This window comes from Pyrus communis, chromosome 11, assembly GCF_963583255.1.
Source record: "Pyrus communis chromosome 11, drPyrComm1.1, whole genome shotgun sequence".
Lineage (NCBI taxonomy): Eukaryota > Viridiplantae > Streptophyta > Magnoliopsida > Rosales > Rosaceae > Pyrus > Pyrus communis.
The window spans coordinates 19234137-19305804 of NC_084813.1; the positions used below are offsets into that span (position 1 = coordinate 19234137).

The window sequence follows — 71668 nt, forward strand, 5'->3', positions numbered from 1 at the left end:
ATAATTTAAAAGAAGAGTAGAAAAATGATTTCCATATGAGAATGACCTTGATAGCATTGATAATGAATGAATGATAGGGAGTTTGTTTAACCAAAGAGAAATGATAGGGTCTCTCTCAATATAGGATTTATATGTATTCTTTACAATTTTATAGTTTAACGTTAATTTTTATATTAATATTAAAAAATATTAAAAAAAAACATAAAATAACAGAATTTATAAAATGTCTCGATTTTACGAGAGTCTTCTTAACGTATGAAAACAAAAGAAGGCAAGGTGGGGCCCCTGACCATGGAAGGTCCATATTTATGATAGGGTTGACAGAAGGATGAATAAATTTTTCTGAAATGTGAAGCAGAAGGGCATGCAGAAGGAAGCAGAAGCCAGGCCAGCCAGTGATGGGCTCTATCTCTCTCTCTCTCTCTGCCTGTGGCTGTGTGAGGAGAGAGAGAGGGGTGAGGATATATGGTTATGATAGTTGCAGACTGACTGTGGCAGGAACCCTACGAACACTAGTATATCTATTACCTGACAATTATAGCAGTAGCTGCCTACTCTCCTACTCCAGCTATTTTTATCCGTATTTTTTTCCAAACCTTTTAGAGAGAGAGAGAGGGGAGTTGTACTTTGCTAGAAAAGATCTTTCAGTTATATTCCATCGAGACAGGGCTAGGTGATTAGACACGAGCATGCCATTCTAGTCAAAAAGCACTCTCCTGTCTTTCCTCTGGCCCCATGACCTTTCCTCTTCTTCTTCCCCACGCGCTTATCCTCTGCGTCTTTGCACGCCCGCTCTTTTTGTTCCTTCTTTTCGATTTCAGATGGATATATGATTTAGGTTTGAGAAAAACTTGCACCTCAATATATTTGTGAGAGTTTTAATAAAATATTTTTGGTGTTGTTCATTTTTAATAAAAAAAAATATATTTTTATATATTTTTATATTATTCACTGCATCTTTATTTGTCATTTTTCATTAAAATTAAGGTTTTTTTTTTTTAACTTTTCTTTAGTTTTCCTTATATTTTTTTGTGACCAATTTATAGTATTTCTTTATGCTAATCGTTCATATAATAAATTATTATGTAAAATTTTATTTTATAAAAAATTAATTAAAAATAAGGTCATTCATCCATTAAACTGTGTAAAATCAAATGAACAGATTTATATACGTATTATAAAGCATCTATTTATTTTTTGGAATTGATTGACTAAATAATCGTAGTTTTAATCTATTTTTTGTAGAGATGAATTTAACCGAGTGATTTATAATCTGAACTTTTGGTTACAATGACGAAGTTCTGTAAATAAGCCACAAAATATTTTGAGGAGAAACTTTTCCTCAAACTTAAGGAGCCAAACTCTTATTTTTAGGTTAGGCAACATATGTTTGTTCTTTCTTTTTCACAATACGATATGAGTCTAAACATAGTCGTTTTTGAAATTTCAAGAGTCATGCGCAAAAATTATAAATAGAACACTTTTGCTCTATCACAATAAATAAGTCCCGATTACATAATCTCACAAAAACATATACTAAAACAGTAGAAAAAATTATCATATATTAGTATCATAAATAAACGAAATTATATAACTAAAATATGTGATCGAATCTACAAAATTATGTGGACATGTAAAAGAGTTGGGAAACAAAACAAAATGATGAATAATAAAGTAGACACTAGAAATACTAATCCATAGTGGATAAACACAAGACCTAAAGACAGCCTTTAATCTTTAGCAAAAAAAATAATGATTTTAAAGCCTTAATATCTTTATCTCTTTCCATTATCTCTGCCCAAACAAGGAACTAAATAATCAAGAAAATTACAAGAGGCTGTATTGGCGAGGTTCAACGCTGAATAGCTATCCAAAAGTTCTTGTGATAACATTATAAATTATTATGTCAAAAACATGAAATGATAGAGAGTCTACAGAAAAATCCACTTTGAAGAGAGTTTGCTTAGCATCTCTTTGAAATATAAGTGAAGAGAGGATTAATTTTTCAGTGTCTTTCTACTTTTATTACACAAGTAATGTACTTTCAAACAGCATGCAAGTTATGCATGGTACATCGATCGTCAATCATCTCCTAATATATAGTTGCGGTGGTCATTGTACAAAGAATGGCGGACACAGTTTCACGCTTCCCTTAATTAATGTTTTCGGCACCTACAAAACTTTGTATCATCACAAGTTCCTTGAATCTCTAAAGATCTTTTTCAAATTTTCAACTCTAACTCGAGGACAGCAGCACATATTGCAAGCAAGCTACTCATTAGATATTAAGAAAACCGCTCAACAATTGGATACAAAGTTTTCTTTGATCTAGAAGAGATGGAATTCGATTACAGAATTGGATATGGATGGATCATCCTGAATTAAAAGGTTTCACTTTTTTGACTAATCAAATTACCAAAATATTCATGAACACATAAGATACAATTAAATATGTTTGAGAAGAAACGTTCGAACTTGAAACATCTTTTAATATTAAGAAGAAATATACCACTGCACTACAATGATAGTTTGTTTATCACAAAACTAAGCTTCACTTTTCTAAAACACAGAAATATAAAATTCCATCCAAAACCCAAATTTCGTGTATCTTCCTTTCTCTCTTGGCTTCTCAAAAGCTCACAACTCACAAGTTCATCACATCACATTTTGAGTCCATCGTTAATATTCATAACTTTTTTCCCTCTTTCACGTATCTATAAATTCATAACCTCTAATGATTCAAGGGCACTAATTTTTCAACTCCCACGGTTTAGATGTTTAATCATTGTCACCTAATTTTTCTTTTGCTGATATTTCTTATGTTTCTCTGTGCTTTTGCCCCTCAAGTTTGTTGATGATTTGATTTTGCTTGCTACGTACAATAATGCAAGAGAAAAAATATGTTAGCACAAATAGAACACCATTAAGGATGGAATAGTAATTAAAGTTTAATTTGATGAATCACGAATAATTTATTTATATATTTTACGCTATGAACTACAAAATACCTTTTATTCATCGGATGAATACAGTGGTTGATGTTTTTCTATTATATATTACGTGACTTCATACGAATACGCAATTATTATCACGCACTAATATGAAGTAACAAATTTGAATAATAAAATTCATCGATCATCAAGGACTTGGAATTAACTTAACCTATTAGTTATTAATATGACCAGGGGTTTCCAGTACAGCAACACCAGTTGCTACTTACTACCGCAGTTCTAAAATCTTCACCTAGCGCCGTTTAGGTCCCGCTAGACGTTAGGTGACTGGTCACCGCTCTCATTAACAGTATGCGTTTGAAAATTAAGAAATGGCTTCTAGACCCTGCCTAGGCTCAATCTAGCCACCCAGCCACCCACCTAGACCCATCTAGTCATCCGCCTAGGTCGCAATTCCTATTTAGACAGAAAACTGATAACTTTCATTTTGCATTTTATTTTCTAATTAAAATGTAAGAGACTTGTTGAATACTTAGATGAATACTCATCATATGTTCTAATACTTTATAATCTATATGTCATTTTATTTTGTAATTTACGTATCCTAATATAATTATGTATCTTTTTCAAAAATAAACAAACACTTAATTAATTTACTTAAATCTATCTTATCCGCCTAAACACTAAACTCCAGCCGTCGTCCGATTAGCGTCTACTTCTTTTAGAACCTTTCTTATTACTACTCACAACTCCCTAATAAGAACGCTATTTTTTTTTTTTTTGGTCAATAATAAGAACGCTATTTACCAAGCACTCCTTACAAAAACATAAACATCCTCGAGAGAAAGAAAGAAAAAAAAAAAAATTCTTGGTTTCTTTCCGAAACAGTGAGGCATTTTGTTGCTTTTGTTTTTGAAAAACTGGCAATGCCCATTTTATTGACAAACATCTGCAACTGATACATATGCAGGGAGACCAAGGGACCAAAGAAAGCTAGGGCTACCCTGTAAAATCCAGGGTTAATCCATAAACCCAGCTGTTTCAGAAAGCCGTCTTTGCATGTTGGGAACCACACCACCACCCACCCGTGGGACGGGGGCGATGATTAAGCCATCTCCAACCAAATGGTCCAAAGGGTCAAAAATAACTCGAAAATCGTATCCAACCGAGAGTTAGGCCAGAGAGCTCGTGGAATCTAAGAGGACCTCACGGAATCTGAAAGGGCTGGAGGGCTAGCTGCCTGGCCAGAAAAATCATTATTCCTGTCGGTTATAACCGACAAGAATCCTTAAGCTAAAATTGCAATGGTTAGCTGACGTCAGCTAGCCGTTGCATTTGAATTTTTTTTTTTTTTACAGTTTTATTATTATTTTTTATTTACAAACTTTTTCCTATAATTTCTATTTCACAAAATTTGTTTCATATTTTTTTTAAATTATATTTTTTTCCTATAACTTCCTAAGCCATTATACAACATTAAATTAAATTAAGTAACATGAAACAACATTAAATAACATTAACCAACATACAAATTATACAACATAAAAAAACCATTTAACAACATGAAACTTAAACAATATTTTTAAAAACATTTAACAACATAAAACTTAATCGCTTACTCTATGCTTCTTTTGGGCCAAAGATGTGCAACAAGATCCTGTTGTAGGTACTTATTTGTGGCACGAGAACATATCATTCTATAGACTTGTGTACTCATTTATAGAGATACTACCAGTTCTTTGATTGAAAGACAAATTAGGCCCATCATATATTTTTGCATGAGCCTTTCTTGACCTATTTGGATCTTCTTGGTCGTCATTAAACTCTCCATCAATATACCCATCTCCCTCATCCTCCACTATCATATTGCTCATCCTCCAGCTATCATATTGTGTCATCCTGACGTCACTTAGCCGTTGAATTTGAATTTAAGTTGTAGTTTTTAAATAATAAATTATGTTTAGCCCTATGACCCTCGGTTGGAGACGAAGGCAAATATGGTCATGTACTGTTCTTTAAAATATTAATTTCTTGGAGGGTCAAAGGGCTAAAACGAGCCCTCTTGCCAACCCTCAGTTGGAGATGGCCTTAGGTCGGTCCCGACCACTTAGACTATTTCCAAGAGATGTAAAGCCTTGAGTGGAATATCATGTAATCAAATTTGAAGGTAAGAGTAAGTTTCAACCGATATGTCAATTCTAGGTGGATTGACATATAAGTTTTTATATGTCAAATTTGATATACGAGAAAAAGTGATGCCAAATAATTTTAATTATTTTATTGTATGGGTCCTATTAAAGCATAAATTCTAGATTTTGAAAATTTATTTTAATTTATTTCTTTTTAAAATAGATCCTACAAATATCGTTTATAACAAAAAAAACATATTGGTTGGAAAAAGAAAAAATCTGACACTATCATATTTTACAATCAAATTAACATTTGACATTTATCTTTTAACATCTCTATTGGAAATGCTCTTATTAACTCATAAAACCAACAAAAAATCTGTATTATCACATAAATTTATTGTCTTCAAATATATTATGTCATAAATTGAGTATCTTTACTTTCAATTTATAACGCTGAAGTGAATTTTACGTTTCTATATTATCCCATGCACTTACATTGAATATATAAGAAGAATCAACGGATAAAAATAAGAAGATAAGTGCGGAAGATAAAATCATTATTGGTTAGTCTAGCATTAGTATTTTGTTGTTAAAGAAAATTCACTCCCAATCAATTAATTTGAACTATAAAATAAATACTTTATGATTTCTATAGCGAATTTACTTTTTCTCTTTTTGTTTATTTTATTATTATTATTATTATTATTAAACAATCTTCACCTTGTTTTAATTTTTGGAGAATGACCTTTAAACATTGATTAAAAAAAATTTAATTATACCATTTTTAGGATAAAAATACGTTAATCACAAGTAATGCTAATGAGATTATATTTGTAGATAAAATTTTGAAAACTAAAAGGTATGAAAGTTGATCATTAATTATTACTTAAACGTAGACAAACAAGTTTATTCTTGTTGGTGACACATAATTTAGCTTGTAAATTTAGTCTCCAAATTTAATCTCTCTAACATTATTGTAATCATAATTGATTGGGAGTAGTGTAAAGTAAACTAAATTTGTAAATTAAATGGTTTGTCATCAATAAAAAATAAACACATTAATTAATACTTAAATAATAATTTAATAATTAATTTTCATATTATTTAATTTATAAATTTAACCTTCAAATTTAATTCACCTAACATTACTTGGACAAAAAAGTAAGTACATCTAAAATGACTTGTATTGCTGCGAGTACAACGACATAATAGCGTCTTGTCATAAAAATTGTTCCTCCTCTCAACAGAGCACTATTTATACTTCAAAAAAAGGAAATAAAATAAAATAAAAAGCATTGTTTATATTTTAGATTATTTGATACGGTGAGAGAGGATGCGAGTGTGAAATTGCGTATATATATACATATATATATATATATATATATATATATATATATATATATATATATATCCAAGAATCACAAAGACCCTCTCTTGGGTCCCTCACTTAAATTGTGTTTTTGTTCTTGTGTTCATTTCTCAAGTGTTCTCCTCTCCCTCCTTTAATTGTTGGTCTCCTTTATAGCAAGCTTCTTCTTCTTCTCCCACCTTTTCCCCCCTTCCTTCATGTCTACCTCTTACTCTTCTGCTCCATCATCAACTTCATCATCTTCCTCTTCCTCCACATCCCATGATGGAAATGGAGACGACGGTGCCAATGGAGCTGGCCCTAGCAATGTACAAAGAGGTGGTGATTTCGAAGGGCCATCCTCTTCCAGACGACGTGCCGTAAACGAGGTCTGGCCTGAGCCTTTTGTGGAAGCTCTCGCTGCCCAAGTTGCCACTGAAGCCTCCCGCTACGCCGGACGGCTTGCCGCAGCTCCTGCCCTTGCTAACGTGTTTCAGGTGCGTTTTCTGATAAAATTTAACAGTTATTAACACTCTACCCCCATCTTTTTAGTAAATTGACTAATTACACATGAAGGTTTTTGATTTAGAAATTGTGTAGCAATGCGAAATATGAAAATTTATGGTTTAATTTGATTATTTGGGAAGTCTTTGGCATGGTAAGCAGCGTTAGAATCCGACTAGGTATACTGAGAAACTGATGGTTTTTGTTCCAAAAATGGACAAAATATTAGTCTAGTCAAAGGGCATCATATGTATTATCACACCAGAAGACTCTGCTGCCAGACCAAATTTAATTCAATTGAGGTTCCCCAAAAAACTAAAAATATTTAAAAAACTAGAAAACATTTGGTTTTTGGGTTTTGTTTTGTTTTTGTTGATGATCACCTATAAACGAGTACAACGAGTTCTGGGTTTTGTTCTAGTCCTCCTTACCAAATTCGTATCGGGTTTATTTAAACTACGGAGAGGAAGATTCGAGTTTAGTCGGAGAGATGGACACTGTTGCATACTTTAGTTTGTTACTTGGTTTAGCTATGAGCATCCGAGAGAAGAAACTGTTTTGCTTCAGAAAGTAACTGCTTTTTTGAAGGGTCGTTTTCTCATTCTCTTCTATGCAACAATAATTTAATGTCCCTTTCACAAGAAGGGGGGGAATTGTGTAAGCTTCTTTGGATTTTCCCACTTCACAAAAATGTGGCTATTTTTGCACTATTTTTTTTTTCCCTTCCCTTTCCAAATCTAACGGAAAAGGGTTCTTTTGGCTTTAATTTTCCTTTCCCTTTATTAGCATGTAACCCTTTTGAGCTCTAGCATTCTCTCTCTCTCTCCCTCTCTGCTTTTTTGACTGAGCTTTTCTACAAATTTTTGTTGGGATGCCTTTCTTCTTCTTCTTCTTCTTGTCTCGGATAGGGACCCCTTAAAGCTTGGTTTTATCACTTACCAGTGTTTGGAATCATATAGCAAAATTTAGGAAGCTGAGTACCTGAGGCTTGATTGTACAAAAACTGCACGTTTCTATATCTAGCTAACGTTTCTCTTTGCAGTTATATTTTCGCTGCGATAGCCATTAATGTTAATGTCCTCTTTTGTTTTTTGTTTTTTTATTTTTTATTTTTTGAGTTTTTCAATACCATATGCAAGAATATTATAGTGCACTTTATTTCAGACTAAATTGGAATTTAAAGTACAAAATTGTTCATGCTAGTAACGTACAAAAATTCAGTATCTTGTTTTTTTTTTCTCTCTAATTTATTGTAAATCTGTTATGCAAGTTCTCAAGAACAAGATTCCAGGAATATATCACCGTTGGATCTGTTTTAGGTTATGTTATGTTTTTAACACTTACAATATTATGTTTTCGGCATTTAAAAAGTAACAAAACAAAATGCTACTGGATTTAAATAGTATTACAATCGAATATTACTACTTAAGTCTAAACTAATCTTAAAGTAGACTAAGTGGAAGATGAAAAATTTGAAAATTTGAACTTGAAAGACAGTAGGTTAAAAAAAAAAAAAATAATCATGGCAATCACATGAATTCAATTATTAATGCTATGGATGAAAGTAATGTAAAATCTTAGAAAGGAATTTCAAGTCGAAGTTCATGCCCTAGAAAACGTAAACAATTCAAATTAAATCGTAAAAAGAGAAAGACCTTGAGCTTGATGTGAATCCAAACGACTTTCTATATGAGGGAGGTAGATATGCATAGATCGAGGAGAGGATCGAGATCTAGAGATCTCTATAGAGATTTTTTGGTACACGAAATGATATATGATGTGTTATTAAATAAATGATGAGATTTATGTGTTAAAAATTTAATAATTTAAAAAATAAAATTTCTTACCATTTTTATTAAAATACGTGATGAATTATTTGTATTTCTCATTACAATTAAAAATTTTTCGGATCTCCGACAGTTGATGGGTGCCATGTCGAAAAACCTTGCATGCAAGCGATGCAAGTGGCGTATGCCATAAAGCACATGGAACCCAATGCTTGTGTTTTTTTTTGTTTTTTTGGTAAACGGAACCCAATGCTTGTTTGGTTTACAAGCTGATGTCTACTTGTCAACTCCAGAGGTGTGCTTGTCTCTTACTAAACATGCAATGCAATACCATCCGGTGACTTCTTATTTCTCTGTGTTTGCTTCATTGGTTTTTTTCCTTTTGTTCGTCTTTTAAGACTCTTCTTTGCTTTGCTCTTTTTTGAATGTCTGAAAACTGTTTGGGACCCTAGCTTAAGGTGATAAAATTGATTAATATATAGTAAGTTAAAATTTTAAAATAATTTCACCATTCTTTCTAAAAATAATTTTGAAGTATATACTCTTCTAAGATTAAAAAGAAAGTTGCAATCATCGTAACAAAGTGTAATTCTTTTTTCACACCTAACATGTATGCAGACATACTTAAATTGCATAACTATGTGAAACAGTGTGCTCTTTTGATCGAATAGATGACATACAAGCCCGTTTAGGAGCCTGATCCCGTTTTGTGGTGTCATACAGCAACGCCAACCTACCTATTTTCTGTTTCTGCAAAACGGAATTTTCCTCATGAAAATCTTCATATAGATCAGTATTTTTGTGAACATAAAATAATATCATAAGTTACACAGTAAGCAAGAAACCATTACCCGAGAACAAGTACATGATCCGGTCTCCAAAAGCAAGAAAAAAACCAAAAAAGATAAGAAAAGGGAAAGAAGATCCAATTAGAGCAGGAAAACGTGCATGAGTAGTGCACGCACGGGTGGGATTTAGAGGAGTCAAAGAAAGTAGGGGTGGGGATGAAAAGATTCTCTGCTTTTAACGGGACAGGCTTTGGCTACACCTTTCTTGGAAATGAAAGCCAAATATACGTGGGGAAGTACGCAAAATTTGCAATCCTATGTTTTTATTATGTCAAGATGTATGTGTATGTTTGTTTATAGCTTTATTATCCTTGCTAGCTAGGTACATGTTTCCTCCATGGACCACATGATTAGTTATCTAGATGGTCGATCTTTGTCCCTTTCATGGTCCCTAGCTATGTTTTTTCATGAATATATAATGATATTCGAAAGTGTTAAAATCAAAGTCCGATGAACAAGTTTTTATGTATATTTATATATCTGTATAGAAAGTTCCAGGATAAGTGTAATTCGTTAGATTTTGTTCATTGAATTTCTGAACAATAATTTGAGAGAAAAACCAATATATCGATTTCAGTTACTGCTACAAACAATAGTGTGCTCACGTGGAGTTCCAAGTTCTCCAATATATCGATTTTAGTTACTGTTACAAAGAAACTGTAGAAAATCTCTTATTATCTCGTGGAATGCAAACGAATATAGTCCTGTACTTTGCTTCTTGTAAGGTATACGTTGGATTGAGTAATAATTAATAAAAGGAGAGAGGAAGAGAGAACAAGAGAGAGAGAGGTGTCAGTCTCCAGTGTCCATGATAGTCGGCTGGATCGATATATCAAATAAGGAGTTAGGTTTTCTTTTTTCTTATTTTCATCTCTTTTTTTTCTCACTTTATTTTATATTTTATTATTTCTATAAAAAATTGAATATAAAATATTGATATGAGTTAACTGTATCTTTTCGAGTTCAAGTAGAAATAAAGAGAAGGGAATAGAAATTAGAATTAGAGAGAATCCTCCTCTATCAAATAAAGCTCATAAAGCACTCAGGCAGCAAGATTATGTACAGAATACGTACAGATACAGAAGAGGAGAGGGGGAGGGGAGGCAGATGAGAGATTTGCAGAGTGATGAAATGATAATTATTCATCAGTAACTGTACACTACACAGCTGACACTTTTTTTAGACATCTCTCTGGCCGATGTCTTTTCTTCCTCACTATTTTTACTGGCCGATTTTTCTTCCTCAGTACTCTTACTCTCCCACAGCCCCTATTCTCCTACTACGTACCCTGCCACTCTCCTCCCTATACTGTTTACTCTTTTTCTCGCTCTGCTGATTGCCAGCTGAGCTGCCTGCCCTCGGGCTCCACCTTCAAGGTCCTCTCTGTCTCTCTAGGGTTTACGCGCATGGCATCAACTGTCTGCTCCGTCTGTGTCTAGGGTTTTGCATTTGCTTCTCTTCCCTTTCCACCCTGTGTTGTTTGCCCTAGCTAATATTTGCTAACATCCCATAAACCACTCAACCCACATAATTAATTAGTGATTAGAAAGGGATCTAGGTCTTTGATTATGTATTGTTTTATTTTTATATCAGAAGAATTATTTAAGTTGGGGTTCTGCTTGCCTCTTTATCTATAATTGGTTAAACAAATTGAATAATATTGCACGTACCAAGTTGATTAGTGATATGAAAGAGATTTTGTCCTTGATTATGATTGTAATATTGTACTTGTTTCTTTTTGCTTGTATAGATTTTGGGGTTAATTTATGGTGGTTAATTAATTACATTGTGCCATTCCATTAACTGCCTTTTAATTGGTTAAAACACATACCCCATCATTCTGACACTATTAAATACCCATAGATTCCGACCCCTCTTTTAAATACACATTATCCTACCTACTCATGCATGCGTGCCCATCTTTCCACATGTAATTAGATTACAATATATGTTTATATTAAAATTTTAATTTTATTTCATGCATAAAAAATAGAGAAGCCATCTGCTGTGCGGGTGGTGCTATACATACATTAGTTTTTACGTTATATACTCATAATTTTCGATGGATAAATTAGATGGATTAAAGAAATCAATAAATAAAAATTAATAAAAGTGTAGAAAGTAAAAATGAAGTACATGAATAACACTTCCTTATGCTCAGCGTTTTAATTCTCATATTTTCCGTACAATATAACATGCATGCAGTGCATGAACGAGTAACTTACATACCGAAAGTCATCGCGTACGTGACATTTTTTCCGATGTGCAGGTTTGTTCCACGTGGCGCGCCGTCTCGCGCTCTGACCTTCTCTGGCATCACCTTACCGGCCGTATCTGGGGCAGGACAATTCTCATCCGCGACACGTGGCGTGACGAGTACATCTACTGGCATCGGACGGCCACGAACTTCCGGACCCGGAGGTCAGCCCACACGACCCTCGACTTCGACCTATCCGACGTGGAAGACCCCGACGGCCTCACCTGCCGCTGCCTCACTCTCTCCGACGCCCACCTTGCTTGCGGCTTCGCCGACGGCGCCGTCCGCCTCTTCGACCTGGCCACCCGCCTACATGTCAGCACATTGCGTCCCCACCTCCGCGACCGCCTCGGCCGTTTCTCCCGCGCCGTTACCGGCATCGTCATAACAAACTTTACTCTCACCTTCGCCACGCTGGACGGAGACATCCATGTGGCGGACATAAACGGCCCGCAGGTCACTCGTAGGGCCCACTTGGGTGACGTAGTAAACGACGGCGTTTTGGTTGACTTCACCGGATCCGAAAGATGGTGGGTCGGGCTGTACGCAGGAGTTCCGGGTCGGACGTTTCACATTTGGGATGGTTTGACTGAACAATTGACTTTTGTTGGCGGGACGTTGACGGATCCGGAGGCCGTGATGGGGTGGCACATGCTGACGGAGATGAACGAGTCCGTGGGCCGAGTCCGAGTCACCAGTCGGGAAACGGCCGTGGCGTGCACGAGCGCGCGTGTGATTGTCTTCGATCTGGCGAATCAGGGGATTGTGTTGAGTGAGGAGGAGTATAGGAGAGGGATAATTGTGGCAGCGGCTGACGTGAGCAGGTCGGCATACATTATTGTGGGGAGGAGGGGTTTGGCTAGCGTGCGCTGGAGTGACACTCAGGAGGAGGTGTGCAGGTTTAACGTGAGGGGGGCGGCGCAGATGGCCGTGATGGGGTGCATGAACGAAGGATGCGCGCTAATGTGCGTCGGTGGGGTGGTGAGGGTGTGGGAGGCGGAGAGGGGGGCCTATCTGTACAGTTTCAGGGAGAGAATTGGGGAAGTGAACGCTTTGGTATGCGATGAACGACATGTCGCAGCGTGTTCGTGGGGTTCGGGGGGTACGAGACTGCACCTTTGGGACTTCGGTGCAGCAGATTGATTAGTGATTTAGTAGAGGGGGTTAAACTTAACTTTGATATAGAGTAATGTTAGATTTACCAGACATTGGAGTATCACATGATGTGAAATGTGATAATGTATTTGATTAAAATTCAATGAAGATATAATCATTGATTGATATGCAGTTGACGGATCAATTATCACATGCGGTTTTCAAATATATAAGTTAACGTGTATTAGGTTAGGATCGTGAACAAGCTGTCACGCCTCTTTTCTTACAAAATATGTGAGTAGACGTGTATTAATTTCAACTTCAATGATTAGAGTTAAAGCTTAAATTTTTAATTAAAAAATTAGAGGTTTTAATATAGATTTTTTGCTTTAATGGTTTTAAGTTAAAGAATAAATTTATACAAAATTATTTTATGGTAATTTTATTTTAAAATAAAATTTATGTAGATTATCATAATATATTTTTGTGAACATTGTAACTTAAAAATATCTAGATTCTGACAAAAATTACAAATTTACTAAACCGATCCCATGAAAAGTGTATTTATAGACCTTTTGGGTGAATTTTGATTTAAATAATTTTTTTAATTGTTTGAGTTGTTGGATTCCATTTTGGGCCCTTAGATCTTTATTTATACTATTAGATTTGATCATATTTGATCTCAGTTCGTTAAATCTTTCTTTTACCATTGGATTTAATCATATTCTGGGTTAAATTTGCCTAAGTTTTAAGCTTTAACTCAAAACTTATTTTAGTTCCAACAATTGGAAAAGGACTGGATTAGTTTAAAACCTAAATTTCGATGTGCCAGCCTTTTAAAACTGACCTAACTTCTGGGTTAAATTTGTCTGAACTTTAAGTTTTAACTCAAAATTTATTTTAGGCTTCAACTGTTGGAGAAAGATTAGGTTAAGACTAAAATCTAAATCTTAGATTTTAACCTAAGAGTTGGAAATGGTCGAAGTCAAGTTGATATAAACAGTCCATCATGCCTCTTTTCCAACCAAATGTGTCGTTAATTAGACGCGTATTAGATCAGGTTGAACGGAACAATCTATCAGCCCCTATTCCGTTACATATGAGCTAGTTGAAATCTTTCCATGCACATATGCAGAAGTAGTTTATAATAGGGAGGAAGATTTTCTACTCTCCTAATCTTTCTACCTTTCCATCCCCTCCTATTTGAAAGGTCACGGTTAAGCCACGTTAACATTTTATATTAATTTTTTTTATAAAAATAATAAGATAAAAAATAATGTGTGAAAAAGGAATAAGAATAAAAGGATAGAAAATCCTCTCCCTTGTAATAGATGGTCGTTTTTAAAAAAGAAACAAAACTTTGTTAAGGGGATTAATGAAAACAAAATAATTAAAATGGGTAAATAGGGTATTGGGAGATGGTGAGAGTGACAAAACAAGGCATGCAGAGGAGGGAGGGAGGAAAGCAAAATGGAGACTCTGTGGCCTGTGGGTTTATGTACTGTAATGGAGCAAGGAAACTGACATAAGAAGTGTACTTTTGACTTGGGTGGTGATATCATTAGATATGCTGCAGAGTGATTTATGAGAGAGACAGAGACAGAGAGAGAGGGGTTCCACCTGGCGCCAGACGCAAAAGATGACCCCTTTTTATTTCAATTTTTGTACAAGTTGTTTCTTCTTTCTTTTTAGTCTAGTTTTGTTCAGGTTCTGGAGCTATAGCCTATATGTCTGAGTGGTTGCTTTCTGATTTTAATTGACTTATATTTCTTCTTTCCTCTTTCCATCCTCTTATCTTATATTTTTTATTTTATATTTCTTTTTTTATAAAAAATTAATATAAGATGTTGACGTAGTTTAACTATGACTGTTTAAATAAGAGAAGAAGAAAAGAAAAAGAAAAAAAGAGGAGAGATAATTCAACTCCACTTATATTTTGTAGAGTGAATAGTGAATATATTAGGGCTTCTCCTTTTGTTTCTCTCTCTTTATTATTGTGGATTCTTCTTCTTACCTCATGCATGGGTCAAAAGCTAGTACAAGCTGTAAATTCAAAATTCATGAAGTTCAAAAGTCAAGTACAATGACTGAAATTTTTTTTGCTGCATGAATCTTTTACCGATGGGAAATGACAAACACATCTTTTTGTGGTGCACAATAGGGGTGGGCAAATGAATCTTGGACTCGGAGATTGGGACGGATACAAGCGATCCGGGGCGGGTGCAATAGTTTATACAGAAAACAGGACGGCTCCTTGTAAATTATAGGGCGGGAAGGGTCTAATATTTAATGACACGGACCCCCGACCTGAATTGTATCCATCAGCACATTTAATCTCCACCGTCCACCTTTCATTCCCACAGAAACACAACACAACACACAAACCTCACGACTTTATTCGAACTAAAGAGTTTCTCGATATCTCTTCCAATCTAACTCTCACGACTCTCGATATCGGACCTCACGACTTTGTCCATTTTCTGTCTGTCGGTTCATCGTTGCTCCTTCCTCGTCTCTGTTTGTTCTTCATCGATTGAGTTTGTCGTCTCCATCGATCGATCGAGGTTCCTCTCATCTCAATCGATTGCAATCCCTCCCATCATCTAAAAGTTGCAGAGAATCAGAGATGCATGAGCAGCACAAACGGTGACAGGGAAGACGATGCAGTGGTACAAGGCATTTGAGTACGACAGGACCCGATTTGACCTAGTCAGTTTATGTTTTCAGGTTTTGGGATTTTGTAGGTGTTGGTTGGGTGGGTTTTATAGTTCTAGATCGATGAAGATGATGACTAAGGAAGACGACTTGAACGGTCTGAGCTGCATTCCGGCGCCATCCGATTTGAGCATCTAGGTTATCACGGAGGAAGCGATTGCTCGACGACTGAGGAAGACGACTTGAACGACGTTGTTATTTTTGTGCTAACGAAAAAATAAAAATAACTACCGTAAACTTTCACTTTTAACGATAAGATAAGGATAAAATTAAAGGGAAAGTGAATATTATCAAGTTTGATTTTTTACTATAAAAGTATTATTTTTCGTAAAAGTGAAAAGTAGCGCGAATTTTTCGTTAAAACTTTCAAAAATAAATGTAATAAGAACCATGAACCGGCCGGTTTGAAACGGGTTAGGTTATGCTCGATTCCAAAACTCAAAATCCCTCCACCTGTCTCAGCTCGTCTTGTTATAGATTAAAGAGGGTGGGTTCTGGTTTCTCTAAATTTGAGCCCAGCTCGGTCCGTGCCCACCCTTAGTGCACATTACTTGTTTGATACTATCCATTGTGTTCAGATTTATTCAATCTCATGACCCAAAATACAAAGATGTACGAGAGGTCAAAAAGAGTGATAATAAGCTCCCTTTGCTAATTTATTATGCGTTCCTAGCTGATGTGCTGATTACACCCTAATTAACATAAAATAAATGCTAAGAAGACTCTGCCACCTCACAGTTTAACATTAATTTTCGTGTTAACATTATAAAACATTGTGCAAAAAACATAAGGTGACAGAAAATTCATAGAGAGTCACACTTTTGAGCCTTTTTGTTGGGTTTTGTGTCTCGAAATTAGGTACATGTTAGCTATTTCGCTTTAGTGTCCTATTTGGGTTTGGATTTTGACTTCTTAGTTGGTTTACCTTTTCTTGGTGGAGAGATTTTGTTTATTGCCTATTTGATTAGGATTTGGATTTTCTTCCTATTAGGATTCCCATGTAAACCCAAGTCCTATGCTCTATAAATAAGACATAAGGGTTAGTTTATTTAGTGTGGCTTATTCATGTGGCAATTTGGTGAGAGTCAATTTGTAAGTTTGTGAGTTAAGAGAGCAATTTGAGAGAATCTTCTCCGTTTGTTTTGGGTTCTCTACTCGTTTGGTTTAATAGGATTTGGGTTGTGAGTGTTTAAATACTCTTTTGTAATCTCCGTTTGTTTAGTGAAATTCCTCTCTATACTTCGCCCGTGGACGTAGGCTTTAAGCCAAATCACATTAATTCTTTTGTGTTCTTATTTTTGAGATTGTTTTTCATTTTCACCTACAACGTTGATATTTGATACTTTGCTAGAATTTCCTTCCATTTGCGCATAAATTTACAACTTTTTTAACATTTCTCATTAACATAAACAAGAGCAAAAGTGTGATAACCCGTCCCTATTATCGCTTGTATTAAAGATAAATATGTAAATGAGGGAGGCATTCTTATCGGCTTTATGACTATAAGTTCCTGTATTTGGTTAATCCCTAGTTGTATACGACAGTAGGCACGGAATCATTTTTGTTGTGCCACATTCTCAGGAGATGTACTCAAACTGGGATTTTGAAGCATTTTCAAGGACATGCGATGATAAGTGAACGAAATGGGATCTTCCCTTTCAATCAACAAACAGAACCGTACAGGATTACAAGAACCAGGATTGGAGACCTAACTATGCTTGAGCCATTCCCTTTTGCACAAGCATGTCGTAAACCCTATCGACTTTGCTCGGTTCAACCTTAAACAGGCTACGGGCATCCGCTTGCTTTTTAACATTGCCGTTTACAATCTCTATGGAGATGGTCTGCAGCATGTTGAGATAATGTGAAGGTAGGATTCTGATCTCACTGCAAAGTCTTCGTTCCTGCATGTATTACGCCACATTGACAATCATAAAACATAATTTGGCGCATAAAAGAAAAAAAAAATCACGTTGAGATTGGCGTTCTTACGGCTTCGGAGAGTAAATCAGCCCCGGCTAGCCCAGTGACATCCCAATAATCCAAGGAGCTTGAAATAGCTTGCGTAGTTAAATATGAGTCCTTGCTGAAGGGATGCAGAACTGTGGATCCCTTGAAAGATCCCCGAGGGCTGATCTGCAAGCCTTTACCAGCCTGTGAGCTTTCCTTAATCCTTAGGGCACTTTCTTCAGCTTCCTTCTTCCTCTTCTCTTCAAGGTATCTACTGGCGTCAGAAGCTGTCCTACAGCCAGCAGTTCGAGCTTCCTGCATAGTTAGTGCAAAAAAAATTTGAGAAGACACTATGCAACATGGTCGTTTTTTATTATACAGTCCTAGAGAACTAACAAAATGAGTTTGTCTGGTGATGGGAAGTTAAAGGTAACTGAGTTTGAGTGGGTTTAATATGGGGTAATTTGAACTAGTCACATTAACCGTGGGAAGCCACGGTACTTTTAATTCAAATCATGTAAAAGAACGTAACAAACATAATGTAGTCATGTTCCCGTTATTTACTCAACGAGAGCAACCCACAGTATAGAGAGGGAAATAAGGTAATAGAAATACAAGTCAAGTGTGAGGCATGCATCAGACCTGAAGATCCTGTATTCTTTTGACAATCTGTTGTTCCTCAATGATATTCTTAAGCAATTCCTTGTGATCTTCACTTGAGTGGAACCGCATGAAAACTTTGAAGCGCTTGTATATTTCTCTTTCTTCAGGTGCGAGGCCCTTCTCAAAAGGGTCGGGATAAAGCAGATTTCTTTCAAGTATGGAATTCTTCCTACGTTTCCTCTCATCAAGCCTGCCAAATTCCCACACTTAATTGAGTATAACAATGGGAAAAAAAGGGAAAAAAGGGGAAAATCAGACAGCAAGGCTAACTTGTTACGTGATGAGATACAGTATCACTTGTATGAGATAATGTGTTGCAATAATTATGACAGAAATAGAATTCTGTATAAATTTTCTGAACGTAACGAAAATAATCACTTCATCTTGTTAAAACTTCAGATTGTTCCCTTCCTTAAAATTGCTTTGAACTTGAAAATAGACCTATCAGCCTTAATCTATCAAAGTTGCCATATAAATACCTTTTTGCGTAGACATGCAGAACTCGTAGTTTCAATTCACGGTCAGCATTAGTGTCAGTATCCTTGAATTCCATATCGGCCAGAATCTGCTCAGCATCGTTATCATATTCAGTTTCAAATTCTTCCCTCTTGAAATTATAGCCACTGAATTCTGTAATAGGTCCCTCTTCCCCTAAACTCCTCAGTTTTTTTTCTCCAACGCTCCGGTCAACCTGTGTTTCTGTTAATAATACATAAAACTGAGCTTTAAACCAAATACATGACACATCCATAATATATGAATATGTATCAACTATAACATGAATATTTGAGTGACAAGAACTATTCTGTGGGGGAAAAAACTTCTGGGCAATAAAGTTTCGTGGATATACATAACTAATGCTTCTTACAATTAAGAAAAAAGTCAGTTAGTGAAATTCTAAAGACATTTAAAAGTAGATATGCGTATGATGCAGTACATGTACAATAATTGTGATACAGGAAGTAACCATAAAACCATACCTTCCACTTTACTGACTTTAGTCTCGTCCTTAATCTGCTTTTTGTTGGATGCCTTCTTTACAGCACCTGGGACCAACCCTTTGGCAACATCTGATGCAAAACAGAAAATCAGACACTTCCAGGCATGCTTAACTGGTGGTAACCACACATGACAAAAATGAGATTGATAAAAACTGCCTCAAATATGTTGGCTGGTGTACCAGCAGTTGAGTTGGATGACGATTGGGAAACTGGATTCTTTTTTGATTCTTCACATCTGATCAAGAAAATTAAGAAACAAATTAAAAAGAAGATATGGAACAAGTGTTTGAACCTAAAGTGGGAACTAAATATAATAAAAATACCATACTTGACTTCTGCAGAAAAGGGAGACACTTCTTTCAGTGTAATCTCCACAAGCATGGGAACTTCTGCAGAGAAAAAGGAAACAGATGAGCCAGACATTCTAATTAATCCAAAGGATTGTCATCTATGACAAACAAATAACACATAGCATTGGAAAACAATTCGTGTATCCTTTGGATACAAATTGCATAATAGAAGATCACCATTCACCATATTCAGCAAGCATGCATCACTTAAACCACTGAATGGTTCCATATTAACCAATTGAAGCATCTTAAATCATGAATCACACACCAAAACACAGCTGCTTTCAGGCATCAGCTAATAAGAAATCATCGCAAACTAACCTTTCTTGATTTCATCAGACCCCTTAGCCAAAGCAAGAAGCTCCTCTCTGCTCTTTCCCATAACATGAGACATGTCCTAAGGGATATCATGAAGACTATTAGTAATAATTTCTGCGTTTTATAAATTTATATGTGTATATATCACATGTGTGGGGACATGCATTAATTAGAACACTGGTCTTACTGGGAGAGGAAAGAACGGAGAGTTCATATAAATAGCTTTATAATGGTCAATACATTGTTGTCTGGTTTTTGTTCCAACATGTTCAGAAACTTCGGTCCAATTCCCAAATCCATACATTTCAATACCCTAAACAGCATGATCAAAGAACAAGTGATACACGACACAAATTTATTAGTTTCACCCGGAAAATAAAAGATACAGGTTTATCATAAGAATTGAAAAAAGAAAAATCAGTATATTCAATACCTCGAGCAGTAGCATCTCTTCATCCACATTCCAGTCTGGACAGATAAGTGGAAAAGCCAAATTGTCCTGTTTAAAAACCAAAAAGTCAGCAAATATTATATGCATGCTTGATTAATACTCCATGTCATATTGAAAGCATCTCCTATTAATGAAACGAAAGGACAAGCTCGAAAAATACTCTATATACAAATAAAAACAATTGCTCATAGATGTTTACATACAGATTTGAGGTGAATCTAAATGGGGCTGTTGCTTGCATTCTATGATTCTGAGGAAAACATTCTTATTTGTAGGCAGTATAAGTATATAGAGAATCAATTCGGGTCAGAAAACTGATTCAATCTTTTCCCATTTAATGCATTTTACACGAAGGTCATCCCAGTCTCGCCTTTTTTACATTTCCGAATTCTAAAATTCGCTCTAGCCATACTCAAAGCTTAAAAATTCAAAATTTCTTCAAGCAATTTCAACTAGTCTAATGTACCAGAAAGAAATCAACTTTGAAAATGTAAAGGGGACTGACCATAACCCTGTAAGGGTGGTTGCATTTGTGAGGTGTAAGCTCAGCTCCAACAGAGAAGCACTCAATGCAAAGGTCAAAATCTGGACAAACCACGCACTTTATCCGAATTTTCCCAGAAATATCCTTGTTGCAGTAATTGCAATGGTAGAAAGCTCCTTTCGGTTCGCTGATTTCTTGGGCCACAGATTTCTGAGCTGTGCCGCTGTTTTCCGCCGCCTCCGCCCCCGAAGCCGTTCTCTTTCTTTTGCCCCTACTGAAAAATTACACAAAAAGTAAACAATTTCTGTTAGACGAAATTGGGAATTTAAATTGCTTAATCGCCTGATAAAGCTTGAAAATTTGCAGCGAATTGGTAAAAATTGCACTGACCTCTGATTGTGGTTGTCGACAGCCGCCTGCGAAACCGGGCGGGACCGACCCATTGGATCAGTTAAATTTTCCGGGAGACGAACCGAATACAAAACCCTAGAAAATGAAAAACCCTAATTTTTCACAGGTGGAAGATTTGGGAATTTTCGGTTCGGTTCGAGTTTCATGGCCTTCACCGACGATGGGCGCGCGCCATGTCATCGTATACTAATCTGACGGTTGTGAAAGATATACGCAGAGCATATAGAGTCCGTTGGATTTCGTGTAGAACACGTGTCGATTATATAGAGCGTCTCCCTGGGGAAAATTTACCAGTGAAACCTCGTCGTTTTTAGAGGAAGCTGTTCCCGCTAAAAGAAAAAAAAAAAAAAAAAAAAAAAAAAGGCGGTCAGTAAGTCGCTTGCAGGTGCGAAATTCGCCGATACCCTAATTTCAGATTTTGGAATCCCTAAACCCCAAGCCCTACAGCCTTTCCTCTGCATTTTCTCTCAGCCGCAGCAACGCCGCCGCCACCACCGCCACCGCCGTCTGTCACTGATTAGGGCTTCGTCAGCATTGTCTCTGCTCGGTAATTATTCCTCTTTGCTTGTTAGTATTCGTTGAAAAGTTGACAATTTTTCATTCGAAGTTGCTGCCTTTACTTAGACCTAGTTGTTGACGTTGATTGAGAAAACTGTAGATTTTCTCTTTTGACATACGAGACTCAGGATTGGTGCCCTTTTTTAATTATTTATAGACGTGATATATTGCTGCAGTAATTAGTTTTTTTTCTTGATATTTATGAAGTTAATTATATCAGAAATGGTGGGACTATCCATAGGAGAAAAGCATTTTATACAGGGCGGCATCGCTCAGGACATTCGTTCTGATGGTCGAAAAAGATTGACGCCTCGGCCCATCAATGTCAAAACTGGAGTCATTTCCCAGGTTAATATCTGTCATATTTTTCACTAAAACTAGTGCATTTTTTTTGTGCAACATGAAATTTTACTTATTTAGTTATAATTGCCGTTCTTTGTGGCCGTTGCGCAGGCAAATGGTTCGGCAAGGGTCAGGATGGGGGCTACGGATGTCATTGCTAGTGTGAAGGTATCGTTATGGTGTTGATCTTAGGCTCATACTTTTACATGCTGTTGTTTGTAATATCATATTTGCTGGTAATTTTGACCGAGTGCAGGCTGAACTTGGAAGGCCTACTGCACTGCAACCTGACAAAGGAAAGGTCTTTATAAATGTCGATTGCAGTCCAACTGCAGCACCAATGTTTGAGGTTAATGCTTTGATCATCTGTTTTCTTCTAATGTTTTACTCTGTGAATTAAGGTTTCCTAGACATCTTGGTTTCTTCATGAGCCTGTAGACTGTGTACTACTTTGTTTTTATTTTGAATTCACGCTCTGATAAAATACGAAGGCACTATCTCTCAGTTTACGTTCATTGATCATTCGGCAATCTGAAGTACTCCGTTTGGTGTATGAATTACTGGTCCATTCAAGAGGATGAACGTCTGTTTTGCCTATGTAGGACCAAATGCGTTTATACTCATTGTCAAGCTGTTGTTTTTAAACATGTCTGCAGGGTAGAGGAGGTGAGGAGCTGTCAGCAGAACTCTCGGTGGCTCTTCGACATTGCCTCTTGGGTGGTAAAAGTGGATCTGGTCTGTGTTCTCTTTTGGCAATAGTTTCTCAGTGGAACGTATTTGAATCCAACTGCAGAGTTAAAATATAGGTGCCTTTGTTTGTCTCAGGTGCTGGAATTGAAGTCTCCTCTCTGGTAGTTGTGGAAGGAAAGATCTGTTGGGATCTTTACGTTGACGGCCTTGTTGTCAGTTCAGATGGGAATCTTCTAGATGCCCTAGGTGCTGCTATAAAGGTACTTGAGAATTCTTTACACATTACTTACATAATCATTGAGCATAAATAAATTAGTAAATATGATTCTATCCCAATATTTCCTAGTTCAAGCTTAGTGCTCTTGCAAGCCAGTCTTTACAACAATTCGTATCTTGTAATGGCAGCAGGTATATTTTGACAACTGAGTCACTAAAGTGTTTGCACATCAAAATTTAGTGGCTAGCAAAAGAATTAAGAGTTACATTAGTGCACTTAATTGTTGTTTCTGTTTCCAAATAAAGTGAAGAAAAAAAAAAAATGAAAGAAAACAAAACTGATGTTCCCAAAGGCTGCTTTGAGCAATACAGGCATCCCAAGAGTAAATGTTGCAGCTGGTGCATCAGGGGATGAGCAACCGGAGGTTGATGTAAGCGACGAGGAGTTTCTGCAATTTGACACATCTAAGGTTCCTGTCATAGTTACATTAACAAAGGTGACAAAATTTAACCATCTCTTCTGTCCTTTGGCAAATTGTAAATGTTTTTTGCCCTGTACTGAATCATGTGCATATATTTTTCAGGTAGGTAAGCACTACATTGTGGATGCCACTTCAGAAGAGGAATCACAAATGAGCTCGGCTGTTTCAATTTCTGTCAATAGGCAAGGGCACATCTGCGGGTTGACCAAACGGGGTGGTGCAGGCCTAGATCCAAGCATCATTCTCGACATGGTATCTGTGGCAAAAACAGTTAGTGAGCAGCTGATAAACACGTTGGATTCTCAGATAGCTGCTGCTGAAGCTGGTGAAGATGAATCGTAACATAGTTAGAATCTCTGATATATCTAAGTAGGTGGTTCGAGCAGGTCCTCGCTATATGAAATTTGTAATTCCAATACTTACACAGAGCTGATGAAAACATTTGATTTGTTGTACGCACATTTGGCACCTTACGCTGTTAAAGAGTTGAGAGTTGTTGCTTTGAGAGCTTTTGCATTCTGGGTCTCGATTGGATGATACCACATATTTTCATAGATAAAGCATACTGGGCATATGCAAATGTTCGACTTGCAGTTACACGATCGTTGTGCCACCTGAAGCAGAAACTCGAGAATCGGAAGAGTTTGGCCCAGATTTTCGAGGCAACAGCACAAGAATGAATGATTTTGGAACACCACAAGAAGGAATGATCTGAACTTAATTGCCTTTCCTTATTTCCTTTTGTAGCAGGACGTAACGAATGAGATTGGAAGTGATGGAACTCATGTAACTTTCCAACGTTAGTATTGTATCTCAATTCTCAAGTGCGGTTTAAAAACCCGAATGATATTTGGCGACTCGAAAAAACTCCAGGGGAAGAACTATTGCTGGGACACAGTCATGTACGGTTGCTCAAACAATCACACTTTGGACAAGAGTTTACGACTGATGGAAGGAAGAAGAGCGAAGAACAGAGAGTAGTTTAAAAATTAACATGTTTAATCGAAAACACTGCTGAACCTTTTCTTTCAAAGGTACAAACAGTATACAAATCTACATGTATCGAAAAGCAAAAATGTTCAGTTCTAACCCTCTAATCCAGAGTAGATAATTTCTTCGCCATATCAAAACCTTGAGGCATGAGTCGTCTAGCTTCCAACTTACCGCATACTGACTTTACCAATTCTTCTTTCCCACATCGGTGAAGTCCTAGACATAAATCAGATAAGATACCTGAATCAAGGGCAATAGATCTCTCTAACATTTCTTCCAAGACTTGGACTGCTCCCTCAAAATCTCTGTTACCGCAGAAGCTTGATATAAGCGTCTTCAAAGTTTGTTCATCAGGATGATGACCACTTCTTATCATGCTTTGGCATAACTGAAAGGCACGATCAGCATTCTTTCGGACACACTGTCCTACAATAAGGGCAGAAAAGGTTGAGGCATTCGGGACAAAGTGCTTTGCATCAAGTTCTTTAACCAGATATGCAGCTTTCTTTGTTTTACCCTCCTTGCAGAGTCCCAATATCAGTGCATTATAAGTCAGTATATCAGCATTTACTCGGTTCTTTGACATCTCCTCGAAAAGCCTAGTGCCCATCTCACTATTACCTGCCTGGCTGTACCCGTTTATCAAACTATTGTAAGTTACTGTATTAGGAGCCACATTCGCGGCCTTCATCTCGCTAAAAACTCTATTTGCTTCTTGTAGTTTTCCTGCCTTGCAAAACCCATCAATAAGTGTGTTAAAAGTTACCACAGTAGGGTGCAATCCATTCTTTGCCATCAAGTTTTTGAACTTCAAAGCCGAACTCATAAGACCCTTATCACAGTGTCCCGCAATCAGTGTATTATACGACACCACACTAGGACTACACCCCATGCTCTCCATCTCCTCGAGCACCTCAACAGCGCTCTCTAATTTTCCCGATTTACAGTAAGCAGCCATAACCATATTAAGAGTATAAACATTGGGCGAAATCCTACAACGCCGCATTTCTCTATAGAATGCCAAAGCAACGTCCGCTCTATGCAAACCTAGCAGTGAGCTCAAATACGCATTGCAAGACTCAACCGTTGGGAAAAAACCATACTCCTTCATCTGGCAGAACATGTTTGTGGCATTCCTAAACTTCTTCAAATGCGCGAAAGTCTTGAACAGCGAATCAAAGACACGAGGAGAGGAGTCACACAACCGATACGAATACAGAATCACCTCAAACAACTTGGAAGGCAAATCAATTGAGCCCGAAACAAGAATCTTCTTCGAAATGTACTCCGCGGATTTGAACTTCCGGTACTTGGTGAGAATGTGGAGAATCATGGAATGTGTTTCGAGGGTATGTGCATTCGGGTTTCGAGCAGCAACCCAATTGAAAAACTCAAGGGAAAGAACATAATCCTTCTGAATTTTCAGCAATATATGTTTAACTCTAAAAGCGGTTAGACCGGTCGATAAGGGATTAAGCTTAGCCCAATCCGAGTGAATCAGATGGCTGCTTACAACATTGACAAAATCGAGGTCCTGCCCTTTGGGTTCAGGAATCGTTCTGTGGGGTATAGGGATCGGATTCCGATTCCTTTTCCCAAAACTCCCAGAAATTGTGGGGTTTGTAAAGGTGGGTTCTTTTGGAATCGAATTGGGCAAACCCGAAAACTGACGAATTTGGAATTTGTACATCGAATTGAGTTTTCTGGAGCTTGAGTTCTTGGATCGATTAGAGAGTTCAAATCAACTTCTGGCCTACTAACCTTGATGGAGGGGCAGAGGATGAAGAAAGTGGCGGGCAATGAGCTCTAGCTATCTGATTCACTGAGGCACTCGACAATTACAATCGTCGAGCAACAAGCGAGCACGGTTGTGCATTGATTCCCATGTCGAGCAGAAGCTACAGGAAGAAGGAACAGAAAACTGGTGTTTTGAGATTTGATTAATTTTGCCGGAGTAATGAATAATTTCGGGTTGCTTTGAAGTTTTTTTCCTTTAAAAAAAAAAAAAAAATTAGTAACAAGCTACGGTTACCTATTCATTTCGAAAGTTGGAAAGATTCACGGAAGTATTTCAGCATTTTCTTGGCTATAAGTTTGGTTTCCACACCAGCAGCAGGTTTCGAACTCGAGACCTTTAGTTTTTAGTTTTAAGGAAGTCTCATAATCGGGGTCGGTTTAGAGATTTTTGAGATCTGGGGCGACGCCAAAAAATATGCCCTCACTTTATATAAAAAAAATTATTTGTTTTCACACGTAAAACATCGATAAAATTATATTTTAAAAAAATTTCAAACTCAATAATTTAAAAACACGGAATAACTAATTTATTTTGTATTGAAAAAAGGAAACCAAAAAACCTAGGGCTTATAAGTAGATAGATTATGAGTTTTAAAGTGTTTTTTTTGTATAAATTGTGATGTATCAATATAAGACTGAAAAAATAATAATAATGTTTTCGAGTCTTTAAAGATATGTATAAGTAATGAATGAACACTAAATTAAACATTTTGATGACAAGTAATATTATTTGCAAATTTGGTCTAAAAATTTAGTCTACACGAGACTTGAATTGGAACATATGTTTAAAAATAGCAACTCACATAGCTACTAACTAGTAAATAAATTAACAATCAAACAAAAATTTGTAAAAATTGAAGAAAAATAAACATGCACATAGCATTTCGAACTTAGGACCTTTCGTTAATTTTAAATAACAAAAACCATCGCTTCTAATTAAACTTCTTGATCATTTAGCCAAATTTTATAAATTTATACTATTATGAAAAGAAATTTGTAAAAATTGGAATGTAAATAAGCACACATGGTGTTTTGAACCTAAAACATCCTCATTAATTTTAAACAACAAAATCACCGGTTCTAGTTAATTTACTTTGTTACACATATGACAGTCAATATCAGCAATGCAGTTCATCCAATCATAAACCTAATCCGAGTCCTTGAGGTAAACTACATATTTTAAAACAATCATGAAAATATTAATTAATGGATTTTCAATCTAAATTAAGACGCGTTTTTTACCAACCAATCAATAGTTGGTATTTGTAGTTGGGGAAATTTTATTTAAACTCATGCAACTTTTTTCTACACTTAGCTTACTATCTACACCCATATTATTTTTAGCTAAACTATCAATATCATTTTAAACCCAAATTTACTATCTAAATTACCCTCACAAACCCAATTCAATATGTAAATTTATCTTTACACCCATTTTCTAAAGATGAAAATCAAAATCAAAGCATATATTTTCTTCTTTGACGTTCTCTCCTTCCATCAAGTCTGTCGTATTTCCTTTCAAATTCTTCATGATTTAATAGAAATATAAATCGAAATCAAAAGAACTGGTGAGAATTGAGAAACTTCTTGTTCATTTGTACTAGGTGCCGGCCGTCAATTTGTGCAAGAGACCAAACATCTCTTCTCTGTTTGGTACTGAGAGTGCAGTACCATTTGGAGGGGGCGTGTACTCATTGGTTTAAGTTCGCTCATTCTCTTTCATATTTGGCGTGTTTACTTATAATGTATGGATGCAGAGCTACGTGGCCTTAAATGATTTTGAAGGAGTAAAAAGAGTCTTGGAGGAAATGGAAACACAAGATGTAGAAAAATGCAGTTGGTCAACATATTTTTGACCTGGCTACCATCTATGTAAGACCTGGTTTGGTACTGAGGTGATTCTGAAAAAAGCTGCTATAAAAAAAAACTAGGAGCTGTTTTTGTGTTTGGTAAACACTCAGCTTCAGCTTTTTTTCACAGTTTTGGGTGAAAAAAAGCCAAAAATAAGAAGCTGCAAAACCCAGCTTTGAAAAACTGGCTTTTTTTCACATCTGTTTTACATAAAAGTTTACCAAACACTCTAATACTGCTTTTTTTTTTCAAAAGCACTTTTACAAAAAAGTTTACCAAACACTCTACTGCTTTATTTCACAGCTGTTTATTCTCACAGCACAACAGAAGCAGTTTTTTTTCAAAGCACAGCAATACCAAACCAGCCCTAAACGCGGAGCTTTTTGACAAGGCAGAGCAAGCCCTCAAAAAGGAGAGATTTTTCAGTGTTCCCGTCACACAAGATGGTACACCACGTGTCTCAATATAAATAGTGGGTCATATGTGTTGAAATTTTAATAACTTAAAAATTAAAATTTTCCACCACTTGCATAAAAATACGTGGTGTACCATCCGTGTTTCCGTCACAACTAAAAATTTCTCCTCAAAAAATCGGAAGAAATGACGAAACCCTGAAGCAACAAGAGCCGTACCATTTTTTTATTAGCATCCATGCCTGCACTTCTAATCTAGGTGAGGTCAAAGGGTGTGGAAAATGTTCACGTAATCTTTCCCCGCTACAACCAATATAAGCTATCTTGCGATGCTTTAGACCCTTTGTAAGCTAAACCATATTTGAGGGATTGAAAGAATTGTTTGAGGAATGGGAGTCCATCTGCTTAAGACTTACATAGCTGCAGGAAAATCATATCTTGAGATGCGCCAACGATGGCACATCGAATTTTTTCTTTGAGTTCATAAAATAAAAATTCATAAATCAATTTATATCTTAGTTAGAGGATCAAAAACTTCAAAATCAATATCCATTTGTCAAAAATAGCTTACTCTCTATGAGAGCATCTTAGGATTTTAGCAAGAATAGAACGTAAGAGAAAAATTGCGTGAGAGTAATGGTTTGATTATTGAGAGTGGGTTTATTGATACATTTTAGTTTTATTGTTAATTTTATCTTGTACTTTACAGTAATATACAATATGATAAAAAAGACACTTCACATTTAAAATTTAAATTGGGTGTAGAAAGAGGTTATATGGGTTCAAATAAAATTTCCCTTATATTGTGTGGGTGTGGGCCCCACGAGCCAGAAAAATTATAAAATACTGAAAATATCCACTCAGAAAATATTAAAATAATAAAATACCCAAACACTCAAATTTCATAAAACACCCTTAAGTTTCATAGTTCTGTAATCTTAATCGTAGCTCCAAATTCGATTCCACTTACATCTACGCGTTCGTATCGTCAAGTACTTCGAGGTTATGGTAAAATAATAGCTCGTACTCATCCTGAAAAGATGGTCAACAAAAGTCAACAATCTTACCTCTAGGGCATTTTCGTTAAATCACTCTTTTAAAATTTATAAAATCGTAAAATTAGGGATGAGCTGTCAATAACCGTCCATTGTCTTTTACACTTTATTGTACTCACCCAATTTCATTTTTCAGATTTTCCTTTTTGAAAAGTGATCTTTTAGCGGATATAGAAAAAATGAACGGTTTAGATCGTTGATATGACATTGCAATACTTATGGTTAACTAAAATATGAGTTGATGTTATATAGTTTCTAGAGACTTTATAAACTTCGAGCTATATTTTCACTAATGGTAAAACTTTGAACATAATATCAACAATCCGAACCAATTGTCTTTTTGCATCCTATAAGAGATCATGTTTTCAAAAAAGAAAATCCGAAAAAAAAAAAAAAAATTTGGTGAGACAAAATGGAGTGTAAATAAAAAGGGCAATCAACGGTTGAATTTAGATCTATAGTTTATGGATTATGGAAAATCTTAGTGAAAAAAACATCAATATAACTCTTGAAGATAATATATCAAGCCAAAGTTGCAAAACCATTTCCCTTGGTTATTGATGAAAATTGAAGGGTTTTATTGTAAAAAACGTGCAAGGTTCCTCACCTTGAAATGCAACTCTCTTCATTTTGCACATCTTTGAACATTTGTATTTTGTAGTATGCACTAATGTCTTTTTTTATTTATTTTTTATTTTTTTTAAAATGTTTTGAAATAATATTTATGTGACAATGTGGTATGTATATACTAACTTAGTATTATGTTTTACATTTTTTTAGGTCAAATTACATTTTTCATTTTCATTATTTATTGATTTAAGCATATTTTTTTTAACCGGTAACGGGTCGAGTTATATTACCTGATAATATTAACGAGTCAATTTCGAGTCGGGTCATATTACCCGTTTATTTTAACTGGTGTTATATAACACGGGCCGTTAAGCTATCATGCATGACACAAAAACCATGCGAACACGAGGAACACGACACGAATGCTAGGTCTACTAAGGATCCATTTGCACCCTATAGTTTTACAACCTAGTGGTAAATCTACCAATTTCCAAGTATTATTAAAAATTAGTGTTTCTATTTCATCATTTACAACTTCCTTCCAAAAAATAGCATCAGATGAGCATAAAGCATCTTTCGAACTAAGTGAATTTTCCTCAACATTATAAAGAAAATAATCTAGGCCAAAGTCTTTTTAAATTCTAGCTCTGTTACCTCTTCTTGGTTCAATCTCAATATTTTCTGCATCTTGAAAATTAGGAGTAGAAGAATAAGGTTCATATGAATTATTTTGTTGACCCCCACTATTTGTAGGTTTAAAAGGAAATTTTTCTTCATGGAAGATAACATCACCTAATTCTATAATAACATTATTTTCAATATCAAGAAATCTATAAGCTGTACTATTTAGAGCATATCCAAGAAAAGCACAAGTAGTAGCTTTGACACCCAATTTAGGCATTTTTGGATTAGTTAACCTTACATAGGCTAAATAACCCCACAATCTTAAATATCCCAAATTTGGTTTCGTGTGTGGCACCCTGTCCAACACATAACAAGCAGTTAAAACAGCTTCACCCCAAAGATTAGAATGAGCACCTGAATCAATTAGCATAACATTTGTCAAATAAATCAAAGTTCTATTTTTTTTCTTTCCGCTATGCCATAAATGTAGAGGAATATGGTAGTGTAATTTCATGTATTATTCCTAAAGATTATACATAGGAATTAAACTCAAAAGACTCATAATCTCTCCCTCTATCGCTCCGAATTTTTTTTTTATTTTTCTTCCTAGTTAATTTTCAACTTCAAGGAGGAACTCTTTAAATTTATTAAAAGCATCATTGTTATTTTTCATCAAATACATAAGTATATTTGGAATAATCATCAATAAAAGTGATAAAATATTTATTCCCCCCACGAGTTAAAATTCCTTCAAATTCACAAATGTCACTATGAATTTATTCCAAAAATCCAGAATTTCTTTCAACATTTTTATGAGGCTTTTAATTATTTTAGCCTTACTGCAACTTTCACATATTTCAAAGTCCTTTTTTAACTATTTGAATTAAATTCAACTGCTCATGATTCCTACATATTTGCTATTTATATGATAAAAACGTGCATATGAAAAATTTAAAGAAGATAGCATATAAACTGAATAGAAGCTTTATTACCATTCTCAACATTCATCTTAAATATGCCATCACAAGCATAACCTTTGCCGTCAAATACACCCTTTTTGGTGATTACATATTGATCAATTTCCATGGTCTGTTTAAAACCAGCCTTATTAAAAAGATCACTCGACATAAGATTTTTCCTCATAGAAGGAGTATGAAGTACATCTTTCAAAATTAAAGTCTTTCCAGAGGTATATTTGAGATCAACCTCACTACTTCCAAGCACTTGAGTTGTTTGTGAGTCACCAAGCATAATTGTCTTCGGCTCGTTATAAGGAGTATACTTTCTTAACCAACCTTTGTTAAAGCAAATATCACTTGTAACCATGTTCACATCAATAATCATTGCAACAAATGGTTCTTGATAACATGAGCTTGATGATTTGGCTCACGTTCGGTATCTGCAAAATCGAGCAATATGCGCACTTTTGCCACAAACATAACAAGATGAAGAAGATTGTTGGTTCTTACTCACATAGCTTGGGTTTTCTTTATTTTGTTGGTCAGGTTTTCCAAATTTCTTCATATTTTTTTTTTCTTAGGCTGAAACTGAACATTTTTAGGAAAATTATTTTTGGGCATGTTATTGTTTGACGAGATTAGATTTACCTTGGTAGAATTACCATTATTCTCTTGCATAAGAACATCTTGTCCTCTTGCCTCTTCGTCTACACGGATGCATGTAATCAAGGTCTCCAAGTAAATCTCCCTTTGCTTGTGACACGTTTTTTTTTGGAACTCTCTCCATGAAGGCGGTAATTTGTCTATGACACCAGCTACAATGAGCTTGTCACCAATCTTGACACCTTTAGATGTGACTTTCGCTACAGTCATTTGGAAATTTTGGACTTGCTCCGCAACTGATTTCCCATCCATCATTTGGTAACGAAAAAAACGGCTTGCTGCATATTTCTTTGCACCTGCCTTCTCAATGTCATATTTACTCTACAAAAAGCTTTCCATATCTTCTTTACAAAAGAATAAGTGGTATCATAATAATAAAAATGATCAGCAAGGCAATTCAAGAGATAAAACCGACACTTGTACTCATTTTTTTTTTCATATTGTTGGACTTTATCTTCATGGCCATAGAGCTCATCTTATTCATGTTCTCTGTACTCTCTTTGTTTGGATTTTTATCGGTCAAAATGTAGGTAACTTTGAGAAGATTGAGATGGAAAGGGACTTTCCCCTTCCACATTTTGAAGTGAGCTCCCTTGAAACGGAATGGCTTGTTGAGATCCCCAACATTGTCGAACGGCTTCTCAGGTATAGGTTCTATGATATTAAATCTCTTCAAAATTGTTGGAAAAATCACAAAAAAATTGTAATATCCTTCTAAGAAACATGTAGACAATTAGGCTAAGACACAAGTATCTCACTTTCTTTAAGGAGATTTAAGTCCACTGCGGTTTGACAAAAGTTCATGAACCGGTGCAGCAGTATATCTCTTGACTTGTCTTCTTCAGAAACAGCCCAACTAAATTGTGTTTGACTCAAACCTTTCTGCACAAAAAGAGAATAGTCCAAAGCTCCACCACAAAAACACCATTCTTTGGCCAGTAAGTAAAAGATAGAAAGTATGGAGAAATAAAGATTGTAGCTGTGAGGAAATTGGTAGTGGGATCATAAATAAAAAGATAATGGGAAAAGAGAATTGTTATTGGCACTCTAAAAATCTCATTCTACACTCCAAACTTTCTATATTTGGAAAGAAAAATACACTTGTGAGGAGTGTAAAATGAGATTTTTGGAGTGCTAATAACACTTCTCATGGGAAAAATGCAAATAATTATATGTTTATTATCACCCTTAGTGAATAAGGTGATAAACACAAATTAACAAAGAAAAAAAGTTACAAGAGGTACAAAAGATGCAAGGCTAAAGAGTCCATCTTAATTTCCCACTAACCACAAATAATGGCAAATATACTTACTTTTTCACTGACAACCAAATAATGATAATTATAATTAATTTAATTTAAAAATAAACCAACATATATATTTCGTCCTAGTGAGAAGAATGTACATAGAACAATTAAATCCTAATTTTTTTGCAACAAGTTTATCTTACAGAACCGACTGCGAGTCAGAAGGGAGCAGGGGTCAAGTTTGAACTGTGGAGATATGGCGACCATGACTAGGACTCTTGGAAGAAGGTTTGTAATTAGAAGACGTGAGGAGGATGAGGGAGTAACCAAAACTGAAGTATAAATAAAATTACTTGTCTAAAGAAAGGTTTGGAATTGACACTGTAGAAATGAATAGTGTTTCAATCCCAATTTCAGATTAATTACAACCATGCTATTGATCTTTCTGTTGGTTTTGGGTCAGCAGCCCGGCCCTGGGCTAGGCCCAAAGGTATTGGTTTTGGCTGGGAAGCCTGGCCCTAAGTGAGGCCCAAATTATTTAATTACATTTTTGCCCATCTAAGATTACAATCCGATGGTGGGGATGGTCTATTACGAAGGGCAATTTTGTCCTTCCCGTTTTGGGCTAGATAGGGGGTCACCGGGTAGGTATCATTTGCTGTCATTCAATTAGGGTTTCGGGGAGGGTCTGTGAGAGAGAGAGATGGCTACTAAGAGGATTTTATAGTGTTCTAAATCCGTTTTGTAAATGTGCTTAAAGATTGGACATGTTCTTGACTATTAGCCATGTTGTTTGAATTGGATATGTGATTGAATATTAGGTATTTAGTTTGAATTGATTTGGATATGTGGTTTAGTGAACTGGAATTTGGATATGTGCTTATATGAATTGGATAGGTTGAAAAATAACAAGCCATTGTATATTGACTGTTTTTTTTTTTGGCCCCAAATTTACATAAGTCCCAAAGGTTGAATGTTGTTGCAATTTGGATGATCAGTCAAAAATTTAGAAGAAAATAATTAGAAAACATGACTCAAGAGAGAAATAACAAGTCCGTCACGTATTAGAGAATCAGTTTTGCCCAGTGATCGAAATCATTACAGGATTAAAAACTAGAATCCGACTTTGGAAGAACTTCCATTCTCTTCTAAAACTGGAATTTGGATATGTGCTTATATGAATTGGATAGGTTGAAAAATGACAAGCCATTGTATATTGACTGTTTTTTTTTTTGGCCCCAAATTTACATAAGTCCCAAAGGTTGAATGTTGTTGCAATTTGGATGATCAGTCAAAACTTTAGAAGAAAATAATTAGAAAACATGACTCGAGAGAAATAACAAGTCCATCACGTATTAGAAAATCAGTTTTGCCCAGTGATCGAAATCATTACAGGAATAAAAACTAGAATCCGACTTTGGAAGAACTTCCATTCTCTTCTAAAACAGCTTCCACTAGCGAAAGTCGTTCTTGCAGATGTTTAATTGCACATAGCAATGGAAAAAGATAATAGGTCAGAGCTTAATAGTTTACACCCATTTTTCAAACACAATGGTTGTTTGTTTTGAACCTACACCATGTTCACCCTATATCAGTAGTTTCCTAGTCACACTAGCATAAACATTAGATATGAGTTTGATAAAAAAAAAAAAAAAATTGGTAGATTTGTGAATGCCCCCTTGGGAACTAATTCTATGTGGAATTTTGTTGTATGGGCTATGGAGTAAATACATGTTGCATGACGTGACTTGTTCGAGTTCATTAGAGGGTTGTGGCGATGCCCATGCAAAGACAAGCTCAGGTCCCTTCCATGTTCTTTTGTGATATTCGTTTCACAGTTGAAATGGGGGAGGTTTTGCTTCTGTGATGATATTTGTTTGTATCATAAGTAATCGGAAATTCCTCTGCTTTTGTAATAATGTGTTATAGGTTGCAGATTTCAGAGTGGATGAATAAGAAGGGGATATGCATATTTTCGCCGGTTGAGCATGCCCTGCAGCTGGATTTGATTGGGAAGGAAGAATTTTGCACAAATTGCTGTGAAATGAAGCCAGTTTGAGTCTGTGGGTCGAATGGTATTGGACGTTGTTGCATCATGGAGCATGTGATTGTTGGGAAGTTTAAGCTGGGGAGGAAGATTGGGAGTGGGTCTTCAGAAAACTCTATTTAGGTATGGTAATCAGTGCTTGATATCCTTTTTTTCCTTAGAAAATTATTCATTGTGCTGATTTAATGTGTTTTGTAATGAAATTGCTCGCCTGGTGTTAGGTGTAAATGTACACAGTGGGGAGGAGGTGACTGTTAAGCTGGTATGTGATCGATCCTCAAATCATAGTGTTAATTTATAACAAGTTCACCATTGAATTGGGTTGGTTTTGGGTGTGGATTTTCAAGCTAAAAGATTTATATGGACCAATTTATCTTTTTTTTCTTTGGAAAAATAAAATTTGAATGTCGTCGTTGATTTGTAATACTCATCAAGTTTCAGGGCATTTTGCATTTGAAGGATTTGAAACTGATGTAAGCTAAATGGGTGTGAAACAAGATGGTGGCACTATACTGTGCCTGCAATGGAACAGGTACGCCTGAAAATCAACTGATTATATTTTATTACGGAAATCAACTGGTCTATATTTTTTGTGGCAGTCCCACAAGATCTGCTGGCAGTCATGATTCTACTCAATCTCATTGAAAATATATTTTTTAGATGTTTTGTTAGGTAGAGATTTTCGAGTTTTGATATTTTGGTATTTTAGTTATGATAGCTCTGGATTAAGCTTTCACCTTTTGTACATTGCACTATTTAACTCACCAACGTGAGAGCTAAACCTTAGGCTCTTATGTGAACATAATTTTCTTAAAAAGGGAATGAGAAAATAAAATGGGCAGTACCTTAATTTGTAGGAGAAGATTTCTGATGAGTTAGATAAGAGAGTGAAGAAGTTTCTTAGAGGAGCAGAAGCAAATTTGGAGGTATGGCCTAGAAACTTTGAGTTTTCATGAAACTTATACATGTTTATTTGTCAATGCATCTGGGATTTTGTGTTTTCAAGGCTTGAAAGATAAGAAATTGAAGGGTCAACTTGCTGTTAGAGAAGAATTGTATGGAAAATCTGCACAAGCTGCTGCCAAGGCTGGGAAGGTGATTTGTTTTCCTTAATGTGATATGTTGGTCTGTTCAAACTTTAACGGAAGGGAAAAGAATCTTACATAGAGTCATGCTTAAGCGGTATACTGGATTTTGTACTCTCTTTTCCAGTCATGTACTGTTGTATTACATTTTTCTCTGATTTACTGGATTTAGTTTATAAAAGCAATCTTCTACATGAAGTCTTACTTCTCCTGTTCTTTTAGTCCATATAATACTGATAACAATTGAAAAGTTGACGTTTTCAGTCATTTATCTTAAGTATTACGTCGTTTTAGTTGCTTTGTGTGGAAACTTATCATCTGTATTCTATGTGTTCTGTTTTGTGCAGACAGTTAAAGCTGCCATGCTCGGTGAGATAATGGATTACTTGAAATTAAGGCTCCAAGTAAAGGTAGAGTTGTTTCAACTATAATGCATGTTTTCTTTTTCACTTGAATGATAGAATTCCGAATTACTTAATCCTCTCATCTATGTCTATTGTATTACATTCAATTATTTGCTGCAACTTTTCTGTTCTTAATATGGTCATTAATTTTAAACGATTGTTATTCCATACAAGCTTACTTTCCTTTGATATTAACATTTTCTGATAAAATGGTAGAAATCCACTTGCATTTGACAAATAATTGTCATCATTATAGCAGTACAATGCACATCCACATAATTGGGCATAGTAAAGAAAAAATTGAATACTTCTTATAGACATTTTTTTTCAGTACTCCCAGACCTTCTTGCATTGTACAAAAGGTTCGGAATTTCTTTTTAAATGTGTCAATACATTATTATTATTTTTTCTTTTGTGCTTTGGCAATATGACTTATCTTGCCAAAAGATGTATGTGGGTTTTGAGGGTTCAGGGATCCCCTTTTCTCAAGATGACTGGATTGGTCCTTACCTCCATGTGTTGTTCAGCCTATTGAGAGCTGGTATGCATGAGAACTTTAAGTAATCATTGCCATAAAAAGTAGAAGGGATGACTCACACCAGGAATCAGTTATCTCATCAGCAACTTTATTTTTATCTAAGATCGAATTTGATACTTGTAGGTGTACATAGGTTAAGTCGATTGTTAAGATGGCAATTTAATCACTTTTCAACGTCCGATGTCTCCATCCTCCCTATTCTGGATTTTTACTTACTTGAAACGAACAGATTCTAGGCATTACATTTAGCAAAATGAGCAATGGATGCTAACTCATTTTTTTTTACATTCACAGCAATATGGGCACTTTTTTTGGCAATATAGTGCTTAGCTTAAAATTAGAATGTGATTCAGTTGTATTGAATTTGTTCGATTAACCATTGGTCTATTTATAGTTCATTTAATCTTTTGAATTAGTAAGCTATTGTGTTGTGTCCTTTAGATTTCTTAGCATGCTATTGATATGGAAAACATCATCTATCTGTTCTATTTATCGCATGATATAAGAATCAAAGTAGACTTGGCATCCCTTTTGTGGCCTTTTTTGTGTTAGTAGATGCCATCAGATAGGCAAAAACATATCGGCTACAAAGTGCAATGAATGCTACGGGTTACTAAGTTTTGCCATATACTTTCATTGTGGCATTGCCCTTTCTGCGACAAGTAAGCATTATAATTTCACTTTGTGGAATGATATTAAGTTGACTTATGGAATAATATAGGGTTGTGTCATGCATGAAAACTGTGAATCCATTTCATCATACATTTTTTAGTTAAACTACTACGTTTTTGTTCAATTGACTGCAACTCATGCCGCAATTTGCTTCACAAACCTCTACGGTTAGCTTCCATATAGTATATTGCAAGTTTGAGGATATCTCTACATCTTAATTTCTGCTCTCTTTGGCTGCTTCAAGTTTGTAATTTTACGTGCTACACTGCCACTTGATTTGATTATAAAAATGTAAAACAAAATCCGTCCATAATTTACAAATTTGTATTCGATTTTTGATGTTTTTCCAGTGTAAGGCATATGTTGCACAAGCATGTAAATGGTACAAATTATTTGGTTTTGGACAATAAGCTTTGAGTTTTACAATCCTTGCGAGGGGATTGTGACTCAGGTGAACAAATTTACTGTAGGAGAAGTTATGCATGCATTCATTTAGGTAATTGTAGGAGAAGTTATACATGCATTCTTTTGGCAATCCTTTCCCAGAACCTGTAGTGATCCTGATATGAGTCTGACTTTGCTAGCAGAAGCACGGAGTTCATGAACTATTTTCTTTCAATTGCTCCTTAAACATAAGAGGGCATATTAGCATAAACTGCTTATCTTATCGACCTTATTCACTCATGTATCCCTCTGTTTGTTCATAATTGTGTTGAATATCCCTCTGTTTGTTCATAATTGTGTTGAATTTATTCAATTTAAATGTGTTTCATTCATCCGATTACACCTGAAACAGATGGTTCCCGCGGCAACGCGCATGCGTATTTTCTAGTAATCATTAAAGTTGGGGAAAGATATGGTAGTCTTACTCAAACATCCATATGTTGACGTTGGATAGTTGAATCCATTAGATCAAATAAATGGTTATGATTTTGTTAAATGTAGATAAATGCACTGATACTGAATGTACAGATTTGGAATCCAACTCGAACTATGTGTGATTGACTTGTGGTTTTAACGTGTAACTAGCTTATTCCCCTTGTAGAGAAATACGTTCGTAAAGCCAACAACAACTTTAACTTTCTTTGCTAAAGCAAAGTCTTATCTAAACAGCGCTAATCAAACCCCGACAACTACTAACTTTGCTTTTCAAAGTCATAAAAAGAGTCTGGATACTAATTACGAAGTACCAACAAAGACTCAAAGCAAGATTTTGATGTTATCTTCAGGTAAATTGTAGCAATAATCACACAATTTTAATTAAATTAGAGCAATAATTTCTCAACTAAAAATTCATTACCATTGATTTTTTAACTCATCAAAATATGGTTATGATTTTTTTTCGTCAACTTCATTAAAATTTTGTCAAAATAAGTTATGTTGGAAGGACCATTGTTACAATTGAGGTCCCTCAACTCATCAAAACGTGTAGCTATAGTTATTTTCGTCAACTTCGTCAGAATTTTGTCAAAATGAGTTATGTTGGAAGGACCATTGCTACAATTAGATTAAACTTGAGGGACTAGTGATTCAATTGGATTCAAGTTGAGAGATCATTTCCCTAGTTGGATTAAACTTGAGGGACTAGTGATTCAATTAGATTAAAGTTGAGAGATCATTTCTCTAGTTGGATTAAAGTTGAGGGATCAATGATAATGAATTTTTAGTTGAGGCACCATAGCTAAACGTTTTGATGAGTTGAGAGACCAATGGTAAATGATTTTTAGTTAAAGGATTATTGCTTTAATTGAATTAAAATTAAAAGACCATTACTACAATTTACTCTTTTTTTTCTATGCTCTTGCACTTTATCTATACAAGTCACCCCTTAGCTTATTGGAAGAAGGAATGATGAGTTGTGTTACATCCATTTCTATTTCTATAAGAACTCAGAGGTTGGCTTCCTCGTGGGAAGATCATAACCTTTTTTTTTTTTTTTTTTTTTGTTTTTCCGACATGTTTGTGGGATAACTCTTTCTTGCTCTTGGCTAAGAAAATGGAAAGGCTATTCTCTCTCGGTGTTAATTAATGAAGGCACAAGCTCTATTTTCTGGGATAACTCTTTCTTCTTCTTCCTTTTTATTTTTTATTTTTTATTTTTTTATTCTGGAAACTACCACTCAACTTCTTTGTGTGGTGTGGAAGCTTGACTATCACACAATTATTGTCTTCTTCAACCACTCAACTTCTTTCTTTGTATTATTGTCTTCTCCCATCAACTTTATTAAAGGGGAGGCTTTTCCAACTCATACACAGGAAACTAGAGTGGTCTGTGTAAAAGCTTCTTTTGATTGAATATGATTAATTTAGTACAACTAATTACATACAGTACCACTACTAACTACATACAGTTATAAAAAATAAAAATAAAACTATTTGTAGTAATGATCTGGCATCCTTCTTAATACACGATCAGTTTTCTAGGCTTTCACACGCATGTTTTCTTTGAAGCATCTTTGGCTTCATCATTCATATACAACTTGAAAATTAGATTTCAACATTCAGCCTTCATTGTGTGAGTTGTGTTTAATCAGGAAAAGATAAACAGACATGGGAACGGGGCTGGGGTCTTCATGGTTTAGCTTGTTTTTTATAGGTTGTATTATTTTGCTTTTACTCAATGCTACTCACTGTGTTTCGTTTGTGCAAACACTTTCGCATTTCGCTGAGTGCTCTGCCTTGTTTCAATTCAAGGAAAGCCTTACGATCAATATGTCTGCTTCTAATGATCCATCTGCTTATCCGAAGGTTGCATCTTGGTCGCAAGAAGATCAAGTTGATCGGAATCGGAGTAACTGTTGTTCGTGGGATGGTGTTGAGTGCTATGAGGAGTCTGGCCATGTCATTGGCCTTGACCTCGCCAGCAGCTGTCTATATGGTTCTATCACTTCCAACAGCAGCCTCTTCCGACTTGTTCACTTGCAGAGGCTCGACCTATCAGATAATCACTTCAACTTCTCTCCAATACCGTCAAGATTAGGCCATGAACTTACGAGCCTAACATATCTCAACCTTTCTCGGTCGTCTTTTTTTGGCCAAATTCCATCTGAAATTTCCAAGTTGTCCAAACTGTCTACCCTGGATCTGTCTTACAATGAAAAACATGAACGTGGTGGTGCAAATCATTTCCATTTAAAACTGACAAAGGCCAACCTGAGAAGCCTAGTCCAAAACTTGACCAACATAAAACAGCTTCACCTTAGCTCGGTAGACATATACTCCACTGTGCCTGATATCTTGGTCAATGCATCTTCTCTCACATCTCTCGAACTTAAAGACGCTGGTTTGTATGGGGAATTTCCTGTTGGCCTTTTTCACCTACCTAACTTAGAGGTTCTTTATGTGTCCTGGAACTTAGACCTCACAGGTTATTTTCCAAACTTTAACAGGACCAATTCCTTGAAGAAGTTAACAGTTGGGCATTCAAGCTTCTCCGGTCAACTGCCTTCCTCTCTCGGAAACCTTCATTCCTTAAATCTATTGGGCATCCATTTCTGTAACTTTTATCCCCATGTTCCATCTTCACTCAGGAACCTTACCAAGCTCAGGTATCTTGACATTTCTTCATTTTATGATTCCCTGGATTTTCCTGGCAAAAGTTCTTTCACAACAACAAACCAATCTCTAGTTTCCGAATCCTTGTCTTGGCTTGGAAAGCTAACCAAACTTTATCACTTGGGCCTTTCATATACCAACCAAAGGGGAAAATTCCCATGTTTTGTGTCTAACCTGACCAACCTTGAATATCTAGATTTGGGCGCTAATGAAATAACTGGTCAAATCCCATCTTGGGTTACAATGAATTTGACCCAGTTAACTGTTCTAGATCTTTCCTTTAATAACTTGAGGGGATCAGTTGAGTTTGATCAGTTTTCCAACCTCAAGAAGTTAAAGGATCTTCTGTTATCAAACAACAAGTTATCTCTACGGATCAAATCCAATTTGAGTGCTACTCTTCCTATGTTCCAAATTCTGTGGCTGTCTTGGTGCAACTTAACAGAGTTTCCTGAATTTTTAAGTAATCAAAAGGAATTGTACGACCTACACCTTTCTTATAACAACATTCATGGCCAAATACCAAAATGGTTCTGGAATGCAACTACAGATACGTTGTTGAATGTTGACTTCTCTGGAAACTTGTTAACCGGTTTTGACCAAAATCCACTCATTCTTCCATGGAAAAATATGTTGTATTTTCGTATAGCGTCCAACAGGTTACAAGGATCACTGCCAGTTCCGCCACAATCAATCACAGCTTATGATGTCGCAAAAAATGATTATAGTGGAGAAATATCACCTTTGTTTTGCTACTTGGATTATCTACAAGTTCTTGACTTGTCCAACAACAACTTGAGTGGCATGCTTCCGCAATGTTTTGGGAACTCCAGTACATTGGAAATACTGCACCTAAGGAACAATTCTTTCCATGGCAATATTCCTCAAATGTGTGCAAACAAAAATAGTTTGAGAATGGTTGATTTAAGTTTCAATCGGTTGCAAGGAAAGTTGCCAAGAACAGTGGCCAATTGCACTCAGTTAGAGTTTCTCAATCTTGGAAACAATCGCATCAGCGACAGCTTCCCATCTTGGTTAGGGGCACTTCCAGTACTAAGGACTCTCATTTTGCGGCATAATGGATTTCATGGCATAATTGGGAAGCCTGCAACTATACACGAGTTCCCGAACTTGTGCATCATTGATCTATCTAACAATGATTTTTCCGGTATGTTGCCCTCAAATTACCTAGAGAACTGTAATTTCATGAAATTTGTTGGTGAAGCCAATCAAACTTATTTTAAAGTCTCTTCAACCGGCAACCCACATAAAATCCGGTATGAGTATCCATACACCATCACGATTGTTGCTAAAGGTGTTGAGTTGAAATATTTGGAGACGCCTTATCTTTTGAGACTCATTGATCTCTCAAGTAATAGATTTGAAGGTGAGATTCCGGCAGGTATAATTGGGAATCTAAGAGGCCTTCGTTTTCTAAGCCTTTCCAACAACTCTCTCACGGGTCTCATCCCCTCATCTCTAGGGAACTTGGCAGCTCTTGAATCATTGGATCTCTCTGAAAACCAGCTCTCAGGAGGGATCCCTAGCAATTTGGTACAACTCAATTTTCTTGCATATTTCAACGTATCCCACAACCGTCTTTGGGGGCCTATCCCAGTTGGCCAACAGTTTGATACATTCCTAGAAGATTCATACCAAGAAAACCCGGGTTTGTGCGGGAAGCCTTTGTCAAAGAAATGCAAGGATTCTGAGAGCACAAAGCTACCACCACCATCAATCCTTGAGGAAGGTGAAGATTCGGGATTTCGATTTGAGTTTGATTGGTACGTGGTTCTGCCCGGAGTCATTAGTGGACTAATAGTTGGAGTGATTTCTGGGAACACTTTGGCAAACAACAAGCATGAATGGTTTGTGGAGAAATTTAGCAGGAAGAGGCAGCCAAGAGGCACAAAGGGAAAGGGACGCCGGACATAGTCATTATTTTATCCATGAAATGTTTGGCTCTTCAAGGCCAATTCAGGTACTTTCTTTTTATTCAATAAGATTTCTCTCATGCTGTCGTCGAGGTTTCCTTAAAAACATTAATTCTAACTTGTGATGCATGCTTGGTGTTAATAAGTGTAACATTTATTTGTGAGAGTTGTATTATATTTCTGAGCAGTGAGTATCTAAAATTATATTTCTAACTGAGTAGTGAGTACCCAAAATTTTACTGCATGCATCTTCTGGCATTGCTGCCTTAGTTTGCCACCAGAAGGTTTTTGGCAACCTTAATGAGGAAGTTGCCCTTCCGAAAGTAACTTGGAATAAATTAAAACATGACAACTGAATCGAAACTAACATGCTTGCATATATAGTCACTAGGAATGCCTTTATGTTTTTCTTTTCTTTTGAGAAAAAATGGGATTCTTTTTAAATGAATTATTGGTCATATGATTAGGGAGTACTTACACAAACTACAGCATAGCTGGCAGCTTGCTTTCTTTATCAATTGCTAGAAGAATAGTTGAAGCAAATGAATTTATGAGGGCTAGCTTATATGATGAATGGCTTCTTAATCTGTATGACTACTATATTTACCATTACGATCGATTCTTCATTAATCCATTCATGATATATAAATTATAAATTTCATTCATCTCTTATAATCTATTGATTTGTCTATTTTACTATTGCAGGTTTGTCGAAAACTTGCTTAAAAAGTAGATTGTCGGTGTGATTGAAGTTGGTCGTATTAGTTTTGCACAATGTTATTTTCGTGGTTACATTTGTTCAATCTTAAGCTTGGTTCATCTGATTATGGTTGCATGATAATGTATAAAACATGTAATATATGTAAATAGCGTTGTAAAAATTATCATCTCTGTCTGTAATCATATTATATATTATATATGTAAAATAGTATCACCTTAAACGGTCTTAAACCCCGCAACACCGCCTAAAAATTTTCATCTATAAATTAGTATATAGAAAATCATAAAATATTTATAACATATTTTCATTGGCTAAAGTTGTTGAAACCATGTATGTTATGGTTTGATTATGCCATGTAGGCGTGTTTCGTGAATGATTTGTTTCTGCACAAAGGTGTAACATAATCATGAAATTGTAACCGGTTCGATCCTCACTTCATAATTGACGATTTGGCTACATCCATAGTTTGAATACTAGGTATACTAGGTAAATGGAATTCATGTTTTAACGTATTGCTTATTGATGCTGGTATGAGAAAGTAACATCGATCATTATGTTTTAATTAGCTTGGCTCGAAAATTAAAACATGCACAATTTTACCTTTTTAGTTGGAACTCTCGATTTTACTTTGCATATTATTTTGATTCGTTTCACTTCATCATAAAACTTAGGGAAATTACCAGAAATGACTTATTTTCTTAATCTTTGGACTCAAATAGAATAAACTGGCTATGTACAAGCTATGCACATTATGCACAAAAACGAAATGACGAAAACACGCACATATAAATTATAAAAACTCACAGCTTTTTTTTTACTTCGAAGAGAGAGTTGTGAGCTCTGAGTGTTTATGTTCAGCTCAAATATGTGAGCATATCATGTGAATATTATGTACACTGGGCTCTTCTCCTTCATTTCTCAGACCGCGGCCCTCCATCTTCCCTAATCTCTCTCCCATGGCAAAATCTGTCTCCGAAACTCAAAACCCAATTTCCCTGTGTTGGTGGTAAGACAAAGGCATGTGATTCCAAAACCCAATTTCCAGGTTTGAGGCAATTTTGATTGAATTTTTTAGGGTTTTAGAGTGATAGACAAAGGCATGTGATTCCAAACCCGTTTTCCCAATACCCACATAAATTAATCACAACCAACCTGTTCGATCCAAGGCAACAACATTCCCTTAAACTGGCTAGTGAAGTAGAATAGCAATTTACAGGCCAAAACTTTCTCCCTTTGTGACATGAACCTCAAGACTGCCGGACATTTAGAGGCCATAGTCAAAACACAGATAATTTGATGTCCTATCTTGTTAATGAAACACACTAGATCTCCTTGCCGCAGATAAGTTGAAATGTGATTGCTATACCTTTGGTTGGCTTTTTTATTCTGAGCAGACTGAATCAAGCCAGGCATTAGATCATCGACATAGATTAAAAAATCATCCCCTAGGAGCCTACATGGTTTCGCCAACGCCTTGTAAATGGGATTTGAGAAATTGGGTTGCTTGTTGAATATTGTAGTACCTTGCCATCGCCTCTTTCGCAAAAACCCATTTGGGGGTTAGGGTTCTTTGAGGGTGAGAGAGTTTTTCAAAGAAATATGCAATGACTATGTTCGAGAAAATAACCTATTTATAGACAAGGGCATTTAGGTTATTTTCAGTCTTCGAAAAATCATATTTCTGTCATATTGTTATGTTGGAGTGGAAAAAAAAATTCTAAAATTCGCGAACCAAACCAAAAAAGTCCTGATACCGAACCAAAAACATCTTGAACTGAAAATTCCAAACCATTCGGTAACAGATCCCGAAAATTTTGGTATGGGATTTGGAATCCCATATGCCTTCGTTCAAGAATCCTGAATTGAACCAAAACATTCATAAAATATAGGGAGCTTTAACGAAAAGTTCTCGGTACTGTTCATTTTAACTAAAAATCACATTTTTACATGTCTTTGCATGTCTTTGTTTTGTGTTGCATTTGTTATATGAAGGGATTGTTTAGAAGTGCTTTTAAAATGTCTGAAAGCACTTTTAGAGAAAATATTTTCGAGTTTCAAAAACACTTAAAGTGTTTCCCGAGAGAAGCACATAATAAGTGCTTTTTCAAGTGCTTGTTATTTTGGAGAGTTAGCATACTCTTACCCATCTCCCTCCACATACCCTCACCACTTGATTGGCCGTGTATTATGCCACTTAGTGATCCCTCTTTATTCTGGCTGAGCAGCGATTATTTGACAATCTGGGCTTCCCTTAACGGGGCTACGAACCATGGTATCGGGGGTTCGAATCCCTCCTTACCCACAACCAGCCAAAAAGGAAAGAACCTTTCCCTTTGGAGGTAGGAAAATCATGATCGGGAAGCGGACCCAAAGCTATGGTGGGTTAGGTTTCAATTGTTAGGTTTTTTTGCCAAAACTAATCCGAAATTACTCTTTAGTTCGGTTTTCTTTGGTTTTTTTGTTTAGTTTGACTTTGATTCAGTATTTAAGTTTGGGTTCAGTTCGGTTTTTTTATTTTATTTCATAAGACCTTGCAAGTGCTTTGCAAATCCAACTTTAACCCAAATAAATTGAGATGGTGTGGATTTCATTTAAACTAGCATCTCCGCACGCGCTCATGCATATGCGAGAGGCATTTTTGCATCACAGCCACTACGCACCCCAAAAATGTGTTGCTTTTGATATTCTTATATTTCTTAAGTGATTACTAAAAATAAATCCGATCCCATTGCCAAAGGAGATGGCCTCGTCCAACTATTTAGGCAAAAACTTAAAATGTAATTGAAATAGAGAGACTCTCTCAAAAGGGGATTAGATTATGCCCCCTAAATCGCAAATGAAGTGCGTGCGGAGACTCTCATTGTTCCTGCCCTAGACTGTATTGCTCTTTTTTTTTTCTCTTTTCTTTTCTTTTTTTGTCAAATGATATATTTTGTTAGATTAGATGTTAGATTTGCCACCGATGGAGTTTGAATCCATGCCGTCATGCAAGATTTCAACACCTTTCCACACTATGGTAAAGGGTCACTTGCAGGAATGTATTATTCATTGCCAAAAAGATCAACTAAAATGTAATTGGGCGCTCCTGCGCATGCGAGAGGCTTTTTTATTATTACGGGCGCCATGAGCTCCCAAATATTTTTTATTTATGTTAAAACCAGATCTTTGATTTAGTATTAAGTACTTTTTACCTTCGATTTTGAGTCCCCTTTTATTTCTTCTGTTTTTTTACATATATTTGTTTTATGGGAAAATTAGAATGCCCTACATTTTTTCTATAGTTGTTAGATTAAACATTCATCCCTTTTAAAGATTTGATTAAGGTGCTTTGATCAATTGCCACCTCAATAATTTTCTATTTATTTAATTTCCATGTCATTATTTTATATGCATTTATATAGAGGCATAAGGTAGCTTAGCAACTAATTGCCTATAATATAGGAATTTAATTTCGTCAATCCCCTTCTACGTATTAAATGACATTTTTTTAAAATAAAATAAAATAAAATTTTAATTAACTAATTCCTCATTACCGTAGTATTAGTATTTAAAAGAAGAAAAAAAAATTCTCTTTCTATTAAAAATGTCTCAATAAAAAGTCTTCAATACATATTTTTTCACGTATATATATAAAATATACTTAAAACTTATGATACATTTGAGAACAAAAGTGTCGACTTTTGGTATGTTTAGATTTCAAATGTATCGAGAAACCAAATGTACCAAAAATTCAAATGTACCATAAAACCAAATGTACCCATTGTTATGTAACCCTTTTGGTACATTTAGATTTCAAATCTACAGAGAAACCAAATGAACCAAAATTTCAAATATACCATAAAACCAAATGTGCCCATTGTCAGGTAACCCTTTTGGTACACTTAGATTCCAAATGTACCAAAAGACCAAATGAACAAAAAATCACAAATGTACCAGAAAACCAAATGTCTCTATCAGATAACCCTTTTGGTACATTTACATTCCAAATGTACCAAGAAATACAAAAAATCAAATCCACTGTAAAACTAAATGTGTCCATATTATAGGTAACTAGACGTAGCTATATAATCAAACAAATCTTTATTATGTGTTGGGTCTTCTAAATAATAAAATCTGACAATTTTTTTGTTTATAAATATTCTACTCTATTCCAAAAAAAAAAAAGGTAAAATTATAATAAACAATAAAAAAAATGCATAGAGATGGATAATAAATGCATAAAATATAGGGATAAGAGGAAAAGAAAAAGAAAAAAACAAAATGTCTAGGAAAAGTCGTGAAAAACTAAAATTCTAAACAAAATTGAACTTATATAAAAAACTGAAATTAATAACCAAAATTTTAGGAAAATGTTTGATCAAATTTTCAAAAGGAGTGTATGTTTAGTCTAAAAAATTAAAAAACGAGGGGCCTATATCAAAACGTCCCTTATTTTATTTTGTGTGCATTTGGTAAGTGGTTGTCATTCACCATTTTAAATACGAAGAATAAAAGAATATTCATGGAAAAAGAAAATAATTAAAACTAAATAAACAATGTATATGCAAATGATAGCCAAAAAACAGAACATTTGGGTATCAATGGAAAATAGCACTTCATGGACATTTTATTTTATTTTATGCTTTTCACATGTATTGAATGAAATCGACATGCAACTACGTAAGCTACATATTTGGGATAGGTAATACACAAACTCATCGAAGCAAAAACAAATAGAATTACTATGTACATTTGCACCGTTAGATTTAAATGCATTTAAACTTCATGTTTGAACCTATGGTGTACCAAAGAAAACATATTTGTATAGCAAATCTGGCTACATCATTGTTATTGAACATATGGTGTAACAGAAAACAAAAGAAATCATTCTTCTCTTTATCAATTAAAATTGCATACCATGTATAATTAATATGTTCAATGTCTGATCAAGACTAACAAACATGTTCAAAGAAAGGGGGCAAATTATTAAGGTACCGTAATGACAATAAAAAGAAACTTTTGAGTTTCGTTTTTCCAAAATCAAAATTCCCGAAACTTTCAAGAATAGAGCACCAAGAGTACCAATTCTTCCTTGTCTCTTCGTCTTCAAATTCCTAGTGATCAATTGCATAAAATATGAACAAAATCACATCACAACCCATAAGAAAAATATAAATTAAGCAAAGATTTCGAGGCGTTACCTTTAAAAATGGCCATATGATGCTCCGCCTTCCTACAATGCACTTGGATTGATAGAAACTATCCTAATATTTGAAATTTGGGTAAATCTCAGTTTACTACCCTCAAGTTTCGTGGTTTTCAACATTTAGTACATGAAGTTTTTTTCGTCCTAGAGTCATACCTAAAATGTTAATTTTGGGACAATCTCATACATCTATTAGTCTTGCTGTTAAGTCTTCCATTAACTGATGACGTGGCACCCATGTGGACAACAATTGGGCGCCACGTGTCATTAAAAAATTTTTAAAATATTAAAAAAATATTATAAAAAAAAAAAAAAAAGAAAACCCAGTACCCACTTCTTCCCCACCCGACACCCTCCACCCCCTTGGTCTTCTCTACCCGAGCACCCCCTTCTCTCATCCCCCATCACCCACCCCTTGCCCACCTGAACCACCCCTTCTCCCATCGGGCCATCCCCCATCTCCAACCCCACCGAGATGCTGTCACACAAGTCCTTCATCATCAAGAAGAAGCTGGCGAAAATTGCTTTATGATTTTCATTCTGAGAAACAGATACAAACATTTTATGTTAAATATCGGGAACTTCCATGGAGTCTCGTAACAGAGATTGCTATATGAAATTGTATTTGATTTGTAGTTCAATTTAATTAGTTTGGTTTGTAAAATAACAAAATCTAGGAAACTTAATCATCAGGAAGAAAGAGACTGGGAGAGTTGAACAAGAAGAGAGAGGTCGCGGATGTGAGAATCCAAGAGGCCGTTAATGAGGTTGCAGGGTGAGAATTGCAGAGGTCACGAAGCGAGTCGAGCTCGTTAGTAAATTGAACTACAAAGGGTGGCTCGGGTGGGCAAGGGGTGGGTGATGGGGGATGGGAGAAGGGGGTGCTTGGGTGGAGAAGTCGAAGGGGGCGGAGGGGATGGAGCGGTGGATGGGTGGAGGGGTGGAGGGTGGAGGGTGGAGGGTGGGGAAGAAGAAGTGGATACTGGGGTTTTTTTTTTTTTTTTTTTTAATGACATGTGGTGCCCAATTAGTGTCCATATAGACGTCACGTCATCTGTTAAAGGAAAACTTAACAGCTAAACTAACAGATGTATGAGACTATTCCAAAATTAACACTTTGGGTATGACTCTGAGACGAAAAAAATTTTATGTATTACATGTTAAAAACCACGAAACTTAAAGGTAGTAAGCTAAGAAACGCAGGATAAAAATAGAGATAGAAATTAAAAGTCAAAGAAAACGGTGGAAGGAAATGCCCGAGAGACTGAAAATCAATTAAAGGTGGAATCAAATCGCAACTGCTCATAGCAATTTGAAATCTAATATCACGTTCATACTTTATTGTCTTTTGCATTAAGTCTGAAATATGATGATAAAATGATGAATAAAAATTACGTTAGTACTGCAAACATAAAAACTACCATATAAAACAATGAATAATTTGTAATAAAAGATAAAAACGAAAACAAAAAATTAACCATTGCCAAAGCCTCAACAACCCAAAAAACAGAATGGCAATATTAATAACAAAGAAAACAAATTAAACAAATTAAACAAATTTCAAACCTTGTTCGTTGTTTGTTCCACTGTTAGTAAAATTCCAGAGATTGATTGATTGTAGAAGAACTTCTATTCAATAATCCTGTAAAAATGCATGCGAAGATTAACATTAAGGAATAAAACACAAACGTTAATAATTGAGAAATTAGAATTATGGAGGAGGAATAAAATTCAATTAACCACAAAATGAATTGTGTTACCGGCTTTGTCAAAGGGCCAATTCTTGTTGGTTTTTTGCCAATTTCATCTTCTCCTCGAGGCTCCAGTAACACAATTTCAATTTGTTCTCTCAGATTCTTTTATTTTGTGTTTTATTTACATCTCTTCCCGCAAAACTGCTTCATATCCCACATTTGCTTTTATTTTCATGCACATTTGCATTCCATAAAACTGCTCCCATTACACGGTTCAAGAGTAACTATAAGCGTATTTAGGTTTCTTTTTTATCTTTTATTTTTTATTCAATTACTGAAAGTAGCTTGAAAACTACAGTATCTCCCACAATCCCACATTTCTTTCCAATTTTTTTCATTTATTATTTTTTTTAATTGGTTTTTTTTAGTGCATCTTTCACCTTATGTATTTATCTACTTTTTTTTTTTTTTTAATGAAGATCAGTTAGCAGTATTGCATTGATCACTTACTATGTGGACTCTTGACCAGTATTGGTTTTAAATTCCGTTTCCTTTTTGTTTTTGTTTTTGTTTTTGTTTTTTTTATTATTTTGTTTTCCAATACATTTTTTTGTTGAGATATGGTTTTTTACCAGTTTGTCCTGTTTTTTGAATTTTTGGGGTTTTGATTGTGAAGGAAACAAGTCATTATTTTATCCATGAAATGTTTGATTGTTCAAAATCCATTCAGCCTTCAGTGTAACTTTTTTTATTCAACAAAATTTTCCTTGTGCTGCGAGGTTTCCTTAAAAGATATCATTCTAACTTGTCATGCATGCTTGCTATTGATTAGTGTAAAACATATATTTGTGAGAGTTGTATTATATTTTTGAGTAGTGAGTACCCTAAATTTTACCGCATGCATCCTCTTGCACTGCTGCCTTAATTTACCACCATAAGTTTTTTAGCAACCTTAATGAGGAAGTTTCCTTTCCAAAAGTACCTTTAATCCCACCATAGGCCTGAAATATAAAAAATTAAAAAGATTCTCATAAATTAAATTTCAATGGTTGAAATGACCAAACATTAAATTTTAACGACTTTCCTATTAAATATTGACGATACAACAATTAAAAATTGATGACATAACGATCATGTGACAAGTATACTAGAAACAAATCATTTCAGAAATTAAGATTTGAGAAATGATTATTATGGCAATTTCCCAAAACAAAAAATCGAATGGCAAAGAAGCCCTCAAAGCCTTAATCCCATGGCAAGAACAAGACCAGAGAAAACCTACAATCAGACCACAGATTCCATAATGGTTCACCTCTAGCTAAGAGAGCAGTTAGCCAAGAATGTCATGTATTGCACTGATTTTAGAACCATGGCATCATTGGCTGCAAATTCATTGTTTGTTTTCCAAGACTTTTTCTGTTGACCTTTTCTCTGCTTGTTGTTGTTTGGATCGCATTGTTTCCAAGTTCTTATCACTGTGTTCGGGCAAAGAAACGTTTAGTTTTTTCTTCTTGACTTTATTCTTAACCCCAAGCAATTAAATATCACATAAAAAGAGAAATTGTTGTTATAAAAACACAAGGACACTTATCCATTATATGCAAGTTAATGACACCTCCATCTTAATCCTTCCAACTCAAAACCCAGTCATAAAGGTAATGATGATGTGTGAATATATGCATAGCTAGATGCATAACACGTGAGTAGCTATGTAAGGAAATGGATCCTCTCCGGATCCCTTTCACCAAATTTACCCCATCAATCAATTCGGAGCTTTGAAATTTGACTCAACGGCTAAAAACAAATTATCCCTTTAAAAGTTATAATAATTTTAGTCATTAGATCAAATTTCAAAGGCCCGGATTGATTGATGAGTTGGATTTGGTGGAAGGTATCCGGAGAGGATCCCTTTCCACTATGTAAAAGCTTATCTAAGGTTCATTCTATTTAAAAAATAATAATATCCACATATACAACAAAAAATATGGGGACTTTACATGTCATACATTATAATGAAGGTTCATGCAACCATGGTTGAAAAAAATATTGAGATTAAAATTATTGTTTTGAAAGAACCTGATTGCGTAATAATATTGAGGATCGGTTTTAGCAAAAAATTCCATATCAAATTACCTAGAGTGGTGGAGGAGTGTGCTGATAATGTATTATAGCTTATTTAAAGAGAGGAGTGCGGCAATAGAGAGTAAGAGTGGGCAAAGAGTAGAGAAAGTGTAAGGATCTCTTATGTGTATGTTATTCCCACTACACAGTGCTTTTATTTATAGTAGAGAATAAGAAGATGATTAACTTGTCCTCCAAAGAAATACAATCTTATAAAGAATAAGGAAACGATATACACAATCACAATCCAAAAATATCTATACCATAATAAACCAAAATTAGCACAAATATGATAGAAATCGCAATAATGCTTGCCTAAACATTTAGATTAATCTAACGATTAATTAATTAATAACCTTATATTATCTCTATTAGCGTGATAAGCATGACAGACAAAAGGAAAAGAAAAAGAAAAGAGACATTAGAGTTTTCGTTTAGCCTGATAAGCATGATAGACAGCTTAATAATGAAGAGCACTCACTCGACTTCAAGTCTTCTACGTTGATGTTTTACTGCTGCCCGGGACGACAATTCTTAATGTGTTTCCGCAGTGTCATTATCAGAAACACTGATCCCGGCCGTTTATGTTCTTTCTTTCTCTATTTGTTCACATTAATTATCAATTATATCATCCAAAAAACAAGCAAAAAGAACACCACATTGTACTTGTGTATTTAAGTTTGCTATGGAGGACATATTCGACATATAACAAACCCATAAAATAACAATTACATAGTCAGGAGATGGGAATGCGGTCGTCTTGGCGGTGTAATGTTTTCTCATTGCAATGTTATATTTTTATGTTCCTCAATATTACCCACTATTGTTTCTGTTTCTCACTTGTGCAGACACAAACCGTAGGCCACCATGATGAGTGCCCTGCCTTGCTGCAATTCAAGGATAGCTTTACGATCAGAAAATCTGCTTCTGATGAGCCTTTTGCATATCCAAAGGCTGGATCTTGGATGCGAGAAGGAGATCAAAATCGGAGCAACTGTTGTTTGTGGGATGGTGTTGAGTGCCATGAGGAGTCTCGCCATGTCATTGGCCTTGACCTCAGGAGCAGCTTTCTTTATGGTTCTATCAATTCCAACAGCAGCCTCTTTCAACTCGTTCACTTACAGAGGCTTGACCTCTCGGATAATGACTTCAATTTCTCTTCAATACCATCACGTTTAGGTCATGATCTTACTTGTTTGACGTACCTAAACCTCTCATATTCCGTATTTTCTGGCCAAATTCCAATCGAAATTTCAAAGCTATCAAAGTTGTCAACCCTTGATCTGTCTTCTAATAATGATTTGGAGCTTAAGAGAACCAACCTGAGAAGCCTAATCCAAAACTTCACCAGCATAAAAGAACTTGATCTCAGCGACGTGGACATACATTCCACCGTTCCTGAAATGCTGAGGATTGCAACTTCTCTCACAGTTCTTTCACTTGGGACATGTCAGTTGTATGGGGAATTCCCAATAGGTATTTTCCAGCTACCAAACTTAGAGGCACTAGATTTGTATGAAAACTTCAACCTAGCCGGTTATATTCCTACCTTTAACATGACCAATTCCTTCAAGGTATTGGATGTTGCCGAGACAAGTTTCTATGGTCAGTTGCCTAATTCTATCGGAAACCTTCATTAACACTTTGAGCATCTCATTTTGCAATTTTTATCCCCATGTTCCATCTTCCCTCAGAAACCTTACACAGCTCACTTACCTTGACATTTCTTCATTCTACGACATTGACTATTCCAACAAAACAAGCCAAGTAGTTCCAGATTCCTGGTCTTGGATCGGAAAGCTAACGAAACTTCATCTCTTGGGGCTTGCATATACCAACTTACGGGGAAATTTTCCATATTTTGTGGCTAACCTGACGCAACTTGCATCTCTAGACTTGAGCTTCAATAGTATAACTGGTGAAATCCCATCTTGGATTATGAACTTAACCCAATTAACTGATCTCGTCCTTTCCTCCAATAAGTTCAATGGAATAGTTGACTTTGATAAGTTTTCTAAGCTTCGAAACTTAGCTTCACTTCATTTATCAGGCAACCAGTTATCTCTGCAGATAAAACCCGATTTAAATGCTACTCTTCCAAAGTTTGAACACCTGTGGTTGGATTCCTGAAACTTAACAGAGTTTCCTGAGTTTTTAAATAATCAGCACGAATTGATTGATCTACACCTTTCTGCCAACAAAATTCATGGCCAAATACCAAAATGGTTCTGGAATGCAACTAGAGAAAACTTGGAGGTCCTCGACCTCTCTTATAACTTCTTGACAGGATTTGACCAAAATTCGCTCAATATTCTTCCATGGAAAAATATGGTGTACTTTAATATTGTATCTAACAGGGTACAAGGATCACTGCCAGTTCTACCACAATCAATCATAGATTTTGAGGCTGGAAACAATGATTTTACTGGAGGAATTTCACCATTGTTCTGCAACTTAAATTACCTTCGGGTTCTTGATTTGTCCAACAACAACCTGAGAGGCATATTTCCACAATGTTTGGGGAACTCCAGTGCTTTGGAAATATTGCGCCTGCACAACAATTGTTTTCAAGGCAATATTCCTCAAATATGTGCAAACAAAAATAGTTTGAAAATGGTTGATTTGAGTTACAATCAGTTGCAAGGGAAGCTGCCAAGTTCAATGGCCAATTGCATTAAGTTAGAGTTTCTCAACCTTGGAAATAATCACATCAACGACATCTTCCCATCTTGGTTAGGGTCACTTCCCGTATTGAGGGCTCTTCTTTTGCGGTCTAATAGATTTCATGGAGAGATTGGGAAGCCTCCGACAAACCATGAGTTCCCAAATTTGTGCATCATTGATCTATCTTATTAATGTATATACTATGAACTTGTAAGAACAATATTACAGAGAGAATTTAGAGATAGAGAGAGATGAAAGCTGAAGATATTTTCCATGTATTGATGACTTAATTGAGAAGTTATGACATGAATGAGGTATTTATACAAGTCACAAGATTCTACTACAATAACTGCCTATCTAAGATTTAGACAAGTGTCAACATCTCAAGTGCACTATCTCTATCATCCCCCCACAAACTCATGCTTTGATAGCCCAAGCATGAGATTGCTGCAATGAATTGTGAACAAAGGTGCACTAAGTCCCTTAGTCAAGATATCGGCAAACTGCTCCTTGCAAGACACAAACTGCACTTGAAGTTTGTTTGAAGCCACTCTTTCTCGAACAAAATGTACATCAATCTCGATGTGTTTAGTTCGTTGATGTTGTACGGGATTGAAGGACAATGCGATTGCAAAGAGATTGTCACAAAATAACACAGGTGGTGATGATAGTGTGATTTGCAGAAAACTCGGAATCTGTTGAATCCAATCAAGTTCAGCTACAGTTGCAGAGAAGGCCCGATATTCAGCCTCAGTAAAAGACTGTGAGACTGTTTGTTGCTTTTTAAAAGACCATGATATAGGATTGCTGCCTAAAAACACCACTAAACCAGTAATGGACCTCCTGTCATTAGGGTCACCTGCCCAATCAGCATCACTAAAAGCCTTTAGGGTCAAGTCTCCTCGAGAATAGGTGATACCACACTCCTTAGTTCCTTTCAAATAACGCAAGATTCTTTTAATAACAGTCCAGTGAGAAACCATGGGATGTTGCATAAATTGACAGACCTAATGCACAAAGAATGCAATATCAGGTCTGGTGAATGTGAGATACTGTAAAGCACCTACAACACTCCTATATAAACCAAGATTCGAATATGGTTCTCCATTATCCTTCAGTAACCTATTATAAGGCAAGCAAGGTGTATCACAGGAATTGGATTCAAATATTTCTGTTTTCTACAATAAATCAATAACATACTTGTGCTGAGACAAGAACAAACCAGTGGAGGTTCCATTTATTTGAATACCAAGAAAGAAATGGAGAGGACCTAAGTCCTTGGTATCAAACTCAGAAGTCAAATCAGAAATCACTTGTTGAATGGTCTGAGATGCACTGCCTGTTATGATAATGTCATCCACATAGAGTAAGAGAATGACAATATTAGATCCCACAGTTTTCACAAACAAGGAAGAATCCGAGTAGGTGTTCTTGAACCCCAATTTAGGTAAAAATATGGTAAACCATTCATTCCAAGCTCGTGGAGCCTGTTTTAGGCCATAGAGAGATTTATGCAGTTTACATACTAGGTGAGGATTAGTAGAGTCCTTAAAACCAGGTGGTTAGGCCATATATACCTCTTCTTGAAGAATGCCATGTAGGAAAGCATTATTGACATCAAGTTGCCGAAGAGACCAATTGAAATTAGCAGCAAGTGAAAAAACAATCCGCATTGTGGTAGGTTTAACCACAGGACTAAATGTATCACAATAATCAATTCCAGGTTCCTGACTAAATCCTTTGGCTACCAATCGGGCTTTATGTCGTGCAATAGACCCATCAGAATTTCTTTTGATTTTGAAAATCCGTTTGCAACCAACAAGATTCTTGTTTGGTGGTAGTGGAACTAAACTCCAAGTACCCTGAGTATACAATGCCCCAATCTCTTCTGTCATAACTTGTAACCACACTGAACTTTTAAGAGCAGTTTTGTAACTGAGAGGTTCAGTTTGAGACAAGTTAGTTTCCTTGGAAACTGATAAGAATACCTTTTTCTTGATAATACCACCATTGCTTCTTGTCTGCATAGGATGCAGATTGAGAAGAGGAATATCCAATACTACTTGAAGACTGTCAGGATTATTGTCAAGTGCCACATGCATATGAGAGAAATCACTTGTTGCACTAGTAATGGACTGAGAGGAAGCAGGAGGGATGGACAATGATATATCAGATCAAGGGCTACTATGAGGTGGTGATTTGGGAGAAAAGGCATTGGAATGAATGTGCATTGGTGAATCGGGTATAAAGCCAGGATATGATAGTACTGGGGATGGGAAGACAAATGAACTAGGTGGCATTACCACATTATCATAAGTAACAACTGGTGTTTGACTCACAGGGTGTGTAATAATAGGAATGACCTGTGACTTTGTTGTTGTCAATAAGTATGCGTAAGGAAATTCCTTTTCAGAAAAGACTACATGTCTAGAGACATATATTTTGTGCCTAGATATTTCAAAACACATAAACCCTTTATATTTGGATGTGTACCCCAAAAAGACACATTTTGTGGTTTTGGTTTGAAGCTTAAAGGTGTTGTAGGGTTTAAGAAGTGGATAACAAGCGCAACCAAAAGTTTGCAAAGGAGATAGAATTGGAACACAACCAAATAATAGTTCAAATGGAGATTTATTTGATAAATTAGGTGTAGGCATTCGGTTAATAAGGTATATGGCAGTTTGACAGGCAAAAGACCATAATTAAGAACGTAATTTTGCAGTTTGTAACAAAGTAATTGTAGTTTCAATTACATGCCTATGTTTTCGCTCAGTTACCCTCATTCTGTTCAGGTGTATGAGGACAATATTTTTTATGGGCAACACCTCTATCTGACACAAAAAACTTCAGTTTATTAGAGATGTACTCACCCCCTCCATCACTTTGCAGAATTTTAACCCTGGAATTAAATTAAGTGAGTACATATGAATAAAAGGAAATGAATGTGGCACAAAGGTCGAATTTATTTATTAAAGGAAATATCCAGCAATATCTGGTACAATCATCAATGAAAGTGGCATAGTATCTAAACCCATCTACTGAAGTACATGATGCAAGACCCTAAATGTCACTGTATACAATCTCCAATGGTACTACAGACTTATTGACAGTAGACTGGAAAGGTAATTTGCAAAACTTTCCTTCTAAGCAACTCTGATATGTACTAGGATTAGACTCTTTAGTACAGGCCATGTGTGATTTTTGTAGATCAAGCTTTGATAGCTCGCAGCTAAAGCTTCAATCTAAGTCTTCCACACCTCTGATTTCTACAATTTCATCTTCTCTAAATCATCGACTGCCAATAACAGTGTGTTGTTGACATCTCTTCGTCTTCTTTGATTCTAGGGTTTCTTGAATCTTTCACATTACAGATCAAGTCCCTGCTTCTCGATTCTTTGACTACTGCGTTTCTTGCACACCAAGTGTTTGCTGTGTGTTTTATGAGGTAAATCTATAACTACAGCGTGTTGTGTTTTTCGTGATTTGTTCAAGGGAAAAATGGTTACTTCTTCTCAATTATAGCTCCTTCAATCCCCTATAACTGCACTTGTGTCTTCAATTTCTACATCTGTAAATGTTAAACTTGATGATACGAACTATCTGAATTGGCACTTCCAAATGCAATTACTGTTGGAAAGTAATGGAATTATGGGATTTGTGGATGGATCTCATTTCTGTCCATCTCGAATTTCCTCAGAGACAATAGAATCTGGTGTGAATTCTTTGAATTCCTCTTCTTCTACTGATTGTGATGCGTATTTAGTTTGGATGATGCATGATATGGCACTTATGCAGCTTATCACAGCTACATTATCTCCTATAGCTATGTCATGTGCTATTGGCAGCACTAGTTCTAAAGATTTGTGGACTTAATTGAAAAAGCAGCTCTCCACTGTTTCTAAGACTAGCATATTTCAGATGAAGTCTAATCTTCAAACAATTAAAAAGGGATCTGATTCCATTGCTCAATACTTGCAACGGATCAAGGAGGCCAGAAACTATCTTTCTGCTGCTGGGGTGTACTTTGTTGATGAAGATATTGTTATTCTTGCACTAAATGGATTACCAGCAGAATACAATACCTTTAGAACTGTTATAAGAGGAAGAGAAAATGTTATTTCATTGAAAGAATTCAGGTCTCAATTGCTTGCTGAGGAAGTTATCATTAGTCCAATACCAATGCACCTTTATGACTGCTATGGTGGCTAATCATCCTAATTCTTCTCAGAAATGGCCTACATAATCTGGTTTTATATATGGTAGATTTAAGCAGTTCCATAACAATAAGAATAAGGGCAAGGGTAGGTTTAATCAAAATGCTCGTCATTTTCAACCAAGATCATATTATCCTACTCGGACACATGTTTTGCAAACACCATCTCTTGGTGTACTTGGTCAGTTTCCAAACCAATACTCATCCAGCCCTTCTGCTCCAGTAATGCTCACTTGTCAACTGTGCAATGTTGATGGTCATTCTGTAGCTTTTTATGGATCTAAACCACCAAAGAAATCCAAGTGTCAAATTTATGGCAGGTTTAATCACAGTACCTGGTTTTGTTTCTACAATGAGAAAGGTCCCAACTTCATTTGAGCTGGTTTCACTTGCCAGTATTCTCAGATGCAGTCTTATTCTCCACAAAGATTTTCTCATCAGTCTCAGTTCTCAGGAAATCAATTTCAAGCTTCCTCTCCACCTATGCAAGCTATGCATACAATGGTTTCTTAGCCAGCATCACAGCCATTATCTCAATCCATTCCTCAGATTTGGTTGACTGATTCGGGAGCAACAAATCATATGAATGCAGATCTCAACAATCTTTCTTTGGCATCACCATACCCTTCTAATGAAACCATTCAGACAGCAAATGGTGAAGGTTTGCCTATTTCTCATATTGGTAGCACTATTTTAAAACCCTCTGTGCATCCAATTAAGTTGAATTCTGTGTTGTATGTTCCCAAGCTTACACAGAACCTTCGCTCTAATACCATATTAATGTATATATTATGAACCTGTAAGAACAATATTACAAAGAGAATTTAGAGATAGAGAGAGAGATGAAAGCAAAAGATATTTTCCATGTATTGATGACTTAACGGAGAAGTTATTACATGAATGAGGTATTTATACAACTCATAAGATTTTACTACAATAACTGCCTATCTAAGATTTAGACAAGTGTCAACATCTCAAGTGCACTATCTCTATCATATCTAACAATGGTTTTTCCGATATGTTGCCCTCTAACTACTTAGAGAACTGGAATTTCATGAAACTTGTTAACGAGACCAATCGAACTTATTTTGAAGTCTCTTCAACCCGAGGCTCAAATGACATCTATTATGTATTCCCGCACGCGATGACGATTGATGCAAAAGGTGTTGAGGTGAAATATTTGGAGACACCTTATCTTTTGGGACTCATAGATCTCTTAAGTAATAGATTTGAAGGTGAGATTCCTGGTGTCATTGGGAATCTAACAGGGCTTCATTTGCTGGACCTCTCCAACAACACTCTCACTAGTCTCATCCCCTCATCTCTAGGGAACTTGACCTCTCTTGAATCATTAGATCTCTCTAAAAACCAGCTCTCATGAAGGATCCCCAGCCAAGCCCGGCCCTAGCCTAGGGCAGTAAAGGCGACCGCACAGGGCCTCAAAAAATCGAGGGCACCAAAAAATTTAATTTCTATTATTATAATGTTATGTTCAGTAAGCGTATAAAAATATAAAACTGGATATTTGTCATAAAATGTCATTTGCAGCGGTGTTTCATAGCTTTCTTGCAATGAAAAGGAACACGGGTTCGAAACTCAAATATGCTTATTATTTTTTTTATGCATTTATTTCATCTTCGGTTTAAATAAGTAGCTATATTTCTATATGTGCCTTTGATGAAAGTGGTTTTTACAAATTCATTTTCAATTAATTACCACTCTTTGGCAAATAATAATAGTAGTAGTCACCCAAGTTCAAAATGTGGACCTTTTTCTTTTGAGAACTTTAACTAAAAGCTCACAGTATTGTTCACTTTAACGAAAAACCACATTTTTACACTAAAAAGTCAATCTTAGTACTATTTACTTTACCATTTCGTTAAAACTCAAAGTTTTCAAGCTCTTTTCGTTAATTTTTCTTTTTCTTTAGTAATAATGTTCTGTTTCAATATAATGTTAGGGTTTAGGGTTACTTTTCTTTCTTATCCAAGAAAAATTAGTTATATTTTTAATAACACATATGTGGTATTTGGTTTTTCAATAATTTTTTTTTTTTGGTTCATTCATTGTTTATAACATTATATATAAAAATTAGAGAGAGAAAAATATGACAATTCTTATGAAGCCCCAAGGGACAATAAATTACAAAATTATCCGATAACTATAAATTTTATAAAAAAATACCCTTCATGCCTAGTTGATTTTTGCTTGTGAAATATTTGTGTACCCTTATCTAAATACAAACTAATATTATGGCTTAGATGTGAAATCTATTTTTTCTTAACTTATAAGTGAGAGATCTTAGGTTTGAGTCTTTTAAATGACAAGTTAGATACCAAATTATGGCCAACCCATCTTGTTGCTTAGCATAATCCCTCACATCCTGCTATCGTTTTATCAAAGAAAAGTTACATCGGCATGTACAAATATGAACACTAAAACAATTGATTTTTTTTTCTTTTCTGACATGGAGACTAGAGCACTTATTTTGGTATTGCCCCGGGCCTAAAAAATCTCAAGACCGGCCCTGTCCCCAGCAATTTGGTACGGCTCAATTTTCTTGCATATTTCAACGTATCCCACAACCGGCTATGGGGGCCTATACCACTTGACCAACAATTTGGTACATTCCTAGAAAATTCATACCAAGAAAACTTGGGCTTGTGTGGAAAGCCTTTGTCAGAGAAATGCAAGGATTCGAAGAGCACAAAGCTACCACCATCATCAATCTTTGAAGAAGGAGAAGATTCGGGATCTCGATTTGAGTTTGATTGGTACGTGGTTCTGCCCGGAGTCATTAGTGGACTAATAGTTGGAGTGATTTCTGGGAACACTTTGGCAAACAAGAAGCATGAATGGTTTGTGGAGACATTTAGCAGGAAGAGGCAGCTAAGTGGCACAAAGGGAAGGAAGGGATGTCGGGCTTAAGTCATTATTTTACCCATGAAATGTTTGGCTCTTCAAAACCCAGTCAGCCTTCAGTGTAACTTTTTTATTCAATACAATTTCCCTCGTACTGTGAGGTTTCCTTAAAAATGTCATTCTAACTTGTGATGCGTGCTTGCTGTTTATTAGAATAAAGCATATATTTCTGAGAGTTGTATTATATTTCTGAGTAGTGAATGCCCTAAATTTTACTGCATGCATCCTCTTGCATTGCTGCCTTAGTTTACCACCATAAGCTTTTTAGCAACCTTAATGAGGAATATTCCTTTCTAAAAGTGCCTTTAATCCCACCATAGGCCTGAAATATAAAAAATTAAAATAATTTTCATAAATTAAATTTCAATTGTTGAAATGACCAAACATTAAATTTTAACGACATTCTCATTAAATATTGACGATACAACGATTGAACATTCATGACATAATGATCAAGTGACAAGTATATTGAAAACTGATCATAATTGAGATTTGAGAAATGATTATCAAAACAAAAAATTGAATGGCAAGGAAACCCTTAATCCCATGGCAAGAACAAGACCAGAGAAAACCTACAATATATCAGACCACAGATTCCATAATGATACACTTCTAGCTAAGAGAGCAGTTAGCCAAGCATGTTATCCATTGCACTGATTTTAGAACCATGGCATCATTGGCTGCAAATTCATTGTTTGTTTTCCCAGACTTTTTCTGTTTACCTTTTCTCTGCTGGTTGTTGTTTGGATCGCATTGTTTCCAAGTTCTTATCACTATGTGTTTGGGCAAAGAAACGTTTAGTTTATTCTTCTTGACTTTATTCTTAACCCCAAGCAATTAAATATCACATAAAAAGAGAAATTGTTGTTATAAAAAGACATGGATACTCCTACGAATTTGATCCTAGAATTCATATATTAATGACGTACAAATGTAAACACATGGATACACCGTATATTTTTACATATGGAACAAAAAGTTATTGGGTTTTCATGTTCTCTCCCAAATATGCACATACTCATGTTAAAACTCAAATTTGGATTTGAAGTTTAAATATTATATTTAGAGAAGGAAAAATTTATATTTTGTATCACATTGGCACAGCAACTAGGGCGACTGCCCAGAGCCCCAAAACGTCGGGGGTACTAAAATAAATTGGGAAAACTTGGAGGAGCTTGATGGCACCGATGGATGCTTTGGATAAGTGTTTTTGTATAAAACTTATAGTCATACGGATTTTTTTCTCTTTTACTGTCCTTTTACTAATATACAGCTTCATAAGAAATGTCATATTTTTGTATCTCTAACTTTTATATATAAACAATATATGGACTTAAAAAATTTCAGAAAGAACCAGATACCACATATATTTTTTTTCACCACATTAATACTCATTTTTTCTTGTATAAGAAAGAAACTTACCCTAAATCCTTAACATTGAAACATAACATCTTAGTGGAGTTATACTATGACACTTCTTTTAGCGTTGCGATGGGCTTCAAAGAGATGGTTTATAATCGCAACTCAATAGAATCATCATGTGACATGCATGCATTTGTTATGTTAATAACACCCAAAAAATGGAAGATGTGAGCGACATATTCTAGTTGATAAGGATTTTCATCACACCCTTAATTTTTTACACACACATCTGTTTTTAGTCTTTGAATTGAATAAATTAAAGAGAATTAAAGAACAAAAATTAACATAAACGTGAAAAGAAAAAAATTGGGGTGTAGATTTCATTTTTCATTCCAATTAAGTTTCCAACTACGATATGATCGGCTTTTTTGGTTCATAGATCTGAGTGCCAATGCATGATTTGATAAAATGGTAGGAGGAAACCTATCTTCTAAGAATAGTGTACATGTTGACCCATTTATGTGGCACATACTTTACAAACAACATAGTACAAATGTCAGTGTTCAGGGGAGTGAGTGAAAACCGTGAAAATTTTCATGTGCTTTACAGGTTTCATCTGCTTGTAGTTTTGCAATTATGTATCAAATTCTTTCTTCACTGCAAAAGAATAGAAAACAGTGCTCTCTCTTTCAAGTGAGTCCAGCAAACAAGTCCAACACAATACAAAACAACTCCCCATGACACACACTCACTCACACTCAGCTCTCTAAATTGCAGGAAATTGTGTGGGGTTATAAAATCTAATGTCAAATCTCAAAGCCTTTTATTTTATAGATATTTTTTTCTGTAATTTGTTATATGCTTTTTGTCTACGAGGACTTGGGTGTTTCCTTTCTGAACCAAATTCCAAGCTCATGAGGACAAGCAGATAGTTGCTACCTCGTCATCATCTAAAAAGTCTTCTATTGCTGTGGGTTGGTATCCAATGCCCTCGTCTCAATTATTTTCTTGCATAGGAAATTAACTTGTAAACACATCCTCCTATGTGATATAATACCACTTTCTGTGTTCCTTGGAAGAAGAAGAAACCCATCATCTGAATCTGATGCAGCATGCAGTTCCTATTTACCTTTCCAATTGGCCTCCACCACTTAATAAGCAAATCACAATTTAGTGAGAGTGGATTATTTTTATTTTTTTACAACTACAAAACATATAAATCCTGTTAAGATAATGTTACCGTCAATCGTATATGGATGCACTTATTTGAAGAAGACTACAAGGTATATATCTTTTCAGATAATGACATAAGCAATCGTATGTGAGCGAGTGAAGAACTGCATCAATAATTGATGAATGTATGGATCCCTTCGCAGGGTTCGCTTTTAACAGTTAGAGGCTAGGAAATTAAAATTAGGGTTCTTATATTAGTCCTCAGAATTGTTCACAGACACACCATCTACAGAACCCTAGCTACTACCCTACGTACTCTATGGTCCACAAGCTAGGTTAAAGTAGACGAACACACACGGCGAAGCAATAACCATGGACTGACACAACGGCCTTAAAACCAAAGTCTTGAAGTATTCACTGCTGCACACACAATAACAAATATAAAATCAACAAAAACAACAAACAACAAATAACAAATCTAGCTACTTAACCCCAAACAATAGTCAGCATTGTTTCCAGTTATTTGTGCCTTGGAACTTTTCCTTTGGCCCCTTCTCTCTTCCCTCGATACCCACACTTGACATTTACACTGCGTACCCCGGCCTTCCCACTCCAGCCCAAAGTTTCAACTCCTTTTCTTAATTAATTAAACTTAATTTCTTTTATTTAATTAATTAAAGTTTCTCGTCAACCAAAAAATACAGCCAAGAGTACTATTAGGGAGGGACACCAAATACATTCATCCAATTTATGTGTGTATTGCAAGTAAACTATCAATATGTATACTAATACATTATTTAGTGAACAAATTTGATGACTCAAAATATTATTGCTTAGCTAAATTTTTTTTTTTTTTTTTACATGCTATCGATAGTATTAATTTACAATATCTCATGCATGGATATTGACCAGTATTGACAATATGTTGATCAAACAACCTCAACCCTAAAAACCAAAAGAAAACTCTCTCTCTCTCTCTCTCTCTCTCTCTCTCTCTCTCTCTCTCTCTCTCTCATGCACAAGTCAAAACCCCTTAACAGCTACAAACTACACCCATTTCATGCACAGGCCTATATAAATATATAAACCCTTTAGTCTCTCATCACTTATTCTCCTCTCTCTCTCTCATTTCTCTCTCTATCTCTCTCTGGTGCAAGTGTAGTTTGCATCACCTAGCAAGTTAGCGCCACCATATAACACCACCAAAAACCACAATGGATCAAAACCAAAACACATCATCACGAGAAAGTAAAGAGAAAAGATCCGAGTTCTTCATCAACGACCACATTGACATCCTCGTCGAAATCCTCAAACGCCTCGATGGCCCCTCCCTTGGCGTCGCCGCCTGCGTCTGCCGCCTCTGGTCCACCGTCGCCCGCAACGACTCCCTCTGGGAGCATCTATGCTTCCGCCACGTCTCATCTCCCCCTCCTTCCTCCGTGAAACCCGTCGTCGTTGCCCTCGGCGGCTACAAGAAGCTCTACATGGTCTGCGTGCGCCCTGTTCTGAGTCGACTCAGCGACTCGGACATGGTCAGAAGAGTCTGGACTCGGCACGAGGTTCAGCTCTCTCTGTCTCTGTTCTGCGTTGATTACTACGAGAGAAGCGGGAGGCTCGGCGGCGGTGGTGGCGGGGATGCATCCGCATCTTCTCTCATGTTCCTCTGCAACACCGTAAATGTGTGATTCGTTGACTTTAGAGCACTTTTGACTGCAGTGGGCCCCGGTGAGAGTAACAGTAGTATACATATCGATTTTATTTATAAAAAAATGATGATTTTTTATATTTTTACTACTAGGGTTACTAAATAATTGTGACGATTTATTATTTTGGAGGGGAAAAAGGTAAGAAGGTAGAACCAACTTATTTATTTCATTTTATTTTTTAATTTCTTAATTTTTGGCATCGGCAGTACCTAATTCCTATGTTTAATAATAAGTTTCTTGTAATTTTATTATAACAAATTGTTAGATTTGCTTCTGATTTATTTTTAAATAAACTGGGACTCAGAATCTTTGGGAGCCTAAGCACGTCTAGACAAAAAAAGTGGGTAGTGCCAAAATTTAGTGGATCCTCTTTTCCTTTTGTTTCTATTGGCAAGCAGATTCCCAAACAAATGCACTCCAAATGAAAACGATTGTTCTTTATTTTATTTTATTTTATTTATGATACTTTATCAAATATTAAGTCATTTGAGTCAGCACAGTAGTAAGAGTAAGTAGAGCGATAAGTAAGAATATATATTTAGAGTTCGAAACCGTCCAATACAATCGCAAAAACCCTAGTTGTGCAACGGCATGCTAGAAAGTGCTGAAGTCCCTTTGACTTGAAAAGACAAGCTTGTGAGAAGACGTTATGTTCAGCATGGTAGGCCACAAAGAACCAATTCTTCTCCCTAGCAAATTAGCAATTGGGCATTGTTGATCAATTGTTTTAGAGTCTGTGTCTGTTGTAAAGTAAGATATGGGCCACAAAACGGGTGATTGAGACTGAACAAGCCTAATCTACTGGGTGGTCCAACAAATATGTGATCATTGACTCATGATGTTTCATTTTCTTTACTTTAACACCCTTCTCACTCCAATTTCCGACCAGCCCTCCTTTACCTCATTTCCAAATCCCTAGATGGCTTAATGCATTTAAATCTGCTAGTCATGGGCGAGTCATGTGGGGTTCGTAGTAGTGTGATCGTAACACTGTCATGTTTGTAGAGAAAGACGTAGGCTATAAATCGAACGACCAGCAAGTTAATCGGTAAAATAATATTAGATTTTCTATTGTGTAAACTTTATTAACTAGGCAGCAAAAGCTTAGGAACTAAGGAATTGAAGAGCACAAAATTTAGAGAGAGAAAGTATAAAAGCTGGTTTTCATTTCTGTGGTGATTAGTTACAATTGTTGGCCTTCTTGCTATTTATAATAGCTGAGTAATCTTAACAGCTAAGCAAGCTTCTAACTAACCAAGCTATAGGATCTTGACACATGTACCATCAAGATCATTACACCTGTTCATTTATAGATTTACACCTAATAAACTTCTAGTAATTAATAAACATATAATCACATGACAATCTCAAAGTAGTTTGGAATTCTCAACTTGAGTTTGAATTTCTACGGACGCATTTTTTTAGAGATATCGGTTTTGCTTTGGCATACTATTTGACCTAAATGGCCAAAAGAATGCTACCTTTGCATGTGCGAGTGGAGCTACATAAGAAAAGAGATTAATCTACTATCAATATATCATATAATACCTCTTATGGGAACGGCACATCATTAAACTGTTGATGTGCTTCTCAATATTAGATATAGTTCTCGATGTTAAATAGTCGGACTAGCCAAACCCACAGATCAAGTGATCTGACTCTTGAAATTTGATCAAACCGCAAAAAACAGAGAAGTTAGTAAAAACTTTTAAAAGTTATAATAATTTTTAGCCGTTGGATCAAATTTCAAGGGTCTAAATCACTTGATCTGTGGCCTTTGGAGTAAGAGATTCGGAGATGATCTCTTTCTGGTGGTGGAAAGGGATCTTCTATGGATTTCTTCCACCAAGTTCACCAAGGGTACAAATCCAGACCTTTAAAATTTGATCCAACGGTTAAAGTTATTATCACTTTTAAAGTAGACTTCTGTTTGTAATCATTGGATCAAATTTCAAAAGTTCGGATTTATGGTCATGAAAGGGATCCGCTCCGGTGGTGGATCGGTAGAAGATAGAATATATCATTTTGAAAGGTTGGGTATCTGTCCTAAAAGATTTCAATTTAATACCAGACAAAATTTATGGGGCAAAAGAAGAAGAATAAATATCAATTGAAAAAAAAAAAAGGGAAAAAGAAAAAAGCACCTGACAAACTGTGGTGTGGTGTTGTCCCATCCGTAGTATAAATAAATTTTGCTTTAGGATATAATCTTTTTTTATGTTTTTTTATTTTTTTTGTAATGATAAGACTTTATTAAATTAAGTATTAGATTATTAGTCATTGATGGTGTTCAAAATTACGTCATTATGCAAAAGTTCAACATATTTCTATCACTGTGATAAAGAGTAACTTACAATTTTGATCTAGAATATTGGTAACTACTATTGTGGAATTACAGTCAAGACCTCTACTCAATTCATGCGTATTAACTCATTTTCAATAATTCACTATTGAATTTTTACATTTTTACTATATTAAGGTAACCCGAGAGAGAGAGAGAGAGAGAGTCAAAATTATTGTTATTTGTAGTAGAATTCCAATTTTGACCCAACAAGTAAGGTAAAGGTAGCAAATATGAATTAGTAACACTATTCTTTAAAACAATCTTGACCAAATATAATTAGGAGATGAAATTTTCTGCATTCAAAATGAGTGTGATTTTTATGTTGTTCAAATTAATATCTGAAGCGTATTTATAAACTTAACTTTTCTTAACTTTATTGTCATAAATTTAATACATATCAAATATCAATGGGTGTAACAGATATGTCACACCAATTTTGGATGCAAAAATTTTGATCTCACCAAAGAGCCAAGTAAAGAAAGAATCATATATGAATTATCACGTCAACGTTACAAAGAGCTACTTGATATGCTAACTAACATGATATGTGTTAGCTAGTCTAAAAGAAAAAAAAAAAAACATGATATGTGATAACTGTGGATGCTATCGATGACAAATGAAACTCCAACAATGGAATGTGGTTAGGCATTTCTCCGTTTCAATACACCAAAAGTAATTACAATAAACTAAATGTCGTTAGGGTCCAAAAAAATTTCGCTTAGAAGCCCGATTAGCTCAATCATTATATATTCATAGCAAACGAAGCTAAATTCATGCGTAGAGTGAAAAAAAATAAATCAATCAAAATTGTTCTTGAAATTATCATAACTCTTTTTTGGTTTCTGAGATTTGAAATCGATAGAAATGATCCATGAATTTGTTCACCATTAATCATTTTGGTCCTCAATGAAAAATCTCAATTAAAGAAGGATAAAATGCCGAATTTTTTTTGTCAAATCATTTTAGCTAATGATTTACTAAATTGAGGGTATTTTTTCCATTTTAGTCCTTACTTAACACAATTTTTCACAAATAACCAAAATAATTGATGGTGGACAAACTCATAGACTACTTCTAGGAGGAGGGGAGTTCGGCTAAGTCACACAATAGGCAACCTAATTTGGTATTGAGTTCGTTATCCACGAGATTCGAACATAAGACCTCTCACTCATAAGTGAAAGAGGAATATCACCATATCGTAGTACTAAATAGCAAGAAAAGGGAAGACTTTAACAAAACAAAAAGAACAGAGAAAACCAAGGTATTGTCCAATTAGGATTTCGAGGAATTCCCCCGTTTATAAATTGAAGCCTTCAGCACGCTTTAAATGGGGGGATGAACCAAGCAGAGCAACCAATATTAAAGTGCTGGAAAACCCTAAATCATGAGATTTAGCATTTCTTTCCTTCTGACCTTTGTCATAAGCCTCCCTTACCCTTTACATTACCCTCCATTAGAAACCCTAATTAGCCACTTCAAAACCAGCAACCATCAACAATATCTCTCTCACATCAATTTAGTGGGCTTTCAACTCCCACACCACGCATCACTCAAGCAAATTATAATTTGTTGTTATAATTATTCAATTATTGTTAATGAGAGTT

The 71668-nt window shown here is 35.6% G+C and overlaps 6 protein-coding genes and 1 pseudogene across 8 annotated transcripts; 5 read left to right on the forward strand and 2 right to left on the reverse strand.

The window, feature by feature from the left end:
• Positions 1–6649: 6649 nt before the first annotated feature.
• Positions 6650–12970, forward strand: LOC137709142 (transcriptional regulator STERILE APETALA-like). Its single transcript, XM_068448264.1, has 3 exons — positions 6650–6928; positions 10914–10966; positions 11806–12970. The coding sequence occupies exons 1-3, from the start codon at positions 6650–6652 to the stop codon at positions 12968–12970; spliced, it is 1497 nt and encodes a 498-aa protein (XP_068304365.1).
• A 4278-nt stretch (positions 12971–17248) lies between these two features.
• Positions 17249–21431, reverse strand: LOC137708343 (transcriptional adapter ADA2a). 2 transcript variants are annotated; one of them, XM_068447399.1, is made up of 12 exons: positions 21245–21431; positions 20876–21128; positions 20353–20418; positions 20107–20232; positions 19923–19998; positions 19580–19640; positions 19431–19486; positions 19231–19320; positions 18730–18949; positions 18230–18440; positions 17630–17902; positions 17249–17541 (listed from the first exon to the last, which is right to left on the reverse strand). In XM_068447399.1, exons 1-12 carry the CDS (start codon positions 21295–21297, stop codon positions 17350–17352), a joined length of 1677 nt encoding a protein of 558 aa, XP_068303500.1. In that variant the 5' UTR covers positions 21298–21431; the 3' UTR covers positions 17249–17349. The 2 variants fall into 2 exon arrangements, with proteins under 2 accessions (XP_068303500.1, XP_068303501.1); XM_068447400.1 differs by lacking the exon at positions 20107–20232.
• Positions 21432–21604: 173 nt separating this feature from the next.
• On the forward strand, positions 21605–24069 carry LOC137708263 (uncharacterized). Of its 2 annotated transcripts, none has more exons than XM_068447305.1 (8): positions 21605–21812; positions 22031–22171; positions 22277–22333; positions 22422–22514; positions 22822–22900; positions 22991–23115; positions 23425–23568; positions 23656–24069. In XM_068447305.1, exons 2-8 carry the CDS (start codon positions 22046–22048, stop codon positions 23893–23895), a joined length of 864 nt encoding a protein of 287 aa, XP_068303406.1. In that variant the 5' UTR covers positions 21605–21812; positions 22031–22045; the 3' UTR covers positions 23896–24069. The 2 variants fall into 2 exon arrangements, with proteins under 2 accessions (XP_068303406.1, XP_068303405.1); XM_068447304.1 differs by having other exon boundaries at positions 22044–22171.
• Positions 24070–24159: 90 nt separating this feature from the next.
• LOC137708262 (pentatricopeptide repeat-containing protein At4g26680, mitochondrial) lies at positions 24160–26457 on the reverse strand. Its single transcript, XM_068447303.1, has one exon. It carries the CDS (start codon positions 26234–26236, stop codon positions 24647–24649), a length of 1590 nt encoding a protein of 529 aa, XP_068303404.1. The 5' UTR covers positions 26237–26457; the 3' UTR covers positions 24160–24646.
• Positions 26458–41051: 14594 nt separating this feature from the next.
• Positions 41052–44919, forward strand: LOC137709378 (receptor-like protein 6). Its single transcript, XM_068448472.1, has 2 exons — positions 41052–44006; positions 44665–44919. The coding sequence occupies exon 1, from the start codon at positions 41183–41185 to the stop codon at positions 43958–43960; it is 2778 nt and encodes a 925-aa protein (XP_068304573.1). The 5' UTR covers positions 41052–41182; the 3' UTR covers positions 43961–44006; positions 44665–44919.
• Positions 44920–54467: 9548 nt separating this feature from the next.
• On the forward strand, positions 54468–63485 carry LOC137709143 (receptor-like protein 7; annotated as a pseudogene).
• A 3663-nt stretch (positions 63486–67148) lies between these two features.
• LOC137709506 (F-box protein SNE-like) lies at positions 67149–68379 on the forward strand. Its single transcript, XM_068448592.1, has one exon. It carries the CDS (start codon positions 67229–67231, stop codon positions 67697–67699), a length of 471 nt encoding a protein of 156 aa, XP_068304693.1. The 5' UTR covers positions 67149–67228; the 3' UTR covers positions 67700–68379.
• Positions 68380–71668: the final 3289 nt, after the last annotated feature.

Bases quoted from the DNA above. Each gene is read 5' to 3' on its own strand.
- LOC137709142 (XM_068448264.1), top strand. From the start codon at position 6,650: ATGTCTACCTCTTACTCTTCTGCTCCATCATCAACTTCATCATCTTCC. The intron at 6,929-10,913 runs GTGCGTTTTCTG...GCTGATTGCCAG, and splicing joins CCCTTGCTAACGTGTTTCAG to CTGAGCTGCCTGCCCTCGGG. The intron at 10,967-11,805 runs GTTTACGCGCAT...ACATACCGAAAG, and splicing joins GTCCTCTCTGTCTCTCTAGG to TCATCGCGTACGTGACATTT.
- LOC137708343 (XM_068447399.1), bottom strand. From the start codon at position 21,297: ATGGGTCGGTCCCGCCCGGTTTCGCAGGCGGCTGTCGACAACCACAAT. The intron at 19,641-19,922 runs GTTAGTTTGCGA...TTTTCTCTGCAG, and splicing joins GTCTGATGAAATCAAGAAAG to AAGTTCCCATGCTTGTGGAG. The intron at 18,950-19,230 runs GTATGGTTTTAT...TATTATTAACAG, and splicing joins TAAAGTCAGTAAAGTGGAAG to AAACACAGGTTGACCGGAGC.
- LOC137708263 (XM_068447305.1), top strand. From the start codon at position 22,046: ATGGTGGGACTATCCATAGGAGAAAAGCATTTTATACAGGGCGGCATC. The intron at 23,116-23,424 runs GTACTTGAGAAT...ATGTTCCCAAAG, and splicing joins CCCTAGGTGCTGCTATAAAG to GCTGCTTTGAGCAATACAGG. The intron at 23,569-23,655 runs GTGACAAAATTT...TATATTTTTCAG, and splicing joins TCATAGTTACATTAACAAAG to GTAGGTAAGCACTACATTGT.
- LOC137708262 (XM_068447303.1), bottom strand. From the start codon at position 26,236: ATGTACAAATTCCAAATTCGTCAGTTTTCGGGTTTGCCCAATTCGATT.
- LOC137709378 (XM_068448472.1), top strand. From the start codon at position 41,183: ATGTCTGCTTCTAATGATCCATCTGCTTATCCGAAGGTTGCATCTTGG.
- LOC137709506 (XM_068448592.1), top strand. From the start codon at position 67,229: ATGGATCAAAACCAAAACACATCATCACGAGAAAGTAAAGAGAAAAGA.